Source organism: Cibotium barometz, chromosome 53 (genome assembly GCF_041138505.1).
Source record: "Cibotium barometz isolate CiBa-2024 chromosome 53, ASM4113850v1, whole genome shotgun sequence".
NCBI lineage: Eukaryota > Viridiplantae > Streptophyta > Polypodiopsida > Cyatheales > Cibotiaceae > Cibotium > Cibotium barometz.
This window is the reverse complement of record NC_141098.1, coordinates 30,243,670-30,315,758: the sequence shown is the minus strand read 5'-3', so window position 1 is coordinate 30,315,758 and position 72,089 is coordinate 30,243,670. Positions and strand designations below refer to the sequence as shown.

The window sequence follows — 72,089 nt, the reverse complement described above, 5'->3', positions numbered from 1 at the left end:
TCACTACTCTTAGCGACACTAGTTCGTTCTCCTCCTCAGATGTCGTGGGTGATGGAATCACTTCAACATAGTTGAGGGGCACTTTAGCTTTTTGTGCTGCCGGATCCGCAGGCTTCAACAAGCAATCCTTTGGTAGATGGTCAATGCTACACCCTTGGCAAAACCTCTCTATAGGTGGAAACGTAGATGTTGTGCCTATGTTAGCTAAGAGGGGTCGTTTCTTGTTTGGACATTCTCTCGCCCAATGTGGTCCACCACATTCATAGCATGGTCCTGTTTGTTGCGTAGGGTATAGTCTCTTTGTAGGATATGGTCCTGGATAACCTTGAGTCTTGGTTGGCTGAGATCCTATAAGCATCAAAGAGCTTGGGTCTCCATTAAAGTCATGAACTAGGCTTGGTCGGTTGGGTTCTCAAAGTAGGGTTCGACAAGAGGATGCTCCACTTCGATGTAGTATGGTTGAGAGCTAACCATCTCCATACCTAATTCAGGATTCTCATATTCCACATATCTAAAGGAAGCTGTGCCAGGTGGAGGAGGTTGAGCTACTAGCACCGGCCGTGCTTTCTCTTGAGCAACTAAGGTTCTCTCATGGTTCACAACTTGCTGTCTAGGTGCAGAGTTGGCTGCTTGTTCCCTTTGTATCCTTGCAATGTGATTGCAGTCCGAAGTCACATGTGTGTAGTTCCATTTACAAAGCTAGCACCACTTCTTTGTTGATTGCCAACCAATGGTGAGAAGTTTGGGCACTGCTCGATTTTATGGCTACCTCCACATCCTCCACAGACATAGGGGCTTGTAGGTATAGTATGCATGTATGATGGTTGGGGTCGGTAGGACGGTCTATAGTATTGCCCCATCTTTTTCAATACTATCTCGGCAATCTGATCTGGATTAACTAATGGCACACTAGAATCAGAGCCCTTCCCAGAGCTACGTTTATCGTCCGGATGACTATCTTGGTTTTCCATGCCAGTCATGTCAAAGTTGTCATCGTAATCCATGGCATCCATGCAACACTCATTGAAGATGACATGCTTCTTTGCGTACAAGTGAGCAGGAAGATAGAAATTAATCTCCCTTGGCTTGGTTTCTCATCGTCAGGGCATCGATTGATGTATTGCTTTAGCCTATTTACACAATCTCGCACAGATTCTTGATCTTTTTGCTTAAAAGCATAAATTTGACCTACCGCATTATGCTTAATTCCCATTTTTGAAAATGCAGCTATAAAGCTCTTTTCCAGCCCATTGAAAGATCGCTTTGGCTCAGGCTCTAAAGTCTGAAACCATGATAAAGACTTACTCTCTAGCGTCAAGCCAAATCCTTCGATTTGTGTATGCGTATCCGTGACTTGCTCTGCATGTATAGCTTGCTTAAAAGTTGCTATATGGTCATATGGGTCACCGGATCCGTCATACTTCTTGACAAGCTTTTGCAGTGCAGATGGTCTCACTTTTCTAGAATATTCATCGTCATGTCTCCTATATGAGTCTCGGCCTCTAAATCTAGGCTCTTCAAATGTCAGTTCTCTTGGTCTATGGGGTTCTCTCTTGGAGGTACATATCCACATGCTTGTGGTCCTTCTTCTCCCCTAGATTCTCTAAGAATCCCGGGTCTCCTCGTAGGATCAATCGTTGGAAAGACTGGTCCTTTAGCAGTTGTTCGCATGGAAGGTGCTGGTTGAGCCACACTTGGGGTTCTAGCCCATGGTGGTGTTAGTGTTTCTCCTCGAAAGGCAGATTCATCTGGACGTGCCGTGTCTAAGGTACACACCTCAGTAAAAAGGGGCCTTCCTTTCCATGTCATTTCCCTAACCTCTGGCCATTCAAGGGTTCTAAAGTCGTTCCCTCATCTATCATGAACACGCTTAGTGAAACCTTCTAGATGCACTACAGTTATTATATGCATGACTGGAAGCTCTAAGCTCGGGTGCTTAGTGGTTGCATAGTAGGTTTCTACCTCATCCCTATACACCTCTTTAGATACAAGCGCAATTTCATAAGGAGATTGTCTCAACATGTGAGGATATTAAAATGTACATATCGTCTTGGTAGTTTACCCATGGTGCTGGTTCAAACGCAGAATGAATGTCTACAATTTTAACAACAAACCAGCTCATTGGATCTTTGTAGATCTCACCACCATGCGCGTTTGTATACAAGAAATGGAGTCTCATGTTATTAATCAACTCCCCATCTGGGATTTCAAATGGATTAGCAGAATCTGCCATACCAATGGGTGTGGATGGTCTATTCATGCCAAATGACTCGTTTTATGTCCATTGAAATATCACTCTCGGTTCTTGAGAGGCTCTCTGTTTGAGACTCCGAAGATGTCTTGAGAATGTTCTCCAAGTTGCCAACAACTGATTGAGTGCCGCTCCCTTGAGTGGTTACCCTAAATGGTGCACTAGTGTTATGTCCCCCTAGTATTGTTCCCGAGCGTAGGTTCATATGCTGTTTTTAGCACGTTGTAGTGTCCAGTTTTTTAAATTTTTTTTATTTTTTTAAAAATATATATATATATATATATATATATATATATATTTAAACCCTACTTAACCACTAAATGCAACTAACATGAATATGTGTGTAAATACATATTTTATTTATTTTTCATTTCTTACTAATTACATAAAAATACTAATTATGCACAAAATTAGAAAAATTTAAAAAAATGCAAGTTACACTAATTATGCAAAAAAATTACAGAAAATTAAAAAAAATGTAGATTATGCAAAAAATATGGACTCAAAATAAAACACATAATTTACCAAAAAAATTCTCCTTTTTTTTAAATTTTTTTAAATTTTTATTGTTTTTTTTTATTTTTTTTTATTATATTTTTAAAAAAATTACAAAGAACATGAAAATTAACAAAAAATAAAAAATAAAAAAAAGTACTAACCTTATCCTTGCAGCCTTATCCTCGCGAATCGTGGGGCCACCCTTCGCCTTCGCCTTCGCAACGTTATACTCAGCTCACGGCCTCTCGCCTTCTCTGCAGCCTTCAGTCAGCACCACCGCCTTCAACGGCCAGCTCACCCCCACAGCTACCTTTGCAGCCAGCAGTAGTTGAAACTCACCGCCTTCAACGACCAGCTCACCACCGCCTTCAATGGCCAGCTCACCTCCGCCTTCAATGGCCAGCTCACCTCCACAGCTGCCTCTTTCTCCGTCGACGCGGCCTCGTGAAGATCTAGATCACTCACTCTCCAAGAGGAGGGATTGCTTCCCAACTGTGCTGCCAGTACCTTGAGAGACAAGGGGTGATAACCTCCAAAATCACAGCGCTCCACAGTTTGATGAAGGATTTACTCCTGCTCTTCAGTTAGGAGTTTGATGCTTGGAGCCTTCGCCTTCTTGTCTTCTGGCCGTGCCGTCGGCCAGCCTTCACCACCACCGGCCTCTCACCGCCACCATAGGTTCCCTGCTCGCCTCCTTCACGTCCTTCTCAGCCCCTTCACAGCTGCGGTCGCCACCTTTGGCGCCACAACCTCCGCCTTTCCTCTCCTTGCTCTCAGCTATGTATAGCTGGATGCTCTCTCTTCAGCCTTCGCCTTTATTTTCTTCTCGCCTCCTTCACGTTCTGCTGCGCCTTCTCCACCCGCGGGTGAACTGACGCGGCCTCACCACCTTCACCGGCCACGTTCGCAGCTTCACTTTCGCTCTCTACGTTCTTTGCTTTCAGTCTTCAGCGGCCACCTAACCACCGCCTCCTTGCTCTACTTTCAGCCGGCCAGCAGCTCACCTTCTACAGTCACCGTCACAATGCATGGTTTCTTTGTGTGTTTTAAAAAATATATAACAAAAATAAAAAAATAAAAATTGCGACCTTATCCGGCCCCTCCTTTGTCTTTGTAATCTACCTTTTTTCTCTTCTAATCACTAGCTCCGAGATTCCACACTCGTGCAAACCCTAAACCTAAAAACAAAAAGAAATAGTGGTAGTAATGCAAGCTTCTCAACCGATTTTGAGTCTTCTCCCCGGCAGCGGCGCCAATGGAGAGACAGAAGACTCTCTCACTTGTAGCATGAGTAGTATGATCCGTGTGTAGCTCGATCCAATGGGATTTGCATCCCTTTCGGAGCTAGGGATTCAACCTGTACCGGTGCACAAAAGCTTATCCACGAATGGAGAAAATGTTATGAACACCACTACCTTGACATAGACTTTATACACACAAGCTCAATCTTGCCATTGCTCATTCACTCATCATCCCACTCATTCATGCATCCAATACAAGAAGAAAGCTAAGCTAATGCATACACAAGCTCAAAGCATACTTCATTCTCAAGCACTTACTTCCCTAGCATGCACACAATCCTTGAAGCTTAATGGAACTTGAAATAAACATGCATTCTCATTCACTACTCAAGCAATGCCTTGCCCATGGATAAGCTACGAGCTATGGAGAAGCTTAAGCTTGAATCCACTACCACACAAAGCCTAATAGAGAATCCACTAGCATCAACAAAGAAGCATACACACTAGAGAATAAAGATGAGAAGAGAGACAAACATCATCTCATTGCATTGAAATAGAAGAGCATTGCTCATACAATAGTGTAGATGGGGAGAGAGAAGAGCTTGCACCTCTATGAACAAGAGGGAGAGCTAGTCTCAAGAGAGCTCAAGCATGAGTTTAGCCCAATGTGTCCATAAGCTCTCAAATGAGCCACTTTTTATTCTAAAACTCCTAAAACTCCCAAAACTTCCCATGTGGGATTATTCTCAAGCCCACTCCCACACTCACCTACAACTTGGAACTTTTTACAAGAGCCCTAAATAAGAATGTCAAGTCTCTTGTTTTCCTGCTTGCATCTTTGTGTTGCATCCTTGCATTGATCATCACTCGTCACGCAACATGCCTCTTGCTCAATCATTTTGGAGCATATTACCTCCAATGAGCATGTATCAGCCTACCTGGTGTAAAGAAGACTATGGAAGCCATGAATGCAAAGCTGCGAAGATCTAGGAGAGTGAAGAATCTTGTGTAGAGGTTTACCTATGATGGTTATGTGACACATCACTATGCATACATGGCAAAAGTTGTACAGGTTGTAGAGCCCACATGCATTGATGAGGCTGTTGGAAATGTGTGTTGGGAGAAAGCTATGGATGAGAAGATGGATGCACTATATGGAAATGAGACTTGGGATTTAGTGCAATTGCCTAAAGGCAAGAAAGCCATTGGATGCAAGTAGGTGTACAAAGTAAAACATATTAGTAATGCAAGCATAAGCAGGTACAAGGCTAGATTGGTAGCCAAAGGATATGCGCAGATATATAGCATTGATTATGAGGAAACTTTCAACCCATTTGCCAAGATGGCAACAGTGAGAGTTGTGATAGCAGTGGCTGCGTCAAAGCAATGGTCTTTACATCAAATGGATGTAAAGAATGCATTCTTGCATGGGGATTTGCAGGAAGGGGTGTATATGTTGCAGCCACCTGGTTATGAGGACATGAGTCACCCCGAGCATGTTTGCAGGTTGAAGAAAGCCTTGTATGGCTTAAAACAAGCACCAAGAGCATGGTCTGACAAGATTTCTGAATATCTTGTCACTGTTGGCTTTCATGTAGCCAATGCAGATTTCTCGCTGTATGTGAGACACAGTGATAGAGGGGTTGTGCTTATTGTCATCTATGTAGATGACCTGATCATTACGGGGGACCATGATGCAGAGATCTTTGATGTAAAGATCTTTCTTAGACAGAAGTTTGAGATGAAGGATCTGGGGGAGCTCAGATATTTCTTGGGCATTGAGGTGATTAGGTCACCACATGGTATTGGATTACTGCAGAGATAGTATGGCTTGGATATGTTGTCCAAGGTATGACAGGCTGTAAGCCTATCTCAGTGCCATTGGATCACAATGGCAAGTTGAGTGCAGATTCAGGAGAGATTTTGAAGGATCCTACTATGTATAAGTGCATAGTAGGAAGCTTGATCTACATGACGATCACCAGGCCAAATTTGAGCTATGCTGTTGAGTTGATGAGTCAGTTTATGCAGGTTCCTCGGAAGCCGCATTTGGATGCATTGAGACGCATACTGAGGTATGTGAGGTCTACTTTGCATTGTGGACTATTTTATGAAACTGGGACAGAGATATGTGTACATGGGTACATAGATGCTGATTGGGCTAGTAGTATCTCAAGTAGAAGATCTACTAGTGGCTTCATGTTTTCTTTGGGGAGTGCTGCTGTGACTTGGAGCTGCAAAAATCGGCCTACGGTTGCTCTAACCAGTACAGACGCCGAGTACAGAGGTGTTGCTATGGCAGCATGTGAGGTAGCTTGGTTGAGAAAGCTACTTGCAGATTTGGGTCTATCAGTGGATAGACAAGTTGTTATTTTTTGTGACAACATTAGCAGTATATACAGTTGGCTGGAAACCCAGTTTTTCATGCTCGCACGAAGCATATAGAGATCCACTACCATTTTGTCAAAGAGAAGGTTTGGCAGGAGACGTTGACCTTGTTTATGTCAGCACACAGGCTCAGGTCGCTGACATCTTCACCATAGCATTGGGTACAGAGAAGCTCCGTAGATTCAGGACTTCGCTTGGTGTACATGAGATGGAGTTGAGCTCGAGGGGGAGTGTTGAGATATCGAGCTCATCTAGTGAGGCGGTGGACACTGATGACCCGCCTGGGGGGATAGGCCCCACACTTACACCACTGGCATGGTTAGTGAGATCATGGGTGATATGCAGCCAGTAGGATGATAGGCTGTGTGACAGCCATTCTAGAGACTAGCATAGTTATAGCGCCAGCTCATTTAGTTGGGTTCACACTATAGAGAGCCCTAGTATGTATTTGGTTGAGTACCTTTTCATATTGTGTGTACTCTTATCTTTGTATATGGTGTGTTGAGTGTTGTGTGAAGAAGAAGAAGATTTTCAGCCTCTCACCTTGTGTGTTCTCTTTTAGGGTTTTGTGAGTGTGTGTGTGCTTGCAAGAGCTTAAGCTCTCTTCTCCCTTGCATCTTTTCACTTCCCAAAATCCATGAATGGGCATAAAAACATTATGTAAGCATTCAGCACAGCATTACAAATATCAATCCTGTTATGAAATGGAACTCTAATATCCTCCCATTTCCTTAACTTCTCCAAAAACCTATTAACAGCCCACTCAGTCATCTATTTATTAGTGACACGGACCCCAAATGGGATTCCCAACAATCTAACAATTTGTCCCTTATGCACCACCTCACACCCCCATCTCTGCATATCAAAATCATTGTCTTTTAGACTAATAATTCTAGATTTCTAGATATTACATTTGGAGCTTGAAGCAATTGCAAACTCCTGAATAATGTCCAAAGCCAGTCTAACATTGTTGTTCTCAACTTTCAAAAACAGTAGAGAGTCATTAGCAAAACACTGTATAACCAATTACTCTCACAGTATCTTAACTTTAGCCCAGTGATACTTCCAGCTCTACAAGCATTCTCAAGTGACACCACCAAGGGATTAGAGGCAATAGCAAACAGGAGGGGAGCCAAGGGACAACCTTGTCTAACATATATATTAATCTCAAACCCTCCCACCACTCTCCCATTCAGTAACACATTAGAGTACCCTCCCCAAGATAGAGTATATATACATGTTGCCAATTTAGTCCCAAATCCAAGCCTCTCCATAATTCTAGCTACAAAGGACCAATGAACCCTATCATAAACCTTTTCAAGATCAAGTTATAGCATAATGCATTTTTGTTAAGTTTTAAGAGCCACATCTCTTCCTAGCATAGCTGCAAAGATGTTGTCATATATTGATCTACCCTTGATAAACCCATGTTGCTTCTTAGAGACAACTTCTTGAAGCACAGTGATTTTGAGGGCAATCACCTTGGCCAAATCTTATAAATCACAGTTAGCAGAGTAATGGGTCTCTAATGTCCAAATCTGCTATACAAGCAGCTTGTTTTGGAATTAATTTCACTAGCCTTTTTTAAAGTCCTTGTCCATGTTGCCAGTGTTGAAGGCTTTCCTACATACTTCCTCACAATATCCTTCAAAGAGGGCCAAAATGAAAAGATGCGGGGGGGGAGGAGAGCTTGAGCTCTTGCAAGCACACACACACACACTCACAAAACCCTAATAGAGAACACACAAGGTGAGAGGCTGAAAATCTTCTCCTTCTCTACTCAACACTCAACACACCATATACAAGAAAATAAGAGTACACACAATATGAAAGGTACTCAACCAAATACATACACTCACAAAACCCTAATAGAGAACACACAAGGTGAGAGGCTGAAAATCTTCTTCTTCTCTACTCAACACTCAACACACCATATACAAGAAAATAAGAGTACACACAATATGAAAGGTACTCAACCAAATACATACACGGGTTCTCTATAGTGTGAACCCGACTAAATGAGCTGGCGCTATAACTATGCCAGTCTCTAGAGTGGCTATCACACAGCCTGTCATCCCACTGGCCGCATATCACCCAAGATCTCACCAACCATGCCAGTGGTGTAAGTGCGGGGCCTATCCCCCAGGTGGGTCATCAGTGTCCACCGCCTCACTAGAGCTCGATATCTCAACACTCCCCCTCGAGCTCAACTCCATCTCATGTACACCAAGCGAAGCCCTGAATCTGCGGAGCTTCTCTGTACCCAATGCTTTGGTGAAGATGTCAGCTACCTGATCCTCTGTGCTGACATAAACAAGGTCAAGGTCTCCTGCCAAGACCTTCTCTCTGACGAAGTGGTAGTGGACCTCTATGTGCTTCGTACGAGCATGAAAGACTGGGTTCCTGGCCAACTGTATACTGCTAATGTTGTCACAGAAAATGACAACTTGTCTATCCACTGATAGACCCAAATCTGCAAGTAGCTTTCTCAACCAAGCTACCTCACATGCTGCCATAGCAGCTCCTCTGTACTCGGCCTCTGTACTCGATAGAGCAACCGTAGGCTGCTTCTTGCTGCTCCAAGTCACAGCAGCACTCCCCAAAGAAAACATGAATCCACTGGTAGATCTTCTGTCTGAGATACTACCAGCCCAATCAGCATCTGTGTACCCATGTACACATATCTCTGTCCCGGTCTCATAGAATAGTCCACAATGCAAAGTAGACTTTACATACCTCAGTATGCGTCTCACTGCATCCAAATGCGGTTTCCGTGGAACCTGCATAAACTGACTCACCAACCCAACAGCATAGCTCAAATCTGGTCTGGTGATCGTCATGTAGATCAAACTTCCTACTATGCGTCTGTACATAGTAGGATCCTCCAAGATCTCTCCTGAATCTGCACTCAATTTGCCATTCTGATCCAATGGCACAGAAATAGGCTTACAGCCTGTCATACCATACTTGGACAACATGTCCAAGCCATACTGTCGCTATAGTAATACAATACCATGTGGTGACCTAATCACCTCAATGCCCAAGAAATATCTGAGCTCCCCCAGATCCTTCATCTCAAACTTCTATCTTAGCAAGATCTTTACATCAAAGATCTCTGCATCATGGTCCCCCGTAATGATCAAGTCATCTACATAGATGACAACAAGCACAACCCCTCTATCACCATGTCTCACATACAATGAGAAATCTGCATTGGCTACATGAAAGCCAATAGTGACAAGATATTCAGAAATCTTGTCAGACCATGCTCTTGGTGCTTGCTTTAAGCCATACAAGGCTTTCTTCAACCTGCAAACATGCTCGGGGTGACCCACATCCTCATAACCATCTGGCTGCAACATATACACCTCTTCTTGCAAATCCCCATGCAAGAATGCATTCTTTACATCCATCTGATGTAAAGACCATTGCTTTGACGCAGCCACTGCTATCACAACTCTCACCGTTGCCATCTTGGCAACTGGGCTGAAAGTTTCCTCATAATCAATCCCATATGTCTGCGCATATCCTTTGGCTACCAATCTAGCCTTGTACCTGTTTATGCTTCCATCACTGTTATGTTTAACTTTGTACACCCACTTGCATCCAATGGCTTTCTTGCCTTCTGGCAGTTGCACTAAATCCCAAGTTGCATTTCCATATAGTGCATCCATCTCCTCATCCATAGCTTTCTCCCAACACACATTTCCAACAGCCTCATCAATGCATGTGGGTTCAACAACCTGCACAACCTTTGCCATATATGCATAGTGATGTGCCACAAAACCATCATATGTAAATCTCTGCACAGGGTTCTTCACTCTCCCTGATCTTCGCAGCTTTTCATTCATGGCCTCCATAGCCTTCTTTACACCAGGTGTTCTCATCCCAAGCTCCTCATCAAGGCTCATATCTGAGCCACTAGACTCTCCATCAACATGAGAATGCCCTACAGAAATGTCAGGCATACCAAGGGGCTCAACCACTTTCTCTTTTCCTTTACGTGATGTACTAATCACATTTGCAGGGCTGGTATTATGACGTAGCCTGCCACTCCATGGTCTGTCAATAGACCCACTAGATGAGGACTCTCCTGGTCCACTCAAAGACTGTGATTGCTGACCTGCATTCTGTGCAACCACACTTCCACTCACATCAGCCCCAACAGCTTCTTTTTCAGCAGCATACCAGCTGCTCATCTCATCAAAGACAACATCCCTGCTTACCCTCAACTCATGTGTAGCAGGATTATAACACCTGTATCCCTTTTGCTCAAGGGAATATCCAATAAACACACATTTTTTAGCTTTCGGATCCAGCTTAGTTCTCAGCTCATCTGGCACATGCACATATGCAATGCATCCAAAAACTTTCAGATGAGATAAATCTGGTTTTCTGCCAGTAAACCTCTCCTCTGGAGTTACATCATGTATGGCTGCAGTTGGAGTCCTGTTCATGATGTATACTGCTGTAGAAACAGCCTCAGCCCAATAGCAATGCGGCATATTCTTCTCTTCCATCAATGCTCGCGCAATCTCAGCAATGTGCCTGTTTTTCCGCTCAGCAACTCCATTTTGCTGCGGAGTGTATCTGCATGTGAACTGTCTCCGAATACCATTCTTCTTCAAAAATTCAGAGAACTCATTGAAGAAGTATTCTCCCCCTCCATCTGACCTTAGGCACTTAACATATTTCCCTGTTTGCTTTTCAACCAAAACTCTGAAATTCTGAAAGTGAGTGAACACCTCACTCTTCTCCTTCATGAAATATACCCACACTTTCCTTGTGTGGTCATCAATGAAAGTGACATAGTACCTGCAGCCTCCCATAGACACGGTCTTCGTAGGACCCCATACATCTGAATGCACATTTCTGCTCACATATCTGTTACGTGGAAATACATGCTTTGTTTGCTTCCCAAATTGGCATGCTTCACATATTTTCTGCATACCTTCCACTTTAAATTTTGGCAGCCCTGTCACAATTCCTTTTGTCTGCATAGACTTCAATCTCTGCACATTTACATGTCCAATTCTTTTATGCCATATGTCTGTGTCTGCAACAACTCCTGAACCATTTGCAAACATCGCAGCACTCATTTCAGGCATGTCTACATCCAACGTAAACATTCTGCCCACTCTGTTGCCTTTTGCAACCAACTTGCACTTGTCTTTGAAATCTTCAACATAACACCCATCTGGGTTAAACCGAACCTGCAACCCCTGCTCAATCATCTGGCCAACTGAAACCAGATTCTTTGTTATGTTCGGTACATGAAGTACATCTGCAAGGTACTTCACTTTGCCATCCTGCATAGATAATGGCACATCTCCAACGTGGGCAATTGGATGAGCAGTGTCATCCCCTGTTTCCACAAAACCTGGTCTTTTCGGGTTCTTCATCTCCTTGAACCACTCCCCATGACTCGTCATGTGGTTCGAAGCGCCTGAATCCACATACCATACATTATCTTTTTGTGCTGCATCAACATTTTCAGACATGGCATTCACAACATGCTGCATAACAAACAACCTTTCATTGTCCTCATTATTTCTGCTTAAGGATGCATAGTTGTTTTGCTGCACTTTTCCATTTTGCATGTCAGCCTACTTCTTATAACATTCTAACTGCACATGTCCTGGCTTACCACAATAGTAGCATTCACGTGCATCATTATATTGCCTTTGCCAATTTCCACGGCCTCTTTAACTGCCCCTGCCTCTGAATTTGCCTCTTCCACCTGCGTGCTGTTGTTGTTGTTGTTGATTCTGGGACTGTTGTTGCTGCTGCTGCTGCTGGCCATAATTCTAATTACCTGTTCGGCCACCTCCTTGACCGCGTCCACGGCCTCCTCTACCTCGTCCTCGTCCTGAACTCGTGTAGAAGGCCTGTTGCTCTGAACTGTTTTTGCTTTGTGAAGACTGCTGGTCTTCACCCAAGTTCTTCTCTTCGATAATCAGCATAGACACCAAATCTGTAAAGTTGGGAATGTTTTCCCGAGTCTGAATAGACGTCTTAAACGCCTTGTATTGTGGCCCGAGACCACGTAGACAGACTTCCACCTTGTCATCATCATCTACTGACACACCAATAGATGCAAGGGATTCGACAATGCCCTTTATCTTCAACGCATAGTCATTCACAGACACGCCCTTTTTCTCCACAGTATGAAGTTCATTCTTCAACTGTATCTTACGTGCCTTGGTGTTGGTTTCATAAAGCTTTACCAAGGTGTCCCACGCCTCCTTGGGGGACTTGGCATCCTGAATGTGCCCAATCATGGTGTCCTGTATACTAATGGATAGCCAATACATAACCTTCCTGGCTCCTTGGTTCCAGTCTTTAAACTCTTTCACATCTGCAGTAGTCGGATTTATATCCGGTATCTCCGGTGCCTCTTCATGCTCACCTTCTATGTAGTCCCAATAGCCTTTTCCCATCAGGAAATTCGTCAACCTGAACCTCCAAGCATGGAAGTTATTCTTGTCAAGCTTCTCAGCCACAATCTGAGTTATCCCATCATTTGACATCTTGCCAAACACACAATTTTACCAGAAACTGCACTCTGGTTTTTCCTGCACAACTGCTGTATTTTCTGCACAGCGGTACTGTCGTACTCTCAAATGTCACAACCAGTGACGTCAATGTGCATACATACACCCAATGGCAACTGTAGACCTCTTTGCAGCACCCACAGTGTCTGCACAGTCAATCTGTCTTCCTGCAGTTCTTAAAACAGAGTTCTGCAGAGAATCGATGACTTACCCGCAGTGCTCGAAATCGCCTGCTTTCTGAAAAACGGAGGTCCAAACGCGCCCGAAACGCGTTTTCGGCCCAAAAATTTTAGTCCAAAAGACTGTATAGTTGCCCTATAGCTTTACTCCCGCGAAGAAAGCTCCTCAATATCAGAGACCGTTTGCCGGTGCCTCCCGTAGAGCTCCCGACAAGGGTGTAGTCACCAACACAATAGGGAAGAGTAGTTGAAGCTCTTACCCTCGTACCGCTTCCTGTGGTTCTCTTGCTTGTAGCTCAGCCCTTAGCACGAACCAGGCTCTGATACCATGAAAAGATGCGGGGGGGAGGAGAGCTTGAGCTCTTGCAAGCACACACACACACTCACAAAACCCTAATAGAGAACACACAAGGTGAGAGGCTGAAAATCTTCTTCTTCTCTACTCAACACTCAACACACCATATACAAGAAAATAAGAGTACACACAATATGAAAGGTACTCAACCAAATACATACACGGGTTCTCTATAGTGTGAACCCGACTAAATGAGCTGGCGCTATAACTATGCCAGTCTCTAGAGTGGCTGTCACACAGCCTGTCATCCCACTGGCCGCATATCACCCAAGATCTCACCAACCATGCCAGTGGTGTAAGTGCGGGGCCTATCCCCTAGGCGGGTCATCAGTGTCCACCGCCTCACTAGAGCTCGATATCTCAACACAAAAGGCAACGAAGAATTCGGTAGAGAGACCATCCCAGCCAGGGGCTTTGTCCCTTCCCAATTTTAAAAGAGCAACCTAGCATTCATCAACATCCACATCTCTTTCTAACCATCTAGCCTTGTCTGGATCCACACTTAAGCTTGAAGGAGGACTATTCCGTGAGGAGCAACCTAGCATTCATCAACATCCCAATTTTAAAAGAGCAACCTAGCATTCATCAACATCCACATCTCTTTCTAACCATTTAGCCTTGTCTGGATCCACACTTAAGCTTGAAGGAGGACTATTCCGTGAGGAGATTTCAAGAAGCTGAAGACAGATTGCTGGGGTTAATCGGTATTTTTCATTCTTATGGTGCATCACTGGAGTGATTCTGAGGGCAATCACCTTGGCCAAAATCTTATAAATCATAGTCAACAAAGTAATGGGTCTCCAATGTCCAAATCTGCTACAAGCAACTTGTTTTGGAATTAATTTTACCAGCCCTTCTTTAAAGTCCTTGTCCATGCTACCAGTGTTGAAGGCTTTCCTACATACTTCCCCCACGATATCCTTCAAAGGGGGCCAAAAGGCAACGAAGAATTCTGTAGAGAGACCATCGCAGCCATGGGCTTTAATTTCAAAAGAGCAACCCAGCATTCATCAACATCCACATCTAGCCTCGTTTGGATCCACACTTAAGCCTGAAGGAGGACTATTCCGTGAGGAGATTTCAAGCCGAAGACAGATTGCTAGGGGGGTAATCCGTATCTTTCTAACCATCTAGCCTCGTTTGGATCCACACTTAAGCCTGAAGGAGGACTATTCCGTGAGGAGATTTCAAGCCGAAGACAGATTGCTGGGGGGTAATCCGTATTTTTCATTCTTATTGTGCATACAATCTTTGCATTTCACATGAGATTTCAGAGACGATGCTAATTAATTAATGCAAAGCAAAAAAAACGTTTTGGGTACTTAATATTATTAAGGGCAAGGAGGGTCATCATTTATTTGACTTTCTCAAGCATTAATCATTGTAAACCAAAATAAAACCTTAGGAAAACGCATTTTTTCTTGAAAAACTCAGAGAATATATTTAATGGGAACATATATTTTGGTGCCCTGTTGCATTCATTCAGCCTGTGTAAAGCTTTAAAGAGATGGCCGCCAAGCACAGTAATCTGCGCTCGTGGGAAGGCGCTGTCTGAAAGGTGAAGCGTGAAAGTGGAGCTCTGCCAAAAGGCGACGACTGCAACGGCCTTTCCTTGCATTTGAATTCGAATTTGAATTTGCGGCTGCACTTCTTCTTCCTTCATGCCACTCTAGCTATGGCGGAGGCCGGCTCCACTCCCTTACTGCTCATCCTGTTATGTCAATGGCCCTGCCTAACCCTAACCCTAACTTCACAATCCTCAATTGAGCTGCAAAGCTTTGGTGTTGTCAAATCTTAACCCTAAAGCTTTGAGGTCCCAGGCTATGGACTTGGCTCTAAGCTTGAACTCTAAGCCTCAAGCAAATCGTATCCCTCACCTAGCCTAACCCTAACCCTTATCCCGAACTCGACGGCTTCTGTTGATGATGGCTTTCCTCACGCCGGGTATCCTCTTCAAGCTTCTGGACAACATCGGCTCTGACGAGAAAGTAGCAGGCGCTCATCGTTCAGTTTTTCTGCAAGTGGTGGGGATCGTCCCGGCCATATCTGGATCAGACCATCTATGGCCTCGCCATGGCTTCTATCTTAAGGTCTCGGACTCCTCGCACTGCACGTACATGTCCCTCGCAGAGGAGCACGACGACCTCATCCTCAGCAACAAGCTCCAGCTCGGCCAGTTCATCCAGGTGGACAGGCTTGATTCAGGGTCCCCTGTCCCCATCCTGCAAGGTGTCCACCCTGTCCCTGGCAAGCATTCCTTCATCGGTAACCCTGAAGAGCTCAACCTGTCTGATTCTTGCAATTTCGTCAACAGTTCTGCTGCAGACAACCCACTAGGGTTAGGGTTTGAGCCGCCCTCCGAGAGGAGATGCTCCTTGGACACAGATGCCAAGGTAAAGATAGAGAACCCTGCAAAAAAAGGAGTGTCTTGGAAATGCCCTGAATTTTCTAGCCCTAAGGTTTGCCCTAGCCCTGGCAACAAGCTTGTCCCAGGCCGGCGATCTGCTGAGAGAGCCTCTTGGTCCATAGTTGGGGCCACCGTTGCTGATAAGATGGACAAGAAAGATGTCGCTGATAAGATGGACAAGAAAGATGCTTCTCAGCGAGGACGGCCTGTCAGAACCAAAATTTTCCCTGAGTTTTCGCCTGCGCCACACTCCCGCTCTGTCTCTGCTTCGCCTGCCAGAGATTACTCAGTGCGGAGCTCACTTTTCTTTGAGAAGGAAGGCTTTTCTGTTGGTGGTGATATGGCTCCTGCTGCAGCAAAGGGAACCCCAGATGTGAGGAAATCTTTTCAAAAGACTGCCATTACAACTGCTGTTGAAGCTTCATCCAGGTGCAGTCAAGCTTCCGCAGCTGTCAAAAGGGCTGCCAGTGTTGGCAAGGTGGGTCAGAGGGCGAATGCAGAGGAAGCAAAGATCAGTAGCAATCCTTTGAGGAAGTCTGTGAGCAAGGGGAGAGTGGGAGAGATGATGGTGAATGGAAAAATCCTACGCCATGAGAGAACCACGGATGGATCCTCTGAAGGGGAGCACCACACAGACGAGAGGAAATGCAAAGACAACAATTTGTCAGTAAGTAAACCTGCATGAGTGGTAGAAAACACGCAAACATTCAATAGGAAACCTTCAGTTTGCCTTTTCTTTACTGGTTGGCTGAAAGGAGAGTTTTCAAAAGCGGCAGATATGCTCAGTGTATAGCACTCGATGCATTGGATTGAAGTGGGTATCATTGTGCCCAAGTCCAATACAACCTGTTTACCATCTTAGTTCTATGCGTAAGCTACTTGCTGAAAAAGATGATTGTTTTGCAGGAGCAAGGATCGCTTTCACAGAAACCAAAAGACACCTTGAGAGATGTGAAATCAGCGTCAGCTATGTCCACCCCTTCCGGTAAAACGCGATTGTACTCTGAAGTTCAACCTTCTCCTTGCCCAATTGGATTCAACACCAGCAGTGCAAGACATGAAACCAAAAGGTCCATGTTAGAGGCACTTCCAACAGCCCTTGCAACACTTGGGAAGGTTGGATTCCACTGAAAGAACCCATCAAAAGTTTTCAAGAAGCAGCAATTTGTCGGTTGGCTCTTTCTTATTGGTCTTTTGTTGCATTCCCATTTCTTGCTTACAGAAAGCTCTCCAAAGGCGTCTGGCAGCATCTTACGCTGCGTGTGAAGCTTTACAAGAGGCATCAGCAACCCAAAGCATTATCCAAAGTCTAAGGTAAGCTGCATCTAACACTTCCTCAACCAAGTAAAATACATGCATTGTAATGATGCTTGATTCTATTTTCCATCTTTCATAGCATGCATGCGTGGCTTTCAAAGGTTTGCATGGGAGGCATCTACCAAGAATCCCCAACTTTTTCCTGCTGAGTATTTGTTCTTCTTCCTCAGCACATGCTTCTTGGATTAGTTTACTGGTTTATGGGCTGACATTCTTTTTTGTGTGTTTGATCAGTAACTTTGTAGAGTTAAGCACAGCAGCAAGGCCAGAGAATCCTGGACCTTTTGTGGATCAATTCTTCAGCTTTCATGAAGCTATAGTTGAAGCTGGCACTGTTGCAGATGCATTGGCTGAATCAAGGTTCTTTGGAAGCTTAGAAAATGAGGACACCACCATCAACACATTGAGAAAGGCTCGCATAGTTTCAGATGAAAGGGGTCAATCTGCTATCTCATGGGTAAATGCAGCATTGTCTAGTGGTTTGACACCATGTCCTTCTTGGAGCAAAGATCAGAAGCCCCCAAAATCACCTTTGAGAGAAGGATTCGATGGAAGATGCTGCAAAAACAAGATGGGCTCTTTCAGCTCTCCGGCTCATGGCCATTTGAAGCAGCCATTTTGTCCAACAGCATCACCTTCCTCACTGAACAATGCCCAAGACAGAGCACTCATGTCGCCGCCCACTTTGAAGACCAAACAGGAGGATAATGCCTGCAAGAATAGCAGAACATTGTGTTCCGAGTGTCAGTTGAAAACACCATTGAAGTGGGATACTAAATTATCTAAAAGCATGTGCACAGGCAAGGGATTTCTGAGATCTCCGGAGAAGGGAGCTAGTGTGCTGCTTGACTGGGTGAAAGGGAATGGATTTGTAGAGACAAGCAAGCTTGCAAAGCAGTTGCAAGAGGAAGCAGAAGCTTGGTTTCTGAGATTTGTGGAAGGAGCTTTGGATTCTGGTTACAAAGTTGCCATCAAGGAAGCAACTTCTAAGAAGAAGAATGGGACTGCAAGCAGCCCATGGCCTGAAGACAACAACCAGGTGTCAGCTGTGCTCTCAGACTTGAAGAGAGTAAATGATTGGCTTGATCACATGATATCTGATCGAAGAAAATCCCTAAACTCTGGGCTGGAGGAGGCAACTGCTAAGTTGAAGCAGAAGCTGTATAACTTGCTGATTCAATTGGTTCTTCAGAGTCCATCTCAAGTAATCTCTCACAATCTGTGCACTTAGTTAGTGACTTTGATGCGGTCTGTAGAGTTGTTCTCCATTGAGGAGATACCGATTGTAACACTAGAGTCTGCAGACAAATGCCATTTTTTGTAAACTTTGTATGCTGTTGGTTTGATGTAACTTCTTTGTTAACCTAAACTCTCTGTGTTAGAGTTATAGACAGTGGCTGGTTGCACAAGCAGCCATCCTACTCACCCTTTCCTGCCCATAGCATGGGTATGTGTTGTCAACCAAACAACTTGCAAGTTTGTATCTTGACCAGGCATCCTTTACGAAAAGCCAAACATGCGGTGCAAACTATAGTTCACAACAAACCTGCAAACTATATACAATGGACTTCCAACATTCCCATTTCTACTTGCAAATTTTATTAGAATCCACCTTTGTGTGTCTGCCCAAGATTGACAACTTGCATTTAGTAGTTCAAGAAACACACCCATAGCATTGCAACATCGCATATGAACCAATGTAGCCATGAACAAACAAGGGAAACGAATAGAGATTCAGCTAGCACTCAAGGCTCCAAACTGAATAAGATGGTAAGCCACGTACCAAGCTAAACATTGGCTAGCACTTGCCAACCAACTAAAGGCTCCAAACTGAATACGATAGTAAGCCACGTACCAAGCGAAACACTAGTATAACCCTCAAGCCTGCACCTAGAAGGCATGCACATTTCATATGTTGAGATATCAAGTTAGAGTTATAGCATAGTTATAGCGTTAGCTCATGTAGTTCGGGTTCACACTATCGACCGATCTTTATATGTTATAATAGGATAGGTTATTTTCTTATAGTATGTACTCTCATCTTTATGTTATGGTTGTAGAGAAGAGAAGAGAAGAGAAAAGAATTCAGCCATCCATCTCTCTTGTATGCTTGTCCACTTTTACATGTGCATGCTTGCAAGGAACTCGAGCTTATCCTCTCCCTCACATTCTTCTCATGGGATTAGAGTATCGGTTTGTGTGAAGAGCTCAAGAGGTAAGCAAAGGAAGTGGTATACATGTAAGGTTAAATCCATCTCTTTTCCTTTGATTTAGAAGCAAATCTCTATAGGTTGCTAGTTATTAGGTAAGAGCAACATGTAGGCACAATAGTAAGGTGTGCTGTCACATCTAGACGGTGAAGTAGAGGGGCATTATATTATGTGGGATTCGAGGCCGTTCTTGCTATGCAAGTTTTTTGCAAGCACTTTGTGAAAATGTTGATTTTAGCTATGTATTCCCAACTTTTGGTTCGGTGTAAAGTTGTGACATAACTTTTGTTGTACGATCATTTATGTAAAGAATATGAGATTTGTAGGTTATTAGTGGATGTATGTTTGTGTGACTCACAGAACAGATTTACAGTACCACTATGTTGGATGTTGCACGTTTGTTATAAGTGCTAAAAGAAAGTAGAACACTCAATAGAGAAGGGTATACCCTTCTTCTTAAGTGGGAGAAACCACCATAGCCAAGATTAGGAAGAAAACTGCAATTATGATTAGTATATTGATTAGTGATTAATTAGGCTTATTTTCACGTGTATACAAGATTGTTCTTTTCACATTACACTTAAAAGTGTCCATGGGCATGCCCAACTTTCTTCTTAGCCCTTGTCCCATTCACATACACTTAAACATCTGGCCTTGGGCCATCAGTTCCTTCTTAGCCTTATGCCCAACTTGACTTGACTTGAGCTCTTTTACCATGAGTTCCTTCTTTGCCTTACGCCCAACTTGACTTGCGCTCTTTTAAGCTTATTACATCCCCACTCAATAGGTCTCGTCCTCAAAACCATAAATGTACATAAGCAAATTTGCATGAATAGACAATATTATCAACAAGGACTCATGTCAATCATTTCTAGCATCTACTCAACCATCTAGAACCCACCATTGGCAAGGTATCCTCTCGGGTCATAAGGAAAAGATAACCCTAATGAAACCATGCCAATCGTTTTATCATGTAAGAGGCTAAGAAAATGAACTCCACAAATAATGCCTCCTTCCACATACATAGGCCTCCCTCACTCTTCTCACATGTATCATCGGGGTCAAAAGGAAAAGCATCATCATTGGATGTATATGTATCACAACCATCCACCGATAAAGAACCATTTGGTCATCCAATGTACATGTATCACAACCATCCCGTTGATAAAGAACTTATTATGGCCATCCAATGTTTTATTCTCACAAGCATATACATCACGCCTAAAGATACCAACATACGCGTCATATCCATTGGGATAATCAATGTATATACCATCAAATGAATCATAAGCATACACATCATCAATATCATCCACATCTTGATCTTGATAGTCTTCAACACTTGTATCTTCATGTTCACTATCCTCAATTGCCTCTTGATTTTCATCACTACCAAGATCTTCACAACTGTAATTCTCGTTGAGATAATACTCTTCATATGCATCGATTTCAATGTCATCCTTTTCAACAAGAGAACTATGCATTTTGTCCTCTTGTATCTCATCATCAGACACATGTCCAAATCTGTCCTCAAACACATTTATAGCTCCCATTGGGTACAAAAAAACCTCTTTGCAAACCATTGAAGTCTCCCCACAAGAATAGTCTCTTCTTATGGAAGCTATGGATTGAAATGAACTCCTAGTGACACATTCATTTGTCAATAAGGCTTTCATTTGGCCATTAATTCGACTCTCCTGCTTACTCGAAAAGTCACCATACACAATACCAATACAAAATACATCTTTAATAGATGTGTGTAAAGTATCATCATGAGATGAGTACAACATGGTCCAAATTCCCATGATAAAATGGACAAGCATATATGTTCCAATCCAGCATCAAGAGTGGCTTGTACAAAGCATTCTTACAAACTTTCAATTGCCATCCACCAATGCAATATCAATTGGTGCCTCCTCAATGATCTTGTCCTCAAGATCAAGCTTCCTTTGTGGCATTAAATCATGAGCTGAAAATGCATCCATTGAAGCACTTACAAGACTTGTCCATGCATTCTTATCTTCAGCTTCCATTTCTCCTTTGACCACCACAGATGCATAGGATACCTGCGGTGTACTTAAGCTTGACCTTAATGGTACCAAATTAGAGGCTTTTGCTGTAATTTTCTCACCATTTTCAAGCATGGAAACATTGTAAGTAGGCATACTCTTTGCTTTTTCCACATAAGTAGGCATACTTTTCACTTCCACATATGCAACCCTTGTTTAGCGTTCTTTCCCCTCTTGGATTTTCGAGAAAGAACCGGCATAAAAGGATCTCCATCTTCTTGCATAAGGATGCCAGTTTAGTCAAACACATAAACCACATCACTTTGCACTCCACCTTCCTTAGATTTCTTCAAGAACTTGCAAGGGAGTGGATGATCTCAATAAATCCGTTTTGTCCATCACAAGTACGACCATCAATAAATGGAAATCCATCTTGCTTTAAAATAAGTAATTGCCACTTCAATCCTTTGTCTCTTTCATAACCAATCCCATGAGAACCACTTGGTATTGCATAATTACTCTCTTTTGCTCTCTTTTGCGATAGAGGCTCCTAAAGGCAATGTTCTTGCATTTACATCCTTTGGTCCACTTACAAGAGGCTTATCTAAGACAAGGCCCTTGCCTTTATCAAAGCTTCTTCCTCTCATTGAAGAGACCCCTTGCATAGGAATTCCCGACATATGTGTCCCACCACGATGCATCGATTATGGAGTCAAGTTATCCTTTCCATGCACAAAACCATGACCATGATCAACACAAGGAAAACTACTTGAGAGGAATTTGACACCATTGCATGCCTTGCATCCATCGAAGGCATATAAACTTGTGATCCGCTCACTTGAGGCTTATTTGACACATAAGCATACATTGTCCAATCACCATATTCCTCCTTGCCTTTGCCTCACTCTCATTCCAAGCTAGATAATCCATAAAGATTCGTCTTGCCTGAGGCATCAAACTTGTCGACCATAGATTGAAATCTTTGGTTCATATGCTCAAGCATATTCTCGTGCCTTTCCATGGTGATGATACCATTGTGATCCATCCTATTGCATGAAGTACAAAACGGCACTCATTTCTTCGCCAACCCTAGGCACTTCCAATGCATTAGCATTCTCTTGTGTCCCTCCATTGGCATTGCCTTTCTTCATGCATAACTTCATGTAGCTCTTGATTTGTATGTAGCTCCTCCATTGGCTTGGTAGCACTTTCTTCATGCTCAAGAGCTTCTTTATAAGTGCTCTTTCCCTTGGAATTTTGTCCTCTTCCCATATTTCCTTGCCAAGTAAAAGCCAAATGACAAAGATTTTTAGCTTTTTGGAGAGGTAGAGTAATGTAGAAACCAAATATTAACTCCACTTGGACCTTGTCAATGCCATGTATCACTCTGTTTTGCAAAGTCAACCTTATAAAGTTGACCACAAAAAAAAAACTCCAAATTGGATGCTCTTTGTCTTGATGGGAAGCTTATAACATTTTCTTTCAAGATATGCAAACATATCAACCCAAACACAAGTTGTTTTTTATTTAATCACGTTTTCCCATGCCGTGAACTTTTTGCCAATTAAAGGATCAAATGGAAACATAATCGTGCATGCTATAGCTTGAAATGTAGCTCTTGGATAGCTCTACCAAGCTTTATAAACACCTCCCAATCGGTCCCTAGGGTTTCAGACTTTTTAGGGTTTTGGGTTTCTATTGGGTGTAGAGAACTTTTTGCTGATTGGGCATGAAAATGATATTAAAATTGGAAGTTTGACGGCTTTAGATGTAGCCCTTAGAAAGCTATAAGGCTATGCAAATACCCAAAAAAATGATATTAAAATTGGAAGTTTGACGGCTTTAGATGTAGCCCTTAGAAAGCTATAAGGCTATGCAAATACCCAAAAATAGCCCCAACCATTTCCAATTGAGTTAGGGTTTTGTGATTTTGCAAAATTTAGTCAAAGTGTCCCAAAATTAACATAGTGCACCCCAATTGCATTTGCCAATGTTCCAATGCATCAAAAGTGTATTTCAGTAACCTTACGCATGTATTTGAGCATCCCAAGATCAATCCATTAGCATCATACATGTACTTTGTAGAAATCTCAACATAACCTCCTTTGAATTTACAATCGAATCTCTAATCAAAAAGTGCATCCAATGTATCCAATATCAAGTGTCAACCCATGCACCAATTGAACATCAATACCAAGAGTGATATGTCGAAGAGGTGCTCTTACTTGCTGATCTCCCAGCCAAGTCTTCTCACCCCCTTAAAGTCTGATGGCAAGGGTTAAGGCCATGTCTTCACACCATGTACCTACTAATCCTCCATCTATCTTCATTTCTAGATTCACGACACAACCCTTCGGCCTCTCCTCCTAATGCCAAAGGTACTCTTTCCACATTGCTAACTAGCTTGAGGCTACTTCACAAATGCTTCCATTGCTTGAGGCTACTTCACAAATGCTTGCAACACTTCAATGAGGCATGAAAGAAAGTCAAAATTGCTTCCAAAAGTATCCAATGCTTCACATAATCTATCAATGGATAATGTTGTTCTAATCAAGCATTGGCATCACCAAATCTTGAGTATACATGCAAGGATCAATTAATAGGTGAAGCCACAGACATCATAGGCTTACATGCTTGCTCATAAGAGAAAGCCCCATGCTCATGGAAGCATTTTCTTGATTTTTTCACATAGATTTATGAGGAAAACATCAAAATCAGTCCATAACCATCAACAAGACTCACCATACCCTTTGTGAGAAGGGTAAAGATCAAGTAGAAGTAGCCTGTCTTGCCCCATTTTAAAACATCTCCAAGCATTACGAGAGCCTCTAATGTATGCCAAAACAATCCATGCAGCCCTTACTACCCATTTTATGTGCCCTTCTTCACCATAGCCGTGCCTTGTGCCATGATAGATGCATAATAGGAAAAGGATTTGAAATAATTGTTTAAGGTATATGAGATCACATGCTTCCTGAACCAGAGTAGTGCGAATGGCATGTACATTACTGCAACCTCCTTCTATAGTGCATTGACCTTGTCTTAGTTGGCTTTTGGCTTTCGTTTTGTGTCTAGTATATGGTGATTACAAAAGCCTATTGTTTTGACTTGCCTCCTTAACAACATATTCTTATCTTTGTTGTCTGAGCTGACCTCTCCCTCTACAAGATAAGATGGAAGTTGCGTGTAATTAAAACACAAGTAATGCCAACATAGTAATGCATTACATTGGTGCTTTTCCACAAGATGAAGTGATTAGGGTTCAAGGAGTAGAATAACAACTTGGAGAAAATGTAGATCTAGGGTTTTTTTGCAAGAGAAAGGCTAGATCTAGCAAGATGTAGCAAGAAGATAAATTTCTCTTACACCAAAACTCACAAAAAATTAATCAAAGCAAAGCTTTGATACCACTGAAAGAAATCAAAACACTCATTAAACCAGAGTTTGCATGGTTGCACTCAATAGAGGGCACACTCTTCTTCTCAAGTGGGAGAATCCACCATAGCCAAGATTAGGGAGAAAATTGTAATTATGATTAGCATATTGATTAGTGACCAATTAGCCTTATTTTCAATTATATAGATGGGTGCCCTTTTCACACTACACTTAAAAGTGTCCATGGGCATGCCCAACCTTCTTTCTAGTCCTTTCCCTATTTATATACACTTAAACCTTTAGCCTTATACCCAATTCACCCATGAGTTTCTTCTAGTCTTGGCCTTGTGCCCAACTTGACTCGAGTTCTTTTACGCTTTGTTACAGTGTAGCAATAGGCTTACAATCTTCAAGGCCAAATCGTGTAAATAGCCTCTGTAGGTACTTTGATTGCAACATCACAATACCATCATCACACTGGATAAACTATATGCCTAAATAATAATGCAATGAGCCCAAATCTGTTATCTCAAATGATTCATGTAATTCAACCTTGAAGGTTAAAATCTTATCATCATTAGGGCCTATGAGCAGCATGTTATCAATGTATAAAATGATGACTAAAAAATAATCTTTACTCTACTTTACATAGAGGGTACTCTCAATTGGACTGTTGTAAAAACCATTTGCAACCAAGTATATGTTTATCTTCTCATACCATACTTTGGTTAAGGCCATATAAAGCTTTTCTTAACTTGCATACTTTAGATTCCTAACCCTTCTCAACAAAACCATGAGGCTGAGATAAGCAAGTCACCATTCATCAAGAAGGTAGTCTTGAACTAATGTACATTCCAACCATGATATGTGCTACTAATGTAATAATACACCTAATCGTAGTCATACAAGACATGGGTGCAGAGGTCTCATCAATAATCTATGCCCTTCTCTTGAGCATAACCTTTAGAAAAAATAAGCCTTGTCTTGTCGTGTGATCAACGCTACCATTAGCTTTATGCTTAAGCTTATAAATCCACTTCGTACTAGTGGCCTTTTACCATAAGGAAAATTTGCTAAATACTAAGTGTCATTTTTGAGGATCAAGTCATACTTATGCTACACAGCTTGCATCCAATGATCATTTTCCTATGCTTCCTTAAAGGAATAGGTTCTTCTACATTGCATATATTGGCATTAAGAGCATGTTCCACAAAAGAATAAGATGCATTTTGAGAATCTACACATGTCCTGCTAGGCAAAAGAGTAGCTAATTTGCTGTCCCACAATGTTTTTGCACCAACCATTTTGGCATATTCTAGATGCCTATATGGCTACCCTTTCCTCATTCACTGCATCATCTACAATTGCCTCATCAATAGGCTGATCTGTGGGTTGAAACTCGAACTGATTTTCAAGTGGTATGAGTTATTTTAGCACCTTTTTTAGCATTCATTTCCCTCACATATGGCTGCCTAGCATTGTACAAAGGTAGGAGCATATCAAAGATGTCATGTGAGCATACATTTTCCTTTTTTTGCATAAAAGCATGGGTTGAACTGAGTTCTCAACAAAGACATCTCTACTCACCAAAATCCACTTTGTGGCCAGATGGGAGAGTCTATAACATTTGCTTTTCTAAGTTGTATTCCACAAAAAATACATTTTATCGCCTTATCATCTAGTTTATTATGTGGTTGCTCAGGCATAAGAGCATAAGCAAGACAAAAAAAAATGCAAATGAGCCACAAAGGGCTTCTTGCCATTCCAAGATTTAGAAGGGGTAATTATCTATAAGGCCTTGGTAACACATCTATTTAGTACATAAGTGGCGCACATAACTACCTCTAACCAAAAAACATGAGGCAAATCCTAGCCTTTAATCATGCAACGTGCCATCTCAATGAGAGATATGTGCTCTTCCTCTCACCAATACCATTTTCTAAGGTATATAAGGTACTATGCATTGATGTTTTATGTCTCTTTCATTCATATATACATGAAAATCCTTTGACATATACTCCCCCACCTTGATCTATATGAAGGGTGCCAACTTTACATGCAGAGAATCATTTCTAGCCATAGAAACAAGTGTCTAAAGCATGTAAAAACTTATTACTTTACCTTCAACGGATACATCTAGGTGTGCCTGGAGTAGTTAACAATAAAAGTCACAAAGTAGAGATATCCCTTGATCGATGGTGTGCTCATGGGAGCATATACATCACTATGTATAAGCTATAATTGTTGGTACCAAATATCCCTAGTCATTTATGTATGGAAGGGTCATATAATCTAAGGTCAAAATTCTATGTAACATTAAACATTTACATCTTTATTGGTCCATGGATTAATCCAAGGAATCCACGAGTTCTGTACTAGAAGCTAGGAGCATTGAATGAGTATGGTGGCTTGACTTTTGGGCCTAGATTCACGGGAGAGCATGTAGGAGATGTTTGAGGAGGTGTATGACTTCATCAATAATGTATTTTTTATGCTTTTATTTAGCCTATATAAGAGGCACTCTCTAATACAATTGATTCTCTTCTTGATGAACTTGTGTGTAATTAGCATGTGATATCATTTACTCATCTCATTAATCATGTTTGTGGTTAAGTTAATGCGCTGCTTGATCCACCATAGTCTCTTAAGTTTTTATTCTTCCTCAAGCTCTCAACCATGATTTTCAACATGGTATCAGAGGAGGCTCGATGCCCTAGCTGTTCCCAATCATAATGATTTTTTAACACTAATCCCATCTTCAATATTTTTCCCCTTCAGCAAATCAACTCAAATTTCTAGTTGTGGATCATTTTACTTAAGGTAAAGGCTTCACACACCTTTTAAATACTCCAAGCAACAAGAGTAAGAAATAGATCTAAAGCAAAAACATGCATAGATTCACAAATCTTAGACAGAAAATTCTCTGATAATCTCACAATGCTACAAAATTATTCTTCAACAACGATTAATAAAATTGGTGATAAAATCTTTTAATTCTGCATTAAGCTTGCCATGATTTAAATCTCAGCAGAACATTTCATCAAGGAAAACAACCAATTGCATCAAATCTATGCTTTCCCTATTGAACTGTGGCCTCTGATTTCTTTGCGATTCTCCATTCCACTATGGTTGATCACCAATTTCCACCTTCTCTGATCATGGCCCTCCTCCAATCATTCGATTGTAGCCCCTAGTTGTCCAATTGCCTTCTCTAATCGTCGATCTCATCCACTTTAATCATCAATCATCCACTCCAATTAATGATCACCTGTCGACTTCTGATTTGGCACTTTCGATCACCTCGATTTACTGCCTCCTCTAATCACCAATCATCCACGATCGAACTCTCTAATTGGCGATCAGATGATCCGATTGTCTGATTTCTACATTGATATTTAATCGTCCGATCGCATCAATCATCCAACTACTTCTCCGATCGCCAAGAGGTAAGACCTTGCTACAATGGATTCCAAGGGACACATTAATAAATTTGATAGAGAGGGGTTTCACACTTGTTGGCCAGTAACCCAGTATATCATGCTAGAATGAAGCACATTGAAGTGCATTTTTGTGAGGGAGGCAAACTATGGTGACATTTGTATTGATGAAAAAGGGACTTTGGGATATTGCAAACAAGAAAAATAAATAAGAAACCAACAACTAGGGGAGATAGTGAAACATTTTGGCTCACTAAAAATGAAAAAGCTTTTGCCATAATAGCTTTGGGGTTGATCGACACGTACATACATCATATCATTGATGCTAAAAATGCACATGAGGCTTGGGATACACTTGATAGTATCTTTGGAGCAAAAGGGAAGCACTCAAAGATAGGCTTAAAAACCAAATTATATGAGCTTAAAATGAAGTCATTTAACAATCTCTAAAGCTTTATGAGTTTTTGAGCATACAAGCTCTTCCGAATATAGCAAGCTTGAAATATCAAGTCTTGGGCCTACGAAAAGTATAAATACTAATTGGTGTGTACAAAGGTTTGAGGCTTTAGCATTCCAAAAATACAAATGCCAAAATATGTAACCATAATAGGTGTTCACATGTCTTCCAAGATATCTCATTGTGGTTCAGCAAATGTTCCACCTACGACTATAACAAATAGCCCGCCATTCAATCATCGCCTACATTAAAATAATATCGGTTATAGAAAAAGCTAATTAAACACATTAATCCTGACTATATCATACCACTACACCATGTGTAAGTAATGATCGCATAGGCATCCCACTTGACCATAGAGGTTATGACTAACAATATTGAAGTGTTCAAATTATTACCTCTGATTAAGAAATAAGTATTCCCAAGAAATGAACATACCTAAACAATATTAGATTTATAGAAGGGAACAATAATGTTCCTTAGATTTAGAGAATACTAAAGAATATCAAATAATTACTATTACTAGTGAAAGTTCTTTCAAGTTCAAGTGTAAGATTATGACATTAGATTTTATTTTGGTGAGAATGCCAAGAGATTAATAATTCAAGAATTATAAACCAAAAAGAGAAATTATAATTTTTGAATTCAAGTACTGGCATCTATCTTACCACATACAAACAATTTAAATTTGAGTCAAGACCATTTCAACCTCTACAAGAAGATTTGAGGAATAATGTGATTATTGTGAAATACTTCACTAACACGTTACTCACTTTTCATTTTATGAGTCTTATAGACCTTAGCACACATTCTCTAAATCCTTTTCATAGTTTAGATACTGATTTATACCTTTTCAAGTAAGAATTTAAATTAAACATTATTAATTAGTTTTAGGATAAAGAACATTTGTGGCAAAATTCAAGTTTCAAGGGGAATTGGCCACTCCATCTCAAATTTCTATTCTAAAGGAGTGCTATATGAAGTTAATATGGTGGTATGGGATATCTCATTACTTTCATATAGATACACCATACACATTTATGTCTTCTATCTCGTACCATCTTATGTATATATGTGGAATGTGCCTTTGTGGTATGGGACACTTGGACTCACGTCACATATATTGATTTGATTGGTTTGTTACATATCTGCATTATGTGTTGATCAGGTTTTTACACCAATCATGAAGCCATCCTTCGATGGATTTATGCAACTGAGGCCAGTTGCAACCGGAGAAAGAGGGAATGTTACGGAGATTACTCTTGAGTCATTGGGAACTACATTTCTTTACTTTATATGAGGCCGCCCGTGTGTGCTGTGTCGATGGGTGGTGAGATGTGCGAGGGTACCGATTAAGGTATCGAACGGATGGTGGACTGAGCAATGGTGTGAAGAGGAAGATCTTATCAATTTGATTCAAGTGTATGGCTTATTCTTGATGTATTTGTGAGTTTTCTTAATTTCTTCAAGACATACATGAGGTCCCATGACACTAACTCAAGTCACAAAGTAGACTTTGAAAATGAAAGGATATATATCTTATGAAAATGAAGTTCTATGTTGATCCACATTTGGTGGCCATCCTTTAAAAGGTGACAATTTGGAATTCTCTATTTTTCATTTTCATTTTAAAGGCTCACATGAGCTAACCTCTAACATATAACGCATGGTGCTTTACATTCCATGTCAAAAGTTCATGTACACATTCTCAAACACACATGCATGTAATCATATTTATGTGGATGTGGAAGTATACGCCTACACATGCATGTTCTAGAGTATGGATTACTGGAGTCAAAGAAGATAAGAGCTAATTGCATTGGGCCTTGATTTATTTTTTGGAAAGATGATCTAAACATCACTTATTAATGGCCTTAAAGGCTTTTACACACTATGGCCATGCACTTCTTGTGCCCATTTCAAATGGGAGCTGACATATCAAAAGAAGTTCTAGAAAACATAACCTTTCCACGCACCCAAAAGAATGTCGACATGTGTGTAGTGTAGTGGGGTGGTACAATTCACTACGCAAGGGTGCACTACTGGACCTTATAGCTATGCTAATTCTTTTTTCTTTATTCTTAAACCACCCCCACAAACACACACACCTCTCTCTCTCTCTCTCTCTTTTTGGCTCTCTTTTTTGGGTGTGGACTTGAGATAGGCCCACAATGCTCTGAAAAAAAGGATAACTTAGTGTAATTTTACCAGCTCGAATTACGAAAAAAATACCTCGGATTTTTCATTGCCCTTAATTTAAGGATTCATTTACTAAACATTTTAGTTATGAAACAGGCATGTAATTTACATTTTGGGAACTAAAACCAGGTGGATTAAGGAGTTTGTTTCCCTTAATGTAAGTGGTTGAAAAAAAAAATGTTTTTATCAACCACTGCCCCTGCCCCCTTCACAACATCATAGAAGATGCGATTGTAGGCATGTTTCAAACTTGCTCTAGTGCTGAGTTGGCAAAATGCATGGAGATGTACCACGAGGCTTCGACCCGTGTCAAGTGGAGGAATCTCGATCCTCAAAATTGAAAGCTTGCTTCTCTTGCCCGGCTGCTTTGCTTGCTTGAGCAGCTTCTCTCTCTCTGCAAGCAAAGGTAAATCTAATTAAAATATAATTCGTGTATCCTCCTCCTAATCCTACTCTTAATTGTGCCTGCTTTGTCGCTCTCACACTCTCTTGCTCTAATTTTTATGCTTTAATGTAAGCGACGTACCCTTCAACGCTTAATTCCGTGAATTCTCTTTTCTTTCCCCCTAATTATCTTGGTTTTTGGGATCTTAAGTGGTTAATGTAAGCTTTAATGCTATGTGTGATTCTTCCCTTGAACATTGGGGGATTCTAATTGGTAAATTAAGCCTTAATTATATCACCCAAATCTTTAATCACAAGTTTTATTTGTATTTAATTCAGGATGACTTGCGTTTAATTCAGGATGAGTTGTATTTAATTCAGGATTATTATTTTTGGATGACTTAAAGCTTTAATCACACATTCCATTTGTATATAGTGAAGGATTTTTTTTTTAATTTTAATTTGTTTTTTGGGGTTAAGTTGCAGTTTTTTGAAGAGTGAGGATATCATCATATTCAGAATGGCCGACTTTCTGATTGATCTTGGCCACCCCCTTCTGAATCGCATGGTGGATGGGTTTGTGAGAGTGGGAGGGGTGAGTCAAATGCAGTAAATCATCTGTAATCATCAAAGATTGTTGTAAAAATGTTTAATTTTTCGGTAATTTTTTAATTGTTGTAGCATAAATATGACTTAAATAAGGTGTAGTTGACAAAAATGTGGTCAGAATTTTCAAATGATCATAAAAAAAATCTCTCATACACAAGTCTGCCTTAATTAATGATGGTTTTAAGCGTAATCTCACACAAGCCTCCTTAATTACTGATGGTTTTAAGTGTAATCCCACACAAATCTCCCTTAATTACTGCAGGTGGGAGTATTGCATGGTGCTACTCAAGAAGCTGCGAGATTGCTTCTCCAAGGTTTTTCTTCCAAATGTTGATTTTTTTTGTTTTTAATTAGATGGAAACATTTTGTGGGTTCATATTCTTGTGGCTTAAATACTTTTATCTCTTGACAAATTTACCCAGAAGAAACAAATAAGCAGCCGCTAGAGAATATGGTGAGTGGTGCTGTTTTGCAAATATTGATGTATTTTATTAATGATTTTTTTTTGGGCAAAGGCAAAGATGAATGATACTTAATTGACAATTGTATACATCAGTGTTAAAAATTCAATCAACATTTGTGTGGTCTTTGTAGATTAAACACACTGGGAAGGAAGCTGTGCAATGGGGTAATTTTACCTTTTTTTCCAAAATTTCTATCTTATTTCCTTTTCGAAAAAGTTTAGCCTTTGGTAAAAGCTGTGCTAAATTATGGTTTTTTATTATTAGCATTTAATAGGATGATGAATTATGGTCAATCATAGCGTCTTCCAAATTGTTAGTCAATTATTAGCTTTGTATAGGGCTGCTAAATTATGGTATTTCACCATGGTTTGTAATGTAAGTCTCCAATTGAAACTTGTAATTATCATGGGTTGCAGGTTTAGTAGCTGGAGTATATTCTGGCATGACTTATGCCATGCAAGAGGCGAGGGGCAGACATGATTGGGTACTTAAGCTTTTCTAATTTTATTTTCTAATGAAATGTATGCTCATGTTGGCTCCTCCTATGATTTTGGTGGTGTTCAAATTCTAACCTCCTCTTGTAGAAAAATGCCCTGTTGGGTGGAGCACTCACCGGCGCAGCGTTATCGCTGACCAAGGAGAGAGTGCGACATGATCGCGTGCTTAGCGGGGCCATAACAGGAGCTGCAGTCGCAACCGCTGCAGAGTTTCTTCGCAAGATTACTTGAACGTAGAAAGGACGGCACATATAAAACAAAGCCTTGGGAAGTGACTATGGTTTATCTGGGGGGGGGGGGGGGGGGGGGGGGAATAAATCAAGCATAAATTGTGAAGACTGTTGAAGAACCACATTTGTCTATATGATGATTAAAGGGATGTGTTAAAAACGTTGGTAGAATCATAATCTTTTGTATTAAGCTTTTTGCTGTGGGTCTGTAAACAGTCTTTAAGTTTTTGTATTGGTTCAAAACTATTGGTTCTATCTTCTCAGAATTATCTTATGGATTGTGTTCCTTGTGACTGCCGAGTCAGTCAACATGCACACGAATTATGTGAGACAAGTCCCATTCACCCCTCATTACTGATTGCAGGACAAGCTTTACTAGAAACATCAATTAAAGTATTAGAGGCTTGGGCCAAGTCCTGTTGACCTGTCGCTCACTCGCTCGTGGGATGAGCTTACAAGAAACATTGCTAAGAGAGCCCAAGTGGTACAATGATCATACATTGATTGAAATGCTAGGAGCCCAAGTGATTCATTGCACATGGAAAGATGTGGAAAGTGATCCATCAACTCTTGACAAGGTGAATGTTATGGATTCCCCAATATGGTACTTGGCATGACATGAAAGATTCACATCAAAATAATGTTGGGAGGGGTAAGTTCTTTGAGAACAGAAACCAGATGTTTTTTTAAACATTTGGAACATTTTATAATAGTTTCTGCTCATATTTTGAGGTACAGACGTAGCCAAGCTAGCTTGTGTGTTTGTTGGATTTACAGAATAGCATTCTAACTTGCCACATATATGATGCTAGTTTTGCAGAATTTAAATTACGTTGTCCTTTGGGCTAGTGTTATATCCTCGCAAGTGCACAATTGCATGTGTATGTGAATAAGGAGCGAGCTGTGCAGTGGGCAGCATGATATATAAATGAATACAGAAGATGTGATCCTTAAACGTGTCGAAAGAATAGGAGGAAGGTGTAAAAGCATATAGTTTAGATCCAAGCCTTTGTAATTGTAATGCACTTTGAAGACTCTAAGAAGGAAGATTTTTTGTCAGCATACTCATCATTATGACGGTCCGGAAATATCGCTTGTCGGAGTACTCGAGCCATTATGACGGTCTGGAAATATTGCTTGGAGTAGTACTCGAGCCATTATGACGGTCTGAAAATATTGCTGGTGGTAGTACTGCCAGCCATTATGACGGCCCCGGAAATATTGCTGGTGGGAGTCTGGTGGGTATACTCAAGCCATTGACAGTTTGGAAATATTGCTCCCAATGCACCCTCGTCATGCTCCAAGTAAGGGTTCTTGCCTCTGACAACCAAGAACCCTTGCCTCTGACGACCAAGTGCTCCCAACACAGCCTCATCATGCTCCCAGTGTAGGGGTTCTTGGCACTTGCCCATGACCACCAATGCACCCTCTCACCTCATGTTCCCAGTGTTAAAACCCTCCATCGAGTGAGTTCAAAAAAGCTTCACATTTAATTAGCACCAAACTCCCTCTATGATCACATAACCATGAGCTTCACATTTAATTAGCACCAAACTCTCTCTCTGATCACATAACCATGAGCTACTGATAGTCTCTCTGATCACATAACCATGAACTACTGATAGTCCTGAAATCGTCAGCAACAACTGTTAAGAATGGAAGCGCCATGGAGCCTGGCCACGCATTCAGAATATTTCTCCCTTGGCGGATATGATGGATCTCTCCCTTACCAAACACTAACATAAATTTGTGTATAGATCCTCTACAGACTACTGCCATCTTAGGAGTGGAAGATCTCTGTATACCACCTCTGAAGTAGATGGTCTAGGCACAATTCATGGGATGAAACAATTTTAATCTGAAGTGTGTAAAATTGTAGGTAATATCTTCCTAGATTACAAACAAAGAAAAATGTTAAAACAGAAAACAGTACGATATGTCAGGCTCAAGCAACCTGATGGTGGTCCGAGGATCATAAAAAGCTCATTTCATACACATTGGAAGAGATTTTCCATCAATTGGGATTAATGATAGAGAAGGGCTTTTTCTCACTCCTATTGAGAGCCATTTGTTCCCCAAACCAACTAGATTTCATGGCTAGATGTTTTCGTGGAAAATTCCACCTCTTACCCTGTACTGGCTAAAGCCTTGATTTACGCAATTGGCCGGACTCCTCTCAAAAGCTGCACCGATTCTACAGTTTTGGTTGGCACCTGCAATACCAAGAAAAGTTCTTCAACAATACCAACATGTAGACAACGAGAAGGGCCATGATAATCCTTGTGCTTGTAATAACATGGTAAGTAGACCCTAACTACTATCTAGGACACAGCAAGCACACCTGTTCCAGTAGCTCATCCACTTGTACACAGGCCAGTTGAAGAAACTTGAAACAGTTCTCTAAACCATAACTTGGATCGCTTGCAAAGCAGCTCCGTAGAAATGCATCTTGTGCGCATGCTAGACTTTCTAGCAGCTGTGAACAACCATAGATCCAAGAAGTCAAAACACAGAAAGGCCACAACATAGAAGATTCTTGTGATAAAAAAGCGCACACACAACACACGTAAAGTACTTCCTGCACAATATCTTCCTCGAGCTCAAACTGCTCTGCCAGCTTTGGTAGACTTGATGCCAAGCTCTCGTAAATCCCACCAAGAGTTCTGCAATGAAAACCCAAGAGAGAGAGTATGAGATGCACACCTAACCCGATCGTAGGCATACGAGAGTGTTAGAATTGTGCATCTCAGTGTTCTGGGGCTTTTACCATTTATCTGACATTTTATTGTATTTCTCCTATTTATTTGTCCTGTGAGCAGTCGGCCAGCTCACTCATGCACTATATAAGGAGTTCCCCATTATTCACTCCTTCATCCATTTCCCTTGCAACTTCCAGTTGCTGGCCATTGCCATTGTAAAGCTTTACTGCTGTTATAAAAGGTGATCTTGTCCAACTCTCAAGAACCCATTACTCCTATTATTGGGAAGCTCAGGCTTCATGTGCAGGGTTATGTGGACAGTAGGAGTTCTACATCACGCAACTTGATGGATGTGATGTTTTGTTGGGTATGCCATGGTTCCATAGAGTACATGCGGTGGTGGATACATACAACAGGAAGATTACTTTGACTCATAGAGGGAAAGAGCATATTTTGGATGTAAAGCTTAAAGGGGAATCTGTTTCTATTGTATCAGCTTCGGCAATTTCATCAGTAATGAAAAAGCATCTTTTCGCGTACTTGATTTTTGTAAAGGATGCAAAAGATGATGAGTCTAAATCAAATTTGTTCTATGTTAGATAAAGACAGGACTGATTTCTTACGTCCTGTACTTGGGATTGCATTTCTCCCTTCAATTGGACATATATCTCTTCCTTCAGCGTTCTCTTTGCACTCTCTCATATGTTTCCTGTTTATCTTCCGCCTGTGCTATCTCTTTCATGGTATCATATGCTTAGGTCCAGGCTACTCCAAACACTGCAAATCTGCCCACCTTTCCCTCCTTTCGCTGTGCGTTTTTCTTCACATCTCTCCTGGCTGCAGATCTGTGACAACAAGTGGCTGCATGTCACATGCATCCCGCACTTGGATGCCACGTAGACATATTTGTACAGAAGGTGCAGGACCTACCTGGGATGGTAAATTGGTCCCATGTGAGCCCATTCCGGGACGAGTCAGCCAGGGATCCATCCCAGTCGTCTGAGATCCGGTGTGCATTGTCCTGCACAGTCGTCCAAGGTCAGGTGTGCACTGTCCTGCACATGAAACAGTGCGACTCCGCACTATGAGTCTTCCTCTGAAATGATGTCAGTGATTCTGTGTATCTGGTATGGTACTGGATGCCAAATCATTGTGTAGATAGTTAGGGTTTGCTTTTAGGAAAAGGGGCCAGCCCATAGGGCTAACCCAAGTCCTTGTGTGGGCATGGGGATAGTGTGAAACCACCCCCATGAGGGCCAAGAAGGCCCCGGCTGAACCCACCAGCCATGGAGGGGCTGTAGGACAGCCCCAGGGGCAGCCGACAGCACATCCAGCATTATGATGACTGTAGGGCAAGTGTGGAGCAGCCCACACAGGCTGCCCAGCCCTCAAAACAGAAGGGATTCAGTGCCCAGCTCATAGGGAATCATTCGCCTAGTGCCCAACCATCAAGGGACTGATGCGCAGCCTTTTTGGGGATTTATATAGCATTTAATGCTATTATTCGGTCGTGGGCAGAATTAATGCTGGCCGCCTCGTTTAGAACTGGCCGACTGCTGTTAGTTAGTAGTATAAATACCAAGGCCCACAATCCCATTGTTTTATCTCATAGTTCACCAAGTGCTAAGGCAATCGAGGGCCAGGACAGCCAAGGAGTGCTAACGCAAAGGGGTGAAGGACTGCAAGTCAAGGGCAGAGTTATCTCAACCAAGAAAGGTCAAGTTTCCTGTATTTTCTTTTCAGATTTACATCATTCTAATAAAGCAAATACACCATTCGTGGTGGGGGCCCTACAGAGGGTATTCGGGACCCAATATTGTGTCCTCTCTTCTCTCCCTCTCTCTCTATTTTTTGCACATCTTCATTCAATTTTGTGCGTTAATTCCGTCGTGAAAAGTGTGCTGATTTCTGAGCATTGAAGTTAACGATCTTCCCCGAAGCTTCTGCATGTTACAGTGGTGTCAGAGCCTACTTCAAGTGCAAAGATTCAGCAAAGAAACCAGAATTTTTTCTCGCTCGTGTGGTTGGTTTTCAGACGTCGGTGGACTACCCCTTTCAGAGTGACTCCTGTCCCTCGAAGGACGGTTGGTTTTTAGCCTCCGGCCAATGTAACACGCGGAAGCTCTGAGAGTCTTCTTTCAGACAGAAGGGAGAGAGAGAGAGAGAGAGAGAGAGAGAGAGAGAGAGAGAGAGAGAGAAATGCTCGAAATTCAGTATATTCATATGGTACAAAAAGGTACTCAGTCTACAGCCCTAGGCTGCCTTGCAAAAAAGGTGTAACACACCAAAATCTGTCCTACTCTAAGGACCCATGAGAGCTGGCCAACCAGCAGTCGGCCAGCCGACTGGACAAAAATATCATATCCTTGATGCGCCTGCAGCCGCCTCATCTGGTTCAGCCGACAATACCCTCCTTGCAGCCGACAGCATCCTCTTCATGTCCTCCATGCCTTGCTCCAAGTCCACACTAGCCTCTTTTGCACTTTGTGCTCCAAATCCTAGTTCTAGTTACCTTTTACTGGTTGCCTCTTCTGGACTAGCATCTGGATATGTCCATGGGCAAACATGCACATGACAATCTCCCACACACATAGTGGATGGTCAGATTGCGCTCCTGAAGGAAGTGCGTTTTCCTGGTATGGCGAGCTTCGACGACGAGAGAGACCAAGAACCTTGGGACCAGAGTGCATCGGGCAGCCCAGCTAGGGCACCAGGCTTGAGTGTTACAGATATGCTCCAGCAGATGATGCGAGCAATCGCAGACCAGACAACCAAGTTGGAAGAGCAGAAGGCGCAGATCTTGGCTCTGGAAGAGCGTACCCGTTCTCCAACGTCGAGTTTTCCATCTCCTCCTTCCTCTCCTTCCGTATCCTAGATTCCAGATCCTCGACACAGACCGCAACTGAGCTCTTTGCTTGAGTTGCAGATGCGTGCATTGGAGATCCGACAACGTGAAGACGAAGCCATGCGACGCATAGAACACGAGTGTTACCTAGCAGCTTTGGACGACGCATAGAACACGAGCGTTACCTAGCAGCTTTGGACGCCAGATTGACACCGGCGGCGCTCTCGAATCATTTTCCCGAGAAAATGAACTTCAAGAAGTATAATGGTAAACTTGACCCCATAACTCTTTATTCATGGTTGCATCAGTTTGAAGCTTACTTTGCCGCAGTTAGAAAGACAGATACTGACAGAGTGATCTTAGCCAGTTGGTACTTGGAAGGTGAGGCCATTCCTTGGTGGACTCAGTGGGCTCATGCCCACACTAGATTAGGTATGGCAGTTTATGTGTGGGACGAGTTTGTCCGCGACCTTAAGCAGCAGTTTCTACCGCCCCACTATCTTGAGCAACTTGAAGACGAGTTCAAGGGAGCGCGTCAAAACACGCAACCAGTCCTTTAGTTTGCCAATAGAATTTCGACTTTATGTTTGCAATTAGGCTTATCTGATTCGGACAAGAAAGGGCAGTTTTTGTATGGCCTTGACACGCAAATCCAGCGGGAGGTGCGTATGTTTAGGCCAGCCACCTTTGAAGACGCACTCTCGCTTGCGCAAAGTGCAGAAATGAAGCATAATGGTGGCAAGCCCAAGACTTCCCAGCCGGCTACTCCCAAGGCTACCACCTCGTGGAGAAAAGGCTAGAACCAGACGGGGTCTTCCCCAAGACAGAGCCCGGGAGCCTCTGGCTCCAAGAACTCGAACAATGCGTCTAAGCTTACTCCAAACTAGAAAGCAGAGGCAGGTAAGACAGGTGGCAAGTTGAGTGCTGAGGCGCTTTCTCAGTACAAGGAGGAGGGTAGATGTTTCTTTTGTCATACAAAAGGACATACTTCTAGGGAGTGTCCTAAGAAGCCTCCAAAGCCCGCCACCACTGCCTCCACAGCTTCCGTGGTGAGCTCAGCTCCCACACAGACCCCAGTGGTGGCTGCCCCTAGTTCTTCGAATCCCGGTGCTTCAGTTGAAGCAATTATTAGTCGGGAGCTCGAAGATAAGCAAAAGGGCGCCCATGACCAGGAGTATGAGCGCAACGAATTGCTCAAGTCCTTTGTTTAAATAGGTGGCCAGAGAGTCATTGTCTTGTTTGACAACGGCAACACGGAGGATGTGGTCACGAAACACGCCATGTAACACGCGGAAGCTCTAGGAGTCTTCTTTCAGCCCTAAACACTCCTGGAAACCTTCTAATGCAAAACGCAGATGGGCAACCCTTTTTCTCTGAAAGCCCGGCCTCTTCTCCAAACCTCTCTGTCTCTGACGAAGATCTATGCATCTGTTTCCTCTAGTCCACAATCCATTCCTGCCCCGACTCTGAACACTGTCTTGGTCTTCATTCCTGAGAAATGAGACTGGCACTCTCACATCACCCTTGGAGGATCAACCTCCCTTGGGACCGTTGCCCGAGAACCTATCTGGCTCACAGGACTGCCATCCCCTCTGGCACTGTGGAACACCACCAACAACCCTCCTGAGAGTTCTTCCCGATCTGTGTTCCTTGCCTTGGGCTTCATATCTGTGTACTTTCTTGTACCTTGGACCTATACACCATCATATGGGACTGAATCAGTGTTTAGCTTTGCTGAGCCTAATGCTTTGATACCAATGTAACACGCGGAAGCTCTGGGAGTCTTCTTTCAGCCCTAAACACTCTTGGAAACCTTCTGATGCAAAACGCAGACGTAGAGAGAGAGTAGAGAGAGAGAGAGAGAGAGAGAGAGAGAGAGAGAGAGAGAAGTGCTGGAAAATTCAGTATATTCTATGGTACAAAAAGGTACCTAAATCTGCAGCCATGGGCTGCCTTACATATAAAGGTGGTAACTCACCAAAACAGTCCCCAATGGGACCCCTAATGACTCACACCCCTAGAGGGAGTGAATGGCTAACACAATGAGCAAGTGGGCCTATTTATAGCTCCGACTCCTCCTCCTCCTTGCGCCTACTGCTGTCCTTGTTTTCTCTTTCAGCCGACCACGTCCATGATCAGCCGACAACCATTTGTGCAGCCTGCACCACCTGTCCTGCAGCAGCCGATAGCCATCTGATCCATACCATTCTCCAATCTACCCTGCCAAGAGTGCTCTGTGCTCTATCATCCTGGTTCTACTCTTTATCTGGCTGCCTCTTCTGGATCTAGCCCTGAGAATGTCCATGGCATCTATGATGCACATGACAGCTAGGCGTGCCCGTTTCGTCCTGACTTCGGTGGACAAATAGGTCGAGGGTTTTAGCACAGGCATGACAAGGAGCGTCAAGTATGAAGCTCTAGGTGCTAAATTAGTTATTCAGGGCATAGAATTTGTGCGTGATTTTATGGTTGCCCCTCTTGTAGGAGCAGACATAATTTTGGGTATTCAGTGGTTTCATAAGTTTCTTCCCGATGTCAAGTGGGACAAGCACACGTTCCACATCAATCGGAATGTGTCAAACGCCCCAGTGGCCATTAAGTGTGAGCCAAGAATTCTGAGCTTTCTGCTCATAAGCCACTTGCAGGCTAAGCGAGCAGTCAGGAAAGTCGCACATTGTGCAATGATATACATCTAGACAACCCAGACAGTGGCCAGTGCTTCCAAGAAGTACTCGGCTCTCCATGAAAAGTTCCAGAAGATTTTTCTTCGGGACAGTCTCCCTCCCCAGCTCCCCCCGTCCAGACCTTTGATTCCAAGACAGTGGCTAGTGCTTCCAAGAAGTACTCGGCTCTCCATGAAATGTTCCAGAAGATTTTTCTTCGAGATAGTCTCCCTCCCCAGCTCCCCAGTTTGCAATTAGGCTTATCTGATTCGGACAAGAAAGGGCAGTTTTTGTATGGCCTTGACACACAAATCTAGTGGGAGGTGCGTATGTTTAGGCTAGCCAGCTTTGAAGACGCACTGTCGCTTGCGCAGAGTGCAGAAATGAAGCATAATGGTGGCAAGCCCAAGACTTCCCAGCCAACTACTCCCAAGGCTACCACCTCCGAGAGAAAAGGCCAGAACCAGACGGGGTCTTTCCCAAGACAGAGCCCAGGAGCCTCTCGCTCCAAGAACTCGAACAATGCGTCTAAGCTTACTCCAAACTAGAAAGCGGAGGTAGGTAAGACAGGTGGCAAGTTGAGTGCTGAGGCGCTTTCTCAGTACAAGGAGCAGGGTAGATGTTTTTTTTGTCATACAAAAGGACATACTTCTCGGGAGTGTCCTAAGAAGCCTCCAAAGCCCGCCGCCACTGCCTCCACAGCTTCCGTGGTGAGCTCAACTCCCACACAGACCCCAGTGGCTGTCCTAGTTCTTCGAATCCCAGTGCTTCAGTTGAAGCAATTATTAGCCGGGAGCTCGAAGATAAGCAAAAGGGCGCCCATGACCAGGAGTATGAGCGCAACGAATTGCTCAAGTCCTTTGGCTACATAGGTGGCCAGAGAGTCGTTGTCTTGTTTAACAACGGCAACACGGAGAATGTGGTCACGAAACACGCCGCTAGGCGTGCCCGTTTCGTCCTAACTTCGGTGGACAAACAGGTCGAGGGTTTTAGCACAGGCATGACAACGAGCGTCAAGTATGAAGCTCTAGGTGCTAAATTAGTTATTCAGGGCATAGAATTTGTGCGTGATTTTATGGTTGCCCTTCTTGTAGGAGGAGACATAATTTTGGGTATTCAGTGATTTCATAAGTTTCTTCCCGATGTCAAGTGGGACAAGCACACGTTCCAGATTAATCGGAATGTGTCAAACGCCCCAGTGGCCATTAAGTGTGAGCCAGGAATTCCGAGCTTTCTGCTCATAAGCCACTTGTAGGCTAAGCGAGCAGTCAGGAAAGGCGCACATTGTGCGATGATATACATCTAGACAGCCCAGACAATGGCCAGTGCTTCCAAGAAGTACTCGGCTCTCCATGAAAAGTTCCAGAAGATTTTTCTTCGGGACAGTCTCCCTCCCCAGCACTCCCCGTCCAGACCGGAGGACCACAAGATTGACCCCTGAGCAAGTTTCCATATCGCCTTTCGAAGGCAATGGAATCGGAGTTGGACTGCCAACTCCAAGAATTGTTGCAATCTAGCTTCATCCGTCCCAACGTGTCGCCATTTGCAACACCGATCTTATTTGTCAAGAAGAAAGATGGGTCTTCTTGATTGTGTGTCGATTATCGTACACTCAATAAACTGACTATTTAGAGTAAATTCCTAATGCCTTGAATAGATTATATTCTTGAGAGGCTGAATGGAGCAAAGGTGTTCTCGAAACTTGATTTAAAGAGTGGGTACCACCAGGTGAGGATTGTGGAGGGAGACATCCCCAAGACAGTCTTCCGTACGGAACGGGCCCACTATGAATTTGTGGTCATGCCATTTGGCTTGACGAATGCCCCAGCTACTTTCAACCGCATGATGATGCGTGTTTTCCGGGACTTGATTGGAAAGTGTGTTTTCATATTTTTGGACGACATACTGGTATTTTCAGCTACGGTTGAGCAGCATGACATTGATATGGAGAAAGTCCTTAAGTTGCTGGAAAGCAACGAGCTCTACGTCAATGAAAAGAAGTCATAATTTTATTTGTTCCAGGTGCATTACTTGGGATACATAATTAGTGCAGAAGGCATTCGACTTGATCTAGCTAAAGTGGCCGAGATTGTCAATTGGGAAATACCCCAGACAGCCTATGACATCAGATCCTTTGTGGGTGTATGCCAAGCATACTCCACCCACATAGACAAGTTTTCTGATCTCTCGGCAGATCTCACCGATCTGCTAAAGGGAGTGAAGACAAGAAGGCAACGGATTTGAATGACTCCACGAGCGTTGGAGGCATTCAAGAACCTCAATGTGGCTTTATCAGAAGCGCCTTGTTTAGCACGTGCCTCGTGGGACGAGCCATTTCAGGTGATCACCGATGCGAGTAAAATCGCAATTGGAGGTGTGTTACAACGAATGGTCATCCAGTAGCTTACATGTCTCATAAGTAATTCCCCGCAGAGAAAAACTACTCAGTCTATGATCGTGAACTCCTAGTAGTTATACAAGCCTTGAAACATTGGAAACATTTTCTTTATGGCCATGACTTTGAGGTTCGCACTGACCATTAGGCATTACACTAGATTCAGACAATGCCAAGTGCACAGTGGAGTGACAGCACTACTGGAGTCAATTCGGTGGTATGATTAAGTACCTTCCAAGAAAGGCCAATCCAGTGGCGGATGCTTTGAGCAGGAAGGGACAAGTGACTTCGATTCAGACCACTAGACTTGACCTTGTTGGTACAGGACTAGATGACATGAAGCACACGTACGCGGATTCCGAGAAATTCGGTACACAGTGGGAACAGGAATTGGATGCCACAGGAACATGCCACTTTCTGATACGCGATGGTTGGCTTTTCTACAAAGGCCGACTGTGTGTCATGAAGTTGTTCAGGGCAGCTCTTCTCCATGATGCCCATGACGCCATTACTGGTGGTCATAGGGGCATGAATTCAACTCTGGCCTTGGGAATGCTGATATGTGTGCAGCCTGCCTTTGATAAAGGCTGGCCACTCTGGAGTCTGCAAGCTCTCAACCCCTGATAAATGGAAGATTTTGCAACGGCAATATTATTGGCCAAAGATGAGGCGAGATGTGTTTACATATGTACAACGCTGTGATATTTGTCAAAAGATGAAAGCTCTCGTGGAAAGAAGATAGGGTTGTTACAACCCTTGCCGATTCCTGAGGGTCCTTTCTAAGATATTTCAATGGACTTTGTCACGAATCTGCCTCCCAGTCCGAGCAAGCGTAATACGCAGTGCTTAACTATTGTTGATAGATATAGCAAATTTGTTATGCTTATTCCTTGCAGGGCCAATGTGACCGCCGAGGATGTTGCCCAGTTGTTCATTCGGCATTGGTACCCGATTGGCGGGATTCCTAGGACCATAGTGTCGGACCGAGATGCCAAGTTTACCAGTCATTTTTGGAGAGCATTTGTTTGATAACTTTGGTACTAAATTGAATTTTTTCATTGCATTCCACCCACAAACAGACGGCCAGACGGAAATATACAACCAGTTGGCCTTTGATGTGCTGAAGTGTTATGTCCATGATCAACAAGGTAAGTGGGAATCTTATTTGCCTTTATGTTTCTTCAGCTATTGACATGACTCCATATGAGGCGGCGTTTGGAAGACCTTTCCAATCGTTTTTGACCAGGACCTCGTCTTCAGTACCTGAAGCGAACAGAGTGACAGAGTCTTACCATGAGATTTTAGAGTCAGTAAAAGACAGATTGGCTAAAGCACATGTGATATGCAGCGGAAGTCTTTGTATTGGAAGATCCTGTCACACAAATGCTCACACCGTCTTCTGTATCCTGAGTTTCGTGAGTTTAGCAATCCACTTTAATACTTCAAACTTTAAAGAGATGAGAGAGAGATATGAGAACTGTACACCATATTGGGTCCCGAATGACCCACTGAAGGGCCCCCTATCCCGATAACGAGATAGAATTTGCTTTGTTTCTTTAGAGAGAATGATTGTAGACTGTAGATCAGCCAAACGCAAGATCTCGGAGGATCGGAGCTTGGCTGAACTGTACACGGCTGTAGAAACACCTCGATGAACTGATCTCAAGCCTATGCACTCTTCCCAAGGGCATGAGGAAGGGCTGCACACCTAAGGCTGAGAAAAGAAGATGGTGGACTGTTCTAAGCTATGTTAGAATGCTGTAAATGCTTATGAATGCTGTGTTACCCTCACCAAAGGGCTGGTGTATGACTGGATGATGCACGGAAGGCTGAATACTGATGTAAACTGCTGTGGGACTGAAAACGCATGAAAGAGGCTGCTGGAAATCTGCAAACGCAGGACTGAAAGGCTGTTTTCTGGCGTGGAACTGAGGCTGGACTGAAACGCTTGCTGAATTCTGATGCTGGACAGAAAACGCAGAACTGGAGGTGCTGCAGATCTGTAAACGCAGGCTGAATACTGGCCAGAATAGATGCTGAAAGCAGGCGGCTGTTCACATGCAGAAAACGCAGGTCTTATGCTGATCTAATGCGCTTATGGCTGTAGGACTCCTGAAGATGCATGCGTTGGAGAACCAAAGTTGGCTGAAGCAAACTCAAGCACTCCAAGGGCTGGATGAGACTAGTTTAGTGCTGAAGGCAAGGGAACTCCTAGGGCTGAGGAGGAAAGCTCTTAGCACACTGAAGACTGAATGAGAAACTAAGCCCTATGCAAGCCTATTTATACTAACTAGAGGTTGGTCAAGTTGGCTGGTCATTTAATAAAGTTTATATTTATAAATGACAATAAATGCTAAATAAATACTATAAAATATGGAAAAAATATCAGATAAATCCTAGTAAATTCCCTAAGGCTTCTGGGATGTTCTAAATGATGCACAGGCATATGAATGCATATTATGCAGAATGCAGAGTGCTTTCTGATGCAAACCCTAAGGCTTCTACTGACTCTACATGCATGAATGATTCTCCCCAAGTGGGTTATTCTAGTTAGTCAAGTTGGCTGGTCATTTAATAAAGTTTATATTTATAAATGACAATAAATGCTAAATAAATACTATAAAATATGAAAAAAATATCAAATAAATCCTAGTAAATTCCCTAAGGCTTCTGGGATGTTCTAAATGATGCACAGGCATATGAATGCATATTATGCAGAATGTAGAGTGCTTTCTGATGCAAACCCTAAGGCTTCTACTGACTCTACATGCATGAATGATTCTCTCCAAGTGGGTTAAGGGACTTGACTGACTGACTGACCCGCTAAGGCTGAGGAATGACCTACGTAGCTCGTGCTTGACGTATCCTGGATTGAGGATGTACAATGGAGTCACGGCGTATGACAATTATCATCCTATTGGGTTCTAATAATGTACAACTGTTGCACTGCTGATGATGAGCCAGTTTGTCACCATGCACTAAGTGCAGAGTGCATGTGACATTCCCTCCTACTTAGCTTGGCGGGAGGTTCATGGCTTCCAAGTAGTCCGCCAATAACTAGGGGTACTCCTGGAAGAACTCCTCGTCTAGCCATACGGCTTCATGGGTGCCTCGATCTCGGAATTTCGTATAGAACTGACGTATCCGTCGACCGGAACCATGCTTTCATCGATGAAGAAGGATCTGCTCATGCTCAATAACTTCTGCTTCATCTACCACGTCTGGCTGCTGTTCATCTGAAACATAAAACACTTCTGGACCAACATATGGTTTTAGCCAAGAAACATAGAAAACATCATGCATTGTCCAACTGGTAGGCAATTTTAACCTCATGGAGACATCACTTAACTTTTTGACTATTGGAAAAGGGCCAAAACTACGGAATGAAAGCTTGGGACAACGTTTACCCACTTGTTTCAATCTTTGTTTCATGATACGCAAATAGACCCAATCCCCTTTCTTGAAGTGGACATCTTGTCTAGACTTATTTGCCTGTCTGTGAACTGAATCATGGCCAGGCTCAAAATTGAGGGCCAAACTGGGTTGAGTACCAAACTCTACGGAATCGACATACTGATCTTCTAAGTCTTTTCCAGAGATGTTGAGAATGGCAGACTCTTGACTGGTCGGGATGCTGGTCTTTCTACTAAGAACATCTACTACTGGGTTATGCTGACCAGGGATGTACTTAATCATTCCTCCAACTTGTTGGAAGAGCTGACCCTGTCTAGTGTGCTGAGCACTCCACTGGGCACTTGGCATCATCGGGAGCCACTTAAGTGCTTGGTGGTCTGTGGTGACTGTAAAAATGTGTCCATAAGGAACATGTTTCAAATGTTTGAGAACTGACTGCTGTTCTAGCTTGCCCTTGAAAGTCTTGGAAAAGAGGGAAACTTGCTAGGAGGTTCTGCTAACTGTGGGATACTGGGTAGGAGATCATCCTTAAAAATGTTTGAATGAGAAAGGAGATCTGCTAACTGAGGGACTGAAGATGATGAGACAGCGGTTATTGATGAGATAGAAGCTGTCTGAGCATAAATTAATGCTCCTTCTGCTCCCTTTCACATAGCTCGTCGGGCCTGGAGATAAGAAATCATAGGAACGCCAAGAATGCTCCTATCCCCTTGAATCATGACAGGCTCAGGAAAACCTTTAGAGATAATAAAGGTGTCCTGTCCCCAAATGGGAATAGGTTCATACTGACGAAACCACTGGATTCCTAAGATCATGTCACATCCCAAAAGAGGAGACACAATGAATTCTCCCTGGAATGAGGCCTTTTGAACTTGAAAAGAAAACTGTTGTGCCTTCTGAGAGATGTGGGTGCGGAGACTAGGTGTAAACCCGTCTACCTCCAAATGATAGGGCACTAAGGTACAGCTCATGTTGGTAGCCAACTGGGGAGAGATGGCGTCCTCAGAACTGCCCATGTCAAAAAGGATTATGAACTGTCGGCCCTTGGCAGAGCCATAAGCTCAGATCAGGCTTTTCTATGTGGTTGTTGCCTCACCCTCCTGCTTAGCATCAAGTACCACGGATGGCATGGAATGCATAGAAGGTAAGATCTGAACCGCATTGGTGGTAGCAAGCAGGTCTGGAGGAGCGGGGAATACCGCGGCAACTGTGGCAGAAGGCTCTTTGGAGGCTTGCTCCGCTTGTCTTTTTGGACAATCCTTCTTACCATGCCCAATGGTATGATAGAAAAAACATCTGTTTTCTGACTGATACTGTCTTTGCTCCTCTGGAGGAAGATAGCCTCCAGTGATGCCTGCTTGAGCCTTTTCCTTAGAGGTCTTCTTAGGCTTGGATTCCTTACCCCCTGAACTAGAGCTGGGACTGTTGTCTGTCTTAGTGTCTTTAGAAGACGAATTACCCTTCCCCTGTTGGGGTTTTGTACTGGACTGAGATGACTGCTTGGGCTTGTCTCCGTTCATCTTCATTTCTTCATTCTGAGCGAGAGTCAGAGCCCAGTCATATGTACTTGGTTCAAAGTTACGAACTGTGAACCGAATGTTAGAGTCCAATCCACGAATGAATTGCTCCATCTTAGCCTGCTCAGATAACCCTAACTAATGTGCTAAAGTAATAACCTTATCGGAAAACTGAAGCACTGGGGATCCGTTCTATCTGAGTCCATAGAACTCGTCTTTCAGACCGGTCATGTACTGGGGCGGGAGAAATCTGGTCTTCAGGTCATGGAGAAAGATGTCCCAATCAAAGGCTGTGACACCTGTGGCCTGGTCTGTATGAATACTAGACCAATGCTGCCACCAAGTGATTGCCTCACCAGTGAGATGGGGAGCCGCTAAGTGGACTTTGTCTTGAGGGTCTGTGATCCTAGCTAAAGGAAAATGAGCATTAAACTGATGAATAAATTGATTAACTGATGAATGATCACACTTACCATCATACTTACTGAAGTTTGGTTGACTGCGAATGATGGTGGTTGATGCTGCTGCGGACTGCTGGCTGGTGACACCTATGATTGGGGAGACTGAGGAGAGCTGCTGATACCTCAAGTGTATGGCCTCCTTTTCCCGTTTGTGCTCGAGTAACATACGTTCTCGATCAAGCTCACGTTGGTGTTCCCGAGCGGCGAGTTCAGCCTGACGCTGGTCTTCGTCGATCCTGCGTTGGGCTTCCTCATAGTCCCGTCTTTCTGCTTTTTCTCTTTTCCTTCGGGCCTCGTCCTCTCTTCTTTGTTGTTCCATCTGAAAGAAGAGGGGGATGTAGTCGGGTGCTGTTGGAGGTGTAGAAAGACGTGCTGTTGTTGCCTCCAAGAGTTGGAGACGCTCCATGAGCAGCTAGTTCTGAGCTTTAAGAAGAGCTATGGTGTCTGCTGTAGGCGGAAGAACATGGTCTCCTACGGGGGAGACGTCTTCCGGCTGACGAGTACTCTCTTCTGTAGACATGATGCTGAAGTCGATGGTCATGTCGGAACGCAATCTAACCATCCAAGGATGCCCCCACGCTAGGATACGGTGTGTGTGGACAATCTGAATCTGATACCAATGTGATATGCAGCGGAAGTCTTTGTATTGGAAGATCCTGTCACACAAATGCTCACACCGTCTTCTGTATCCTGAGTTTCGTGAGTTTAGCAATCCACTTTAATACTTCAAACTTTAATAAAGAGATATGAGAGAGAGATATGAGAACTGTACACCACATTGGGTCCCGAATTACCCACTGAAGGGCCCCCTATCCCGATAACGAGATAGAATTTGCTTTATTTCTTTAGAGAGCATGACTGTGGACTGTAGATAAGCCAAACGCAAGATCTCGGAGGATCGGAGCTTGGCTGAACTGTACACGGCTGTAGAAACACCTCGATGAACTGATCTTGAGCCTATGCACTCTTCCCAAGGGCATGAGGAAGGGCTGCACACCTGAGGCTGAGAAAAGGAGATGGTGGACTGTTCTAAGCTTTGTTAGAATGCTGTAAATGCTTATGAATGCTGTGTTACCTTCACCAGAGGGCTGGTGTATGACTGGAATTTGGATGATGCACGGAAGGCTGAATACTGATGTAAACTGCTGTGGGACTGAAAACACATGAAAGAGGCTGCTGGAAATCTGCAAACGCAGGACTGAAAGGCTGTTTTCTGGCGTGGAACTGAGGCTGGACTGAAACGCTTGCTGAATTCTGATGCTGGACAGAAAACGCAGAACTGGAGGTGCTGCAGATCTGTAAACGCAGGCTGAATACTGGCCAGAATAGATGCTGAAAGCAGGCAGCTGTTCACATGCAGAAAACGCAGGTCTTATGCTGATTTGGGGCTGATCTAATGCGCTTATGGCTGTAGGACTCCTGAAGATGCATGCGTTGGAGAACCAAAGTTGGCTGAAGCAAACTCAAGCACTCCAAGGGCTGGATGAGACTAGTCTAGTGCTGAAGGCAAGGTAACTCCTAGGGCTGAGGAGGAAAGCTCTTAGCACACTGAAGACTGAATGAGAAACTAAGCCCTATGCAAGCCTATTTATACTAACTAGAGGTTGGTCAAGTTGGCTGGTCATTTAATAAAGTTTATATTTATAAATGACAATAAATGCTAAATAAATACTATAAAATATGGAAAAAATATCAGATAAATCCTAGTAAATTTAAGGCTTCTGGGATGTTCTAAATGATGCACAGGCATATGAATGCATATTATGTAGAATGCAGAGTGCTTTCTGATGCAAACCCTAAGGCTTCTACTGACTCTACATACATGAATGATTCTCTCCAAGTGGGTTAAGGGACTTGACTGACTGACTGACCCGCTAAGGCTGAGAAATGACCTACGTAGCTCGTGCCTGACGTATCCTGGATTGAGGATGTACAATGGGGTCACAGCGTACGACAATTATCATCCTATTGGGTTCTAATAATGTACAACTGTTGCACTGCTGATGATGAGCCAGTTTGTCACCATGCACTGAGTGCAGAGTGCTTGTGACAGCACAAGAGGCCTACACTCAACAAGCCAATAAAGACAGAAGGGATATGAGGTTTTTGGAAGGGGATTGGGTTTATCTTTCGGATTATGAAGCAAAGGTTGAAACAGGTGGGCAAGCGATGCCCAAAGTTGTCTTTCAGGAGCTTCAGACCTTTTCCTATCCAGAAGAAGATTAATGAGGTGTCTATGCAGTTAAAGCTACGTCCGAGTTGGACTATGCACGATGTATTTCACGTCAGTTGGTTAAAGCTATATGCAAGTCCAATCCCTTCAGAAGTTAAAGACGAGGCGGAACCAGATATTGTTGATAAAACAGAAGTTATGGTTCCAAAACAGATCCTTCTGCACCGTTTCAAGCATGGCTCAAGCCGAAGACAAAGACAGTTCCTCACGAAATTTTAGGACCGAGGGACCCATGCATTTTCCCAACAGTGCTACATTTTCAGGTCCAGCCAGTCGGCTGTTTGCTGCCGGCCAGTTTTGATGGCTGTGTTATCTCCTATAGAGGCAATCCGGCCAGTTTGGTGGCTGCGTTTTCTTCTACAGAGGCAAAAGGTGGAGTTGTGGCTGTGTTTTCTGCACCGGCTTCTGTTTTTTGTGAGTTCTTTGCATTTGATGCTGCCAGACAAGTGGCCCTACATTGTCTTCTACCTCCACGAGTCACTGCCCTTCCAGTGGGAGGTTCCCGGAGGATCTTGGACTGTTTTGTGCTATCCCGCCTCTTTCTCTCTACGGTTTGAGAGGGGGCTGATTATTCCTGGTGCCTCAATTCGTTGGAAAGCACTTGAGAGAAGTGTTTGAGAGCTGAGATTTGTTCTTTGCTATTGTGGATATGGCTCCCCCCCTGTACGAACAAAGATGACAAGTTGAAAGGACCCAACTATGCTCATTGGAAGCTTCAGATGCGGGTTTGGTTCATCCACAAGGGTTTGTGGGACATTGTTCAGGACACTGAAAGGAAGCCCGAGCGTCCTCAAAACTCTAGGAGGTGGACTCAAGATCAGGAAGATGAATTTACTGTGGAATTACAAGACTAGGAGAATCGAGGCTCAAAGGCGCATTCTGTGCTTGTACGGACCATCACTGAGGTGATCTCACCGGCAGTGCAAACTCTCACCAGTGCTCATCAAGTATGGTCAAAATTGGAGGATCTCTTTGCTCAAGATTCATCGATGAGGACAGTTACCTTGCAAGGGCAGCTCTAGGGCTTGTTATTTCCTGAAGGCAATTCCATGCAGTCTTTTCTCATGAAGGTCAAGGTTATCCATGACCAGTTATTACTAGCTATGGGTGCTGCTTTGTCCTGTTCTCAGCTAGCTGCTCTTATCCTCCTCACCAAGCTTCCTCCAGGCTACGATGTGATTTCTCGATCTTTGCGGTGCCAGGTCACATCCACTTAGTTGGAATGATCTTAGCTTCCTACTTTTGGAGAAGGAGTCCATTCTCATCTCACAGGGTAAATTGAAGGTGTCAATCACAGCAGTTCTGACCAGGCACTTTCCTCACTTCAGAAGAAAGGTCAGAGTCGCTCTTTCTCTTGCGGCAAAAGAGGACATATGTCCAAGGATTGTCCAAGAAGAAGGACAAGACCAAGGACAAGGCAAAGACACGACACATGATAGTGATACAGATTCTAGTACCACTTCTAGGGCTCCCAAGGCGCTTCCGGTTCAGGAGACCCCAGATGGTGTGCTTCTCTAGTACACACACAGTTTCCCCCCATGTGCTTCCAGCCAGAAGAGGCTTGTGGGTAGGAGAGGGAGCTGATTACAGCTCCACCTACTGGTGCATGAGGACCGTGATTCGGAGTTCCAAGCATTAGACATCTGGCAGGACATGGTTATCTTTGATAGATCAGACATTATGAACTGGATCTGTTCCAAGTTTATCGTTCGAGGCTTTTGGGACGTGATATGTTCCGTCCACTATTGGGGATTATGGACGCGGTGTGTCCAGCAGCTCATCATCTATTATTGGAGTTCACTGCACACTTGTGTAGGAATTTGTGGCCAAGCAAAGTTCCTTGCTGTTCGTGGTGGCATCTTGTTTCGAGGAAACAGGTTGGTGGGTGTCACCAGCCTGGACGTTTCACAGTCTGAAAGGGGTCTGGTGGACTCCAGGATGTTTAAATATTTGGAAAGTACAAGCTTTGGGAATGGGGGATTATCCTAGAATACAAAGGACCACACTCCTAAAATTTAGGAGAGTTGCTATTTTTGGCCCGACTCCGATGGAAATTCTGTTCGCGTCATTACATCTGGAATTGAGCAGATACCAAGAGTTGGCAAAGTGCCTATGACAGAATGTCTACCAATTGGGATATTTTTAGAGATAAAGCTTATGGAAGGACCCATCTCTTAGATTGGGACATGTGGGAAGGAGGTGGACCAAAGTGAGACAAGTGGCCTAACATTTGTTAGAAAGTGGATCAAAGTGAGACAAGTGGCCTCACACTTGTCACTTCAGCTATTGTGTGGCTCTCCACTTGTCATTGTAGCCTTCTCTTGCCATTTTAGCTCATGGGAGGCCCAAATCTATAAATTGGAGCCCTCTCTCTTCATTAAGGGAGGCTCTCTTGCTGCACACTAGCCTCTACCACCGTTACAGGCTGCCCTAATGATGGCTACTCTCTTTCTCTCTCTCTTGAAGGCTGCCCATGAAGAATACCGACTGTTGGGGACTGTTTTGGAGGCTTCCATCACGAAGAAATACTAAAGGCAAGGGTATTTAATCATTTATTATGATTTCTAGCCATTGTACTTGTTGCACCAGCATTTGTACTTGTTGTACCTGCTGTACCAGGCTATACCAGCCACACCGTACCGACTGTACCAACCATTGTACCTGCTGTACTAGTCATTATACCTGTTGTACTAGCATTTATACTTGTTGTACCTGCTATACTAGCCACCGTACCGACTGTACCAGCCACTATACCTGCTATATCAGCCACTGTACTTGCTGTACCAACCATTGTACCTACTGTACCGGCTGAATGGAGAGTTGTACTTGCTGTACCAGCTCTATTGCATGAAGACCCGTGGTTTTTGGGGAAGAATCAGTACCCACACGGAGGTATATGGATTATATTGTTGGCTCGGCATTTCTACAGCCTATGTTCCGGCTTGGTAGCCTTGAGTTGGGCTGTGTTATGGCATTTGTATAGGGATAATCCGGCATCTCCCGTGGGGAGAGTAAGGCCCTCAAAGCTTGTACATGATATTATTCTCCTTGGGTAATAAAATACTCCAAGGGGGGGGTCGGCCCATTCCGGCCTCTATGCGGTGTCACTCGTGCAAGCTCCATTTTCAGCATTTGTGGATGTTTTGTCCAGCTTTATGTTTTATGCAAAGTGATGATGGATATGTGTTAAGGCTGTGGCCATGTTTAAGTGTTTTAACATGCATTGACGGTATCAACAAGTGTGTAAAAGGCCCTAATCCCCCGGGCACCCGCGTGCGAGTTACATTGGTATCAGAGCATAGGCTTTCTTGGAAGCGGAGGCTTCCTTCTATCGATAAGGAAGAGAAAAGATCTCAAGTGGGGACCACACTTACCATCATTGTTGTTAAGCATGGCCAGCCACTTCATAGCTTATGAAGCAAGAGCATGTGCAATAGACAGCTTGTTGATCTAAGGATTTATGAATTCACGAAATTTTATCTTGGAAGTGTGAAGTTGGCTTTATGTGCACACGTTTAGCACTCTTTCCATATGGATATTGTGGATTATATTATCAAGCTTACAAGCAAGCTATATGGAGATATATCTCAGGATATCTTAAGGATATGGTGACGAGATATTTCTTTTGGCTTCATGACCAACCTGGCAAAGAAAAACTAAGTATACTTTGCAAAGTTGGTGCTTTTGCTATTTACTATGAAGCGTTCTTGATGTTCACTAACCCTTGTATAGCTATGCAAGGAGAAAGGTGTTGTTGTTTGCCTTGAGATGGTTTCAGGGAAACATTGTTTATGGCTCCCTTTATTGGGATGGATTATATCTATGGAGATTTCTTTCTTGGACGAGATTTATATAGATATTGGGCTTCACAAGCAATTTCTATGGACGAATCTGTCCGAGTTTATAGAGAAGAAATCTTTGGATATCTCATGGATATGATGCTTTTATGGATAAAGTCCACCTCTACTCCAAGATGTGTGGTTAGCACGGAGTATGTGGTAAGAGTTATGGTATACAAGGATTATGGTATACAAGTCTATGGATTCCTGGACTTCTTTTCTAGGGATTTGGATCCATCCTCAGGTTTATGGATTATGTTTATGGCTTCCTTTTACTGGGATGGATTATTCTTTTTGGCTCCCTTTACTTGGGATGCATTGGACTTATGAAACTCATGATTCACATACCCTGTGTAGTGTTCTCTTGAAATACTGAAGGCAAGGGTATTTAATCATTTATTATGATTTCTAGCGATTGTACTTGTTGTACCAGCATTTGTACTTGATGCACCTACTGTACCAGGCTGTACCAGCCACACCATACCGGCTGTACCAGTCACTGTACCTGCTGTACTAGTCATTGTACCTGCTGTACTAGCATTTGTACTTGATGTACCTGTTATACCAACCACCATACCGGCTGTACCAACCACTGTACCTACTGTACCAGCCACTGTACTTGCTGTACCAACCATTGTACCTGCTGTACTGGCTGAATGGAGAGTTGTACTTGCTGTACCAGCTCTATTGCATGAAGACCCGTGGTTTTTGGGAAAGAATCAGTACCCACACGGAGGTATATGGATTATATTGTTGGCTCGGCATTTCTACAACCTATGTTCCGGCTTGGTAGCCTTGAGTTGGGCTGTGTTATGGCATTTGTATAGGGATAATCCGGCATCTCCCGTGGGGAAAGTAAGGCCCTCAAAGCTTGTACATGATATTATTCTCCTTGGGTAATAAAATACTCCAAGGGGGGAGTCGGCCCATTCCGGCCTCTATGCGATGTCACTCGTGCAAGCTCCATTTTCAGCATTTGTGGATGTTTTGTCCAGCTTTATGTTTTATGCCAAGTGATGATGGATATGTGTTAAGACTGTGACCATGTTTAAGTGTTTTAACATGGATTGATGGTATCAACAAGTGTGTAAAAGGCCCTAGTCCCCCGGGCACCCGCGTGCGAGTTACAGTGGGTGCTCTCTCCGAGGTGATTCTAGTATTCGCGGTACTAGAGAGTCCATGGTTGCATCTTCATCAACTTATCTTCTTTCGACTCTTGCACACTATGAGCTACAAAGGGGGTGTTAGAATTGTGCATCTCAGTGTTCTGGGGATTTAACCATTTATCCGACATTTTATTGTATTTCTCCTATTTATTTATCCTGTGAGCAGTCGGCCAGCTCACTCATGCACTATATAAGGAGTTCCCTATTATTTACTCCTTTATCCATTTCCCTTGCACATAGTTCAATATCCAGTTGTTGGCCACTGCCATTGTAAAGCTTTATTGCTGTTATAAAAGGTGATCTTCTCCAACTCTCTCATTCTCCTTTGCACTCTCATATGTTTACATGTTTACTATTTATGCTTCCGCTTGTGCTGTCTCCTTCAAAGAGGACGTGGGTTAAAGGTCTATCATAATCGATGCCTTTCTCTTGGACATAACCCTTTGCAACAAGCCTTGCCTTGTAGCAATCAATGTTACCATTTTAGCTTTACGCTTAAGCTTATAAACCCACTTTATACCAATGGCCTTTTTATCATAAAGCAAAACTACTAAATACCAAGTGTCATTTTTCAAGATTGAGTCGTACTCATCATGCATGGCCTACATCCAATGATCATTTTCCTATCAGCTGGTCTTGGTATAAACTTAAAGAGTGAGTATAAAGGGTTGGAATGGAGCTTGAGCGGGTATAAAATATAGTAAGATGTTTCAAGCAGCCAAAATGGTAGAAAAATAGTACTCATGCTCCAATCCTCATAGTCATATAGACGCTTGATAGTTTTAAGATCAGGGTCATTCGATGTCAAAACTCACCAATGCCATCTATAAGAAGTTTCTCTCCATCTCTTTGTCCTTGCATGACTTATGTAATATCGCTGGAGAAAACCCAAAATAGCAATTCAGAGTTCTCTTTTGGAACTTGGAAGGCTACAGACTACCATGTGTCCTACTGTGATTGAACACTATATAGTATGGGATCCTGTTTGAGCATCTTTCTCGATATCTTGCCATAGTCCCCAAGAGGGCACAATGGGTGATTATCACGAGTGGGCCGCCTTAGGCTGATTTTTGTTGTATGGGGGCGACTCTAATATGCTCGAGACCACGGAAGTGTGTTTACCATGCTTAATCACCATGTCTAATCATCATTTCTATCCACCCTAAGCTCTCCTAATTCTAACCCAACAAATAGCCCTTACAAACAAAGGAATCCAGCCACGTACTCCACCTCTGAGCTGGCCAATGGGTGGAAGCATGTCCACATCACCCTAGGGAGAGTGTGCACATGACATTCTGTCATTTGCAGACTACTGGAAGTTAAGCCACTCCAATGAAGGAAGCACAACTCCTTAAGTGCCATGGCACTTTGGCAGGAAACCCTGCAATAGTATTCTTTGATTTGCAGCAGCACTGACGACAGTTCACTTGTCTTTGTTCTTGATTTGGAAAATCTGATTCCTAAGGGAAGATTGCAAATACCAGAAAAAAAAAATAAGAGATGGTTTGTGTCTCACCTTCTGGGGTTTAGTAAGTCGGCATTTGATACAGTTCTTGATGTGAATGATTTGATATCTTGACAGAGGGAAGCAAGGGAATCACGGGCATCTAGAGTCACCACGAGCGCTTGCTCTGATGGATCCACAAACTCTGCAGCACCACTAGGGTATCTGTCCTAAGTTAACACAAAAACAAGCCATTCAATATGGCAGACATAGCAGAATATGGGAGATTCTGATGACTACGCAGAGAACCGAAATTGAGAGAAATGGGAATTCTTATGAAAAAAACAATGAAGAGAAAGCAGATACCAGCGTTTGGAGCAGAGATGAAGTGAGAGAGGCGAGAAAGAAGCGTCTAGGGAAATTAGGGTTTGTGGAGTGCAGGAGGGAGCAGCAGGTGAGCCTGCTGAAAGAAACAGGGCAGCCACCACTGCTGATGCTGGCGATGAAGATACTCCGAGGAGCACCTGGAAAGATTGAGAAGTGGGAGCAGGCGAGGGCGTGGGCAATCTTGCACGCCATAGCTATCTCTCACGTGCGATACATTCTGATACGTGTGACCATGGCGATATGTTCGTGTGGCTCATGTATGCCTCCTAAAAGGTGCCCCATTTTTTTTTCTTCCCTTTTTTTTGACCAATAGTAAATATATATATTATCTAGGAAAAGCCAGATACACCAATAAGTTGTTTAGACAGTTACTCACTCCATTCCTCTACTTTTCACTCTTTACTTCATTTAAAAGATTCGAACTTGCGTCTCACAGACTTTCGTCTAAATCTCTACCGTTCGGCTATTCTCATGTGATCCTCATACAGCAACTAACTTGCCTTTCCCACAACCCAGTTAATTGGGCCATGCAAATTGCAATAGATTTGAGTATGATTTGTAGCTTTTGAGTATGATTCGTAGCTCTACTTTCTCACACTGCAATGCTTGCTGATATCAGCCTTACAAATATGGCCAACTTTAAAGAGAAATAGCCACATGTTTCATTTTCAGCCCCCCTCTCTGTTGTCATTAGCAAGGTAACTTTGCGAAGCGATGCACTTGTTTGAAAGGCAATTCTCCACAACCTGTGGTTCATAATTTCCCATTAAATTGCACCCTGAAAAAGCCCTGTAAGGCTCACTGTAATGAGTAGCACTAAGGCTGACCTCTACCCCTCTTTGCTAGGTAGTGCCCTCATCTTGGCCCCCCCATGAGAAATCTTGCCCATTGTTAACATTCTATTAACCAACTAAATGTTCTCGCCTTCCTTGCAAAAATAGCCTTACAAAGTATCAAGAGTTTAGGCCAATATCAAGAATTTCTAGCCTACCTTAAACATGTACAACATCACGCTGAGTTTATGTGCTTTGGACTCAAATTAACTCCAAAATTAAAGCTTTGTATTCCTCAAATCATGTCACTCCTTAGATTTTCTAGCCTACCTTAAACATGTACAACATCGCGCTGAGTTTATGTGCTTTGGACTCAAATTAACTCCAAAATTAAAGAATTGTATTCCTCAAATCATGTCACTCCTTAGATTTAGAAATCTCTCTCTCTCTCTCTCTCTCTCTCTCTCTCTCTCTCTCTCTCTCTCTCTCTCTCTCATGCCTGCATGTTGAAATTTCACATGGCTAGGAAGGTTCATACATGATTTAAGCAAGATAATTCGTACTCGTAAAGGATTAAAATAGACCCAAGGAATAAACTAGATAGTAAATCACTCCAATAACCAAGCTCTATTATTATAAAGCTAGTACATCTTTTACAATTCAAATGAGTTTCAAATACCACACAAATAACTGGTCCAAAACATGCCAACCAAGTGGACCCAAATGTGCCCACCTCCACGAATGTCAAACATAACATTTTAATTCTTGTACCCTTTTTACAAGTTATCCATCCACAAGTAATCTTTGCCTATAGAAAAACACTCAAACAGCAATAATCCAAAGATGCACTCCCCCCTCAACAACACTATGTCCATCATCATATTTTTAACACTCCCCTGCACTTGCCTTATGTCAGTGCATGCTAGGGTCTACATTTCGAGTTCACAACTCAAAAGGACCAGCCTAGTTGCTCAACCATGGTTAGCTTTACCCATTGGGTACAACTTTACACATAAAATAGAACATGATGTGACTTAAGGAGTGGAGCCATACCCTTCCTTACTCCTCAAAATAAGCTTGGGAGTCCAAATTTTGGCCTTGACACACATTACAGAAACAATGGTTTACTTGCCATAGCTCAACTCGATCGTTTACAACAAAAGAAATTTTATATGATGAAATTGATGCCACCACCCATATAAAGGTCATAAAACTTTCAGCAAAGGGGAAAATTGATGATGAAATTGTTGTCAACCAATGCCAAGAAGAATATGTCAATAAAGAATCCAATGATGGCCAACTTGAAATACTTAATATAGCGGCATTGATAATGTCCCATTCTTTAATGTGTAAAGTTTTAACGAACCACCCAAACATCATGATGCCATCAATGTGGCTTCGCTGGTCTATAAATACATTCTCAAACCTTGTTGAGTAGGTTTCCATGAAGGCTCTCACCAAACAACCCCATGAGCTTCAGTTGTTCCTCACTCATGTAGTGGGGCACTTGAAGCCATACTTATCATGGCATTGCTTCTTACATGTCTTGCTAGAGCCCAAGCCTTCTCACACTCTACAAGGGCCTTGGGAGTCATGAACTCATCATGCTTCCTCGACAAGTATATATATATATATATACTTGAGATGAAATTTTTATTACAAACTTATGCAAACAATAAATAGTAATCAAAGCATTCTCACTTGAGAAGTATATATATATATATATATATATATATATATATATAGTAATCAAAGCATTCTCACTTGAGAAGTATATATATATATATATATATACACTAGAGAAGCGGATTCATGGTTGAGTCTAAGTTTTTTTGGTCAATTATCATGGGATCTAAATGTGGAAAAAGTTCTATGTATTTTTGTAATTTTTGTTTTTGTGTTTTTTATTTGTTTTGAATAACATTTATTGCTTAGGAGTGTGTTGAATCCTGGTATTATACTACAGCTTCCTTTTGTTTACATGTGGAGCTTAGTAGTTCGTTAATCCAAGTGTTGTACTATAGCTTGCTTTGTTTACATGTAAGGCATGGTGTCTTGGTGCTCAAAGGGTGAGAATGCTCTGATTACTATTTATTGTTTGCATAAGTTTATAATAAAAATTACTCCTCAATATGTCTTACTCGATAGGCAAGACAAAAAAGGAAATTGCTAGAGACTTGACATAATCTTGTACCTCATTGTAAATTTGACGATGATTGAGTGATGGAAGGGAGTTTCCTTGTTTAGTGACTCCTATGCTATTGTGTGGAGAAGGTTGATTGCAATAAGGGTTGCCAGTTAAATGATGATGCACTCTACTGTGAAGTGTTGCTCTTGCTTCATCTCTCTCTCTCTCTCTCTCTCTCTCTCTCTCTCTCTCTCTCTCTCTCTCTCTCAACATTGAGCTTACCGTAGCCTTGTCGAAGCATGGATTGTAGGGCCTTGACTTAGAGTCATAATTGCAACTTCCCCATGTAGGTGTGCTAGCTTGTTCGCATCCTCACTCTATTGTCACATGAATGCTCACTGATGGGGTGAAGGGAGAGCTCGCTTCGCCTAGATGGAGGCAAATAAATATGGTCCTTCGCGATGGTCTTTCCCACAAAAGGCGGGAGAAGAAGAGGAACTATTATTATAAGTAGAAAACTGACAATCAATCCTATCGAGAGCAAGTATCCATCGAGTGCGTCCACAGAGCAAGCTGAGAGTAGTGAGCCAAAATCAAAAATCACACATAGAGCAAAAATAGATTAGTTCCTTAGAGCGAGTAGATATGCTCGGGATATCTCGATAGGTGAGCAATGTGAGGAAAATACATTTAATTTGGTTATAACCAAATCTGAAAAGCACCCTCAAATTCATCAAAATTTTAATATTTGACTAGCTAGGATTTCTAGCTTGGTAATATTAAAATGCCTTATAACTTGAAATGAAAATTTCTAAAGGGCAAGCTTGGACTGTACCCATAAAGTTATAATATTAATAGTTGACTACAACTTCCAACTTTCTATAACAATTTCAAATTAGATATAACTTTCTGCCCTATAAAAAGGTTGAGAGCTTCTTGATATCTCCACAAAAACTAGCAAGAATGGGCAAAAACAAGAGTGGATGTCCTTTTTTCTATGAGCAAGTGTTTCTCTCTTAGTCTCTTTATCTCCTTGTCTCTTTCTATGTCTCTCTATTAAACATAATAGAGCTGTTTTTTTTCTATTAGCAATTGTTTCTCCCTATCTCTATGTCTCTTTGTTAAACAGACTATTAAGCAAACATTTTGTATGCAAAGACTCTTAATTGAAGATAAAACTAAATATTACTAACTCTATGTTAAATAGACATGCAAATAGTTGAATAAGAAACTTGAAATATTACTAATCTCCGTTAAACAAACTGTAAAACAAACATGCAAAGACTGTTGTTAACAAAATTTCTCAATGAGTGACATTGGTTAGCAAACTGTAATGATTTACTAATTTCGCCTTCATGAAATACAAAAAGCTGAAGCTTATCGAGATTCTCAAAACATTTTGAGAGGTGGCTCTCTAAAGTATAAAAAATATGAGATTCTCAAAACATTCTAAGAGATGTCTATAAACTGATGTGGGTGGCTCTCTAACATACAAAAATATGAGATTCTCAAAACATTCTAAGAGATGCCTATAATTGTTGTGGGTGGCTCCTCTGAGATTTTGTGAGCATCCCTTTTAGAATATAATTGGGGATCTTAGCTTGATGGATATGCATATTGTTGTTCACATCTTGCCCAAGAACCATTAAGAAAACAAAGTAGATGTGTTTGTAGGCAAGATATGGCCTTCTGTTTACCAACCTATCATTGAAATCTACACATGAACATAGTGGGTGGTTTTGAATGGTTACTTCAACCGGCAGGACTTCTTCATTACATATTTCCTTCACATTGAATACTTCCTTGTTTCCTTCCTTCTGCACATGTCCCCCCACAATTTCTACATTCATATCTAGTGCAGCAGTAATTTGAGCATACGCAACTTTCGATATACCTTTTCGATAGGGGTATTTTTTCTTATCTTCCTCAACACTTTTTTGCTTATCTTCCTCACAGTCTTTCTGCAAAATATTCTAAAGCTATATACCAATCTCAAATCCAGCTTTTATCAAATTGCAAGCTTCCCTGACATTCAATTGTGTACCTCTTACTATTGGCCAAACATCTGGAACACTTGCAGGTGGATGTAAGATTGTCTCTGTAATCTTCCAAGTATGTCATACATCAGTATTTTAGCAATACTTTTCCTTCCTCCAAGAAGATAACTGAAAATCACTCTAGAAACATGGTGCCACTTCTCCCCCTCGTAGCTTTGTGTTGCATTTTTTTCCTCCTGCCCAATGGTTACATTCTACCCTGTTGACAATTGGTATCCTACGTAATGCCCACTTCGTCTCATGAATATCTATCTCTAATGATTGAAGTGCTGCATCACCTTCTTCTGGTATTACTGATCCTTGCCCTTTCTCATGCTTGTCCACGGTCACATACACAAACTCTGGCCAGTGGCTAGAGCTTCCTATATTCCCCTCCTGGACTTCGTGAAGTGTACGTTTCCCCTCTTGGACTCTGGCCAGTGGCTATAGCTTCCTATATTCCCCTCTTGGACTTCGACATTCCCCTCTTGGACTTTGTGAAGTGTACGTTTAGCTCGAATAGTCTTTTTCTCACCCTTGAAATTTATCCTGTTAGTAAACATTGGGGTGCCCATCACTGCATCATCAATTGCCTTTGAAGTAGCAGTTGGAGAAGGGCTTGAAGTCTGTCTGGAAAGAGCTCTCTCAATCAATATCTCTAGGTCAGGCCCTCCACCTATATATTTACCTTCCATAAAAGAAATTTGACGAGCACACTGGAAGTAGGCATTGATGAGATCTGACATACATGCATCGTACAAACTAATTTTATTTTTATATCCTTCTCCTGCAAGCCAACTAGCATGCTTGGCTTCAGAGAGGTTTGTCCGTGGTACCAAAGCATTCACAATAGGCTCACCATCTTGTTCATTGAAGACCATAATATAATCGATTACGTCCACAAACTCATTGCATAAAGACAAACTAGTAGGATTTCAACTGCTATTTAATTAAGTACCTTAAAAATACAATGACCATAACATACCCTGATAATAAAATGACCCCAACGACTTGCTCTATAGTGCCACCAACTTAGCCAACTATTTAGCTTGGGTATGTTTTTGTCTGTTTCCTTTCATGTTGCCCACCATACACGTATCTTGCGAAATTGAACTAGGCCATCCTCTTTGGTTGGTGCTGTCCTCCACCTCTCACACATTTCATTGTGTCTTTCCATATACTGAGCATAGATATACTTTTGTGCATGGATTTGAAGATTGTCCTTCCAATGAAAAAGACAAGATCTCTCATTTCCTACCATCTCGTTTCCATTGTTATATACTAACGGCATTCTAGTTTGCACCAGCTTCATCGGCCAATGAAGCCAAAAAAGTTTGCTACTTTCCTAGTATGCTCGATCATAACCACATTTAAATTCTCCCAGAACATGATCTGTGCTTGCTCATCCTCCTCTCTAAACTCACAAGTTGCAATTGTCAATAGCTCTCCAATCCTGCCACTAAGTATTTGGAAGATTATTCTACTATGATTATGACAACTCAGGCAATCACTTCATTTTAAAAAGAGCATAAAAATTAAAACATACATGTGATCATACACATGTGCACCCATAGTACACCAATCATTCTCCACTCGGTGGACATGATCAAAACAAACCCATGAATGTCGGAGGTCTCCATCACCCGCAGCATCCATTCTACGGCGGACAATATCAACCCCACAGCCGGGGCCAGTTGTTGACATCTTGAACACATAGCACCTCTCGTCACTTTTGTTTGCTTGCAAGGGAAACCTTGACCCATGGAAGAACTGACAGTGACATTTTCTCTTAAGCTCTAGGATAGCCTCAAATCCATCACCTAATGGTCGACTTGTCTTTCAACTTTGCATTACCATCTGCTTCACCCTACATAAGCAAGTTTGGTTAGGAAATTGCATACATATATCGCCTACCATCTATTCAATAGAAAAGAACTTACTTTGAATTGAAAAGAACTTACTTTTTGTTGTTTACTAGAGATATTAGCTCTTGAGACATCTCTTGCAATTCCCTCTCGGACATAAACTCTCCAGTGGACTTATCCTCATCAGCCTTTAACACTAGCTCCTTGCAACAAGAATCATTTGCACCTTTCGTGGACCTACATTATGGTCCATTTGAACTACATGAGCCACCAAAGCTTTAATGTTTCGCATAGATGCTCGACACATGCTTGTAGGAACTATGTGTGTATGTTTTCCATGGTGAAGAAACAATCGACTATGGGAGGGCTCTTTAGGCATAAAATAATAGGCAGACACTGGGCATGTTTGTAAGCACATTGGAACATGCTTACAAAACAAACACTCTAGGTTCCCATAACTCCCCATTGCCAAACACCCGTCTTTTGGGGCTTTTAATAATTGGCCATTACAAAATGAAGCTTATTAGGTGCGTTTTTTCGCAATCAATAAGTGTATCTCTCATTCATGCACCGGAAGGTATCCCCACAAAAACTCTTCCTCAAAACAAAGGATTTAATATTTATTGTCTGTGTCTGGGGTTTTGTCCATGGGTTTCCCTCATACTTGTGCTCCATACCTTCCATGCCCTTCCCATCTATAAGCTCATAAATACAATTTTCATTGTACACCTTAGGAAGCTCCTTTACTTTACCCTTGAATGTGCAATCATTAATAATTTTGTGCAAGATGTCATTGGGTGGCAATGTACGAACAATTTGGAAGGCAGAGACGACATTTTCAAATGCAGGCTCACCTTCCTCAATTTCAATTATATTATCTTCATGCACCAAATTTACCATGTCCTCTAACTTTGTATCATCATCCAAGTCATTGGAAACAAAAAGTCAACATTTGAAAGTCAACAATTGAAATCTAAAAGCCAAAAGATCTCTATTTTACATACATTAAAAAGGTAAAAAGTGACTCACATAGGTGAGGTTTTGCTGCCAAAGCCAGATGGAATATCTCCTAGGGTGGTTATTGGTGTTGAGAGGACAGCTTCCAAATTTTCTACTTTTGCAACATAAAATGATGACAGCGTACTATCCAAAATATAATACCCATCCCCACCAATCCCATGGTACAACAAGGGAATTGCACCTATGCTCTAAAACCCATCACTAGTCTCCAGTAAACCTTTAATTAAAACTGCATGCTGTGTACCTAGCTTTTCTTCCACTAGCTGAGCTGATAGTAATGATTTTCCATGTGAAAAGGGAACTGTCAATAGATGGCTTCCAACATTGTGGAAGAAAATATTAGGTGACTCGGAATCCCTACAATAACACATATGACCGACCTCTAGTTAAACATTACCACTAAACATTCAAACCAAATGTAAATTTCATATTCAAAGGTTTTATTGCATTCTTATAATTTGTCTAACTAGTTGAATGTCTTCTCCTAAGTTTAAAATTTTAATTCTCTAGAAATTTCTATCTATATGGAGTAAAATATTTGCCATACTCGTACCCATATGTAATTTTCTATGTGATGACAATATGCACTTTCTAGCATACCCTTTATAAGTAAGGAAATCTTGCATTTCTTAGAATTAACCTTTGGAATCACTATTTTTGAATGAAAGTCTATTGAAATGATAAGATGACTATGAAAGGACTTTGTAGTCAATGATTACTCATTACACTGAAAGACTACAATGTAGAACCAATTGATAACACTAAACCAATCACTTCACAAATCAAATATAGAAAACCTATCTAGTCCTTCCTTGTAAGCATGTGTTCTTCTTTCCCTTTACTCTCAAGCTTCCTTATCATTTCTCACTACTCTCAGTTTAGTTCACTGCACTTGCTCTCATAGTTCACTACACTTGCTCTCAAGCTCACTACACTTGCTCTCAAACTCCCCTTTTACTTTCTCTTGAGTACTTTCTTAACCTTTCCTTATTACTTTAGAATGACAAATTTTCTAGTCAAGTTATATGTTTTCTTTATATTAGTATATACCACTTCTGAAGAAAATTATAGTGATTCTGAAAATGAAAACAACGATTCTGAAAATAGTGAGAATTAATCTGATTAAATGAGTCATGCTGAAGAGAGTTGCCGCAATGGAATCATGGATATCGATTGGCATAATCTCCCAAGAGGAGGAGGAAGGGGAGGAGATGCCAAACATGGAGGGAGATGACAAGGCGGAAGGCAACCCCGAGAACGACATGCAAGATGGCAATGACGGGGATGATGATGAGAAGACTGATGATGAGGATGGCAAGCCCTGCCGACCGGGGATGACGACGATGGTGACAACAATGACGGCGATGAGTAGATAGCAAAAGGAGGAGCAGATAGCCTTAGGATTAGGGTGTTTACTTAGCCTCCAGAATTTCTAGTTGTGTGGTTTTTTATGTAAGGCTTGCAATGGTTTTTGTATGGCTATATTGTGTATATAATGCAATGATTTTTGTTTCTAATGTGTTGCAACATATTTCTTATACAGTTTTATTGATATAAAATTTTTTATTCTTTAAAGTGAATTAAGGTTTTTGTATGGTTCTACTTTTTAAAGTGAATTAATCCTACACGACTAGAAATTAAAGGAGGTCACTTTCTAGACCAGTAGTTTTCTTATTTAAGGAAATACACTGCCAATTTTCTTATTTAAGAAATCGCTAGTTTCAGCAAGTGCAAAGAAGATGAAGTGGTCTAAAGGGCTCATGCATGATCATGCCTCACCACATAAAAGACAACACTCACCATCCCCTTCCCCTCACCGAAAAAGAGTAAGATTTAGCGTTTCTAGTTGTGGTTTTTTAAGTTTCTAGTTGTGTTTTTTGCAGTGTTCAGGGTTGTATTTTTGTCAAGGTGGATGCGTGTACTGTTGCGCTTTTATGTACCTTTATGGTTGCGTTTCTATGTGCCTTTAGGGTTGCACTTTTACCACATGCAGATCGTCCCCTGCTCCTCTGTTAACATACTTTGCAGCTCCAGACGGTCAATGTAGAGCAGGCTTTACATTGGCATTTGAAGCCAATGTAATGGCTCCACAAAGCCATCCCCTGCTCCTCTACTCCACATGGGGTCAATGTAGAGCCTCCAGAATCAAGTGTGCTCAGCGCACTTGCTTCTACAGGTTTTACATTGGCATTTGAAGCCAATGTAGTAGTGGCTCCACAAAGCTATCCCCTGCTCCTCTGCTAACACATTTTAAAGCTCCACATGGTCAATGCAGAGCTTCCATAATCAAGTGCGCTCAGCGCACTTGATTCTAGAGGCTTTACATTCGCATTTGATGCCAATGTAGTGGCTCCACAAAACCATCCCCTGCTCGTCGGCTAACACATTTTAAAGCTCCACATTGCCACTATAGAGCCTTCAGAATCAAGTGCGCTCAGCGCACTTGATTTTGCAAGCTTTACATTGGCATTTTAGGCCAATGTAGAGGCTCTTCATGGCCATTATTGGCACCAAAACCCATTGTAGAGCTTTACTATGACTATAAGGCTCTACATTAGCCTTTTAGTGCCTATATTCTGGAGGTTTTCCATTGTCCAGGATACACTTTTTCGGCGAGAGGCAAGCCATCCAGAGGGAGGCGAGCTTCTATTGGTGTGTGAAGGCGAGCTACTATAGGTGAAGGTGAGCTTTTGAAGCACATGCAAGCATTTGTTTTTAACTTTTAGGCAAGCTTCTCCAGCACCTATGAGTGCAAGCTTCATCAGCTCTAGTATGGAATAATGAGTTACATAGTGTTTGTCTTTTGCTCATATGTAGCATCACATGATACTTTTCTATCACAAAAAGTTACATGTACATATCACTTGTATACAAGAAGAACCATGATTCATGCTTTACCCTCACCACTTATGTAAATCAGATTATTCTTTACGACCATATCATGTGACCATACCATACCTTTGTTTATGATGATATCATGCTAATGTGCATCATCATCATCATGTGTATGACCATATCATGCTAATGTATATCATCGTATATGACCATACCAGACCATACCATACCTATCTTTATGAGAACGCATTTAAGAAGTCCAACAAAAGTTACAATCTATAGTTCAAATAATAGTACTATAAAAAAGATTCATAAAAGCATAGTCTCAACACAAATGTAAAAAAGCTCCATACTTCCAACATAGAAGCAGAATATAACCATAGTTTAAATGTGAAGTATGAAACAATGTGGTTTTCAAACGTCTACTTTTCTCTTACAAAATCAACATGTAGAACAAGCATTAATACTATCATTTGTGAATAAAACCTCATCATACTTCATAAATGGGACAAGCACTAATGTGCATCATCCTTCATGACCATACTATACTATTCTTTAAGACCATACATTTGAGAAGTATAACAAAGGATACAATCCATAATGTGCATCATCCTTCATGACCATACTATACTATTCTTTAAGACCATACATTTGTGAAGTATGAAACAATGTGGTTTTCAAACGTCTACTTTTCTCTTACAAAATCAACATGTAGAACAAGCATTAATACTATCATTTGTGAATAAAACCTCATCATACTTCATAAATGGGACAAGCACTAATGTGCATCATCCTTCATGACCATACTACACTATTCTTTAAGACCATACATTTGAGAAGTATAACAAAGGATACAATCCATAGTTCCAACAATAGTAACTCATAAAGACCATAGTTCATGCACAAAATCAAAAAATATCCATATCTCCAACATCAAGCATCCAAGTATACCTACTCATCTTTGCCTTCCTCTCTTGCATGAGAGGCAGGTCCAAGAAACTCTTTTAACATGAGCTCATCCTTCTCTAAAGAAATGCAATGTCAACCCAACTCTTTGCATGCATTGGCCATGTTTCCTGTCCTTGCAAACACATCAATGATTGTGTCTCCTGGCCTTGTAAAGCAATGTATGAGAAACCTGCAAAGCATTGAGAGTTAAATAAAACATTCATAGACTTGCATCTCAATAAAGCACACACTTCACATAGGTACCTTATATAAATAACTTACCCACTTAAGCTTTTATTCCTCTCTGCACCTCCTCGAACAATGGCATTTTGGAAAGTTGACATTGGTTCCTCCCCAATCTCCGACTCCCTCATCCAATTGGTACCAGCAAAGCAAAGTTTAGGATATTTCTTAAATGCTTCTACCTTATTGTAGATGAGTGGCTTACAATCATTACAAAAGAAAGAGGACAGAACTAGCCATTCAACCTGCAAGAATGGAAACACACTAAAGTTATGTGGGAACATAACTTAACCCATAAACATTTACACATTCCATTGAATATAATGAAATACGTTATATCTTTTATGTTCATGTTGACTTACCACCTCTTTTGGATCCTTGTATATATAGGAAGAGTTGATGTATACCATTAATGTACAATAGAAAGTAAACCCATGAGTAGCAGCTGCCTTATGGATCACAAGAAGGTGCTCTGGTAGACATTATATGACCATCCATCCCTCGTCTACCACAAATTCCCTTGCAAACTTGAAAGTAGTTTTTGCTAGTGCTTTGCTAAAAATATTCCATTCTGGAATTCGTTAGCCCACCCCACACTGTGTAACCGGAAGGGATGTTGAAAAGTCTGCCCACATCATCATAGCCACTTAATCACTACTTGTGCTTTGCAGTGACAAGTCTTGAGGACTATTCAAAATCAAGAAGTTTGAAACTTTTCGAAGCACCATGTAAATAAAGAATCATATGTACATGTGGTCAAAAATAGAATGGTTTATACATCACATGATGATGCTCACATAGAGATACTAAATAACCTATGGCCATTTATTGTTCCAATGGCATCTGCAACCATCACAATGTCACCTTTGATGACACAATGGTACACATCTTTAGATGAAGAACCTCCTCCTTTGCTTGGGAACATGGTTAGGAATTACATATCCATATATTGAACTTTACCTTATATTCATGCCAAAGATTTCTTACCTTGCATTTCTCCAGTATTCTTTCCATGGTCGTGTGTGCCTCCCACATCAACCTCTGGCTGGTCCATGTCTAAAGGGATTGAATCAAAGAGGTTCTTCTTACTAATCAAGTAGTCAGCTCCTCTCTTGGTTGTTAACTCCTTTTTCTTGGAAGCTAAGCCTTGTTCAGGAGCCTTCATATCCCGCTCTTTCCATCTCAACCATTCTATTATTCAAAGTGGCAAAGATTATACATGGATTTTCCATCAAGCATGTGGTACAATGGAAGCTAAAATAAGACATGGTTTTTACCTACAAAAAAGTTGGCCTCCCAAGGGTGTCTCTTTTTCGATGAATAATCAATCCACCAAGGACACACATCCAACTCCCATTTTGTGTCGATCTGAGCCACAAGACTTGGTGGATACATGGTAGAGGGTCCATCTTTAATCACCCAATCATGACACTCCATGGAAATATTGGAGATATACTGTCCTCGGAGTAGGTGCATAACCCACCTGTAATATCCAAGTTTACTTTTACGTAAGTATGCATTAGACATGCATACTATTGACCTTGTTAAATTGCCATCTTAACAAGTCACCTGTATAAACAAGACGACGAACAGACATAGTCATGAATGGTTGTTTTTCAGGAAGAACATGGTGTCTCATGTCATCCTCAATGTCAAAGAATGCACCTTGAAATGGATTTGTTGACAGCTTTGAAAATTGATAAGTACATCTCAGGGAACCTACACTTGATCCTCTCTAAGATTGAGAGTCCTAATAGAAACCATCTCCGTTGCAAGATCAATCATTTGACTCCAATATGTCTCCTTGGAGATGTACTTACGGAATGACTTATTATCAGCCTTCATGCCATGAGCTTCCCATGTGTCCAAATCTGAAGCAAGGAGCTTCAACACCTCTTTCTTCCTATATAGTCCATTAAACAATGATACATGTTGTTGCATGCAAAACAACGATCATAGCATGTACAAGACAATGCTATGTGCAAAACAAAAAGCAAGAAAGTAATTTACATAAGAGTAAGGGAAAAGATCATTTACTTCTCGGATCTAATCTTGCTTGCGCATAGGTAGTTATTTATAGCTTTTCTTTACAAAACACCCACCCTCTTGCCCGTTAT

General features: G+C 42.1%; 3 protein-coding genes across 5 annotated transcripts; 2 read left to right on the top strand and 1 right to left on the bottom strand.

Moving 5' to 3' along the window:
- Nucleotides 1-14,890: 14,890 nt before the first annotated feature.
- LOC147608517 (protein CORTICAL MICROTUBULE DISORDERING 2-like) lies at nt 14,891-18,559 on the top strand. Its single transcript, XM_086788940.1, has 4 exons — nt 14,891-16,540; nt 16,780-16,989; nt 17,096-17,187; nt 17,425-18,559. The coding sequence occupies exons 1-4, from the start codon at nt 15,389-15,391 to the stop codon at nt 18,419-18,421; spliced, it is 2,451 nt and encodes an 816-aa protein (XP_086645066.1). The 5' UTR covers nt 14,891-15,388; the 3' UTR covers nt 18,422-18,559.
- A 12,770-nt stretch (nt 18,560-31,329) lies between these two features.
- LOC147608516 (outer envelope pore protein 16-2, chloroplastic-like) lies at nt 31,330-33,309 on the top strand. The gene is made up of 7 exons (XM_086788977.1): nt 31,330-31,390; nt 31,742-31,856; nt 32,133-32,184; nt 32,293-32,324; nt 32,465-32,498; nt 32,751-32,818; nt 32,919-33,309. The coding sequence occupies exons 2-7, from the start codon at nt 31,782-31,784 to the stop codon at nt 33,060-33,062; spliced, it is 405 nt and encodes a 134-aa protein (XP_086645103.1). The 5' UTR covers nt 31,330-31,390; nt 31,742-31,781; the 3' UTR covers nt 33,063-33,309.
- Nucleotides 33,310-34,910: 1,601 nt separating this feature from the next.
- On the bottom strand, nt 34,911-58,398 carry LOC147608515 (uncharacterized). 3 transcript variants are annotated; one of them, XM_086789117.1, is made up of 5 exons: nt 58,104-58,398; nt 57,810-57,967; nt 35,628-35,724; nt 35,403-35,537; nt 34,911-35,274 (listed from the first exon to the last, which is right to left on the bottom strand). In XM_086789117.1, exons 1-5 carry the CDS (start codon nt 58,314-58,316, stop codon nt 35,215-35,217), a joined length of 663 nt encoding a protein of 220 aa, XP_086645243.1. In that variant the 5' UTR covers nt 58,317-58,398; the 3' UTR covers nt 34,911-35,214. The 3 variants fall into 3 exon arrangements, with proteins under 3 accessions (XP_086645243.1, XP_086645244.1, XP_086645242.1); XM_086789118.1 differs by having other exon boundaries at nt 35,637-35,724; XM_086789116.1 differs by having other exon boundaries at nt 35,403-35,724; nt 58,104-58,396.
- Nucleotides 58,399-72,089: the final 13,691 nt, after the last annotated feature.

Excerpts from the sequence above, each read along its gene's own strand:
- LOC147608517 (XM_086788940.1), top strand. The coding sequence starts at position 15,389 with ATGATGGCTTTCCTCACGCCGGGTATCCTCTTCAAGCTTCTGGACAAC. Across the intron at positions 16,541-16,779 it reads GCAAAGACAACAATTTGTCA|GAGCAAGGATCGCTTTCACA; the intron begins GTAAGTAAACCT and ends ATTGTTTTGCAG. Across the intron at positions 17,188-17,424 it reads AGCATTATCCAAAGTCTAAG|TAACTTTGTAGAGTTAAGCA; the intron begins GTAAGCTGCATC and ends GTGTTTGATCAG.
- LOC147608516 (XM_086788977.1), top strand. The coding sequence starts at position 31,782 with ATGGCCGACTTTCTGATTGATCTTGGCCACCCCCTTCTGAATCGCATG. Across the intron at positions 31,857-32,132 it reads GGTTTGTGAGAGTGGGAGGG|GTGGGAGTATTGCATGGTGC; the intron begins GTGAGTCAAATG and ends TAATTACTGCAG. Across the intron at positions 32,499-32,750 it reads GAAGGAAGCTGTGCAATGGG|GTTTAGTAGCTGGAGTATAT; the intron begins GTAATTTTACCT and ends CATGGGTTGCAG.
- LOC147608515 (XM_086789116.1), bottom strand. The coding sequence starts at position 58,316 with ATGGCGTGCAAGATTGCCCACGCCCTCGCCTGCTCCCACTTCTCAATC. Across the intron at positions 35,725-57,809 it reads GACTTACTAAACCCCAGAAG|AACTCTTGGTGGGATTTACG; the intron begins GTGAGACACAAA and ends TTTTCATTGCAG. Across the intron at positions 35,275-35,402 it reads TGGATGAGCTACTGGAACAG|GTGCCAACCAAAACTGTAGA; the intron begins GTGTGCTTGCTG and ends TTGGTATTGCAG.